General features: G+C 45.2%; 1 protein-coding gene, 2 non-coding genes and 1 pseudogene across 3 annotated transcripts; 2 read left to right on the top strand and 2 right to left on the bottom strand.

Moving 5' to 3' along the window:
• Positions 1-17,053: 17,053 nt before the first annotated feature.
• On the bottom strand, positions 17,054-20,419 carry LOC146170879 (uncharacterized; annotated as a pseudogene).
• Positions 20,420-27,280: 6,861 nt separating this feature from the next.
• Positions 27,281-37,570, top strand: LOC146170880 (uncharacterized). The gene is made up of 9 exons (XM_084586728.1): positions 27,281-27,325; positions 28,206-28,334; positions 28,841-28,882; positions 28,973-29,035; positions 29,329-29,370; positions 29,461-29,523; positions 32,375-32,440; positions 35,895-36,117; positions 37,430-37,570. The coding sequence occupies exons 1-9, from the start codon at positions 27,281-27,283 to the stop codon at positions 37,537-37,539; spliced, it is 783 nt and encodes a 260-aa protein (XP_084442854.1). The 3' UTR covers positions 37,540-37,570.
• TRNAS-UGA (transfer RNA serine (anticodon UGA)) lies at positions 27,713-27,785 on the bottom strand. Its single transcript has one exon. It is a non-coding gene; the product is annotated as a tRNA-Ser (tRNA).
• Positions 27,840-27,912, top strand: TRNAL-CAA (transfer RNA leucine (anticodon CAA)). Its single transcript has one exon. It is a non-coding gene; the product is annotated as a tRNA-Leu (tRNA).
• Positions 37,571-72,089: the final 34,519 nt, after the last annotated feature.

Genomic DNA, 72,089 nt, shown 5'->3' on the forward strand with positions numbered 1-72,089 from the left:
AGTGGAGGCGAAACGCAAGGTGCCCGTGGGCTCTGTGTTGTCGGCGCACGGTAAAGAACCCCAGGGGGTCGAAAATTCCACAGCCTTTCACTACAGTATCTCTCATAGCTTGAGTCGCTTTGGACGTTAAACCCTAAGAGCCAACCAATCATAAAGACCATTGCTTCTTGCCTATCTTTGAATTCGGTGACTGCTGACTTCATTCACATGGATAATGAGCTCCTCGTTTCCCTATCCCTGCACCTTCTCAAAGGAAGTGCATGACTTGTGGCAGTGCTATCATAAAGCTAGAACCGAGTTCCTGTGTGACCCTTAAAAAAGTTTCATCGAGAAAGGCAGTAATGAAGACAACCATGCAGACACTAGACTAAAGCAACTAACCTGAGCCTCGGTTGGCGGCACAACTGCTTGTGTTGGACACGCAGCATTATTAACGGATTCCGTCAGCTGATTGACCAGCTAGGCAACATCTGAAAAAAAAAGAAAAGGAAAGCTTAAACAAAACACTATTTCATCACTAGCAGCAGCAGCCCATGTAACATTCACCACAGGAGAAAAGCCTTTTCTTTGCCCTTAACTGTATGACCATTCTGCCACCAAATGCGCCATTCAAAATTTAGCTGCTAGACACTGGCATCATTCATGCACTCAAGGTGCCCTATCAGTGGTACATAATCTAGGGGATGCTGATAGCAATTGATGAAGCCAATGCTGATATCCCACTTCTGATCTCTCTGTTCGCCGTGGAAATGCCTGGATTGAATTAACTGCGGAGGACGTTGCAACTACAGTGCAACTGACGGGAGCTGCTGTTGCTTAGAATGAATTCATGGGTGCGGATGATGATACCGAGATAGCTGTGAGCGCTTTAATAAAAGTTAGTCAGATCACATCGCTGAAACATTTTGTAGGTAGCAAGGGCCTTGAAGAGGTCAGCATGCGATATGCATGTATGGCGGCAGCAATACGCCATACATTTGGACAAAGGCTGACACTCGATAGCCCATGCTTCACCTATTTCGTGTCGACATTTGCTAACATGATGTAGTGACCGAGTTAAGTTAGGCAGATTGCTGAGCAAGGTGCCGAGCTTGCACAAGCATAAATTTCGGTTGTGAAAAAAAAACACCACCTAAGTGACCAAAATGGCACAGGAAAATGAAGCGCATGCCATAAGGACTCCGAGGTCCAAGACAGGACGAGGCCACATATGATAATTTCATACAAATTTAGATTTTTTGGTGTCCCTCCTGCGCTCATTCTAGATACACCTCATCATTTGCAGGAGACTCCGAGGTTAAAATCTGAAGCACCATGTCTAGGTCACATATGTAGTAGAGCTGGGAATCAAGGGTTCTATTCAGATACACCGTCCACAGTAATGCAAGAGCACCACAGACCTGCCGCAGCCATCTAGCTACAACGTATTCCCCGTGAATGTGTTTGAACCTAATGCAGCTCTCCGGGTTCACTGGAGCGTTGTTGTCACCGACCACTCCAAAACAGAAAGGAATCCGATCCCACGCCTGTTTTTCGGCCTCGGCTTGAGCAGCACAAACCAGCACAGGTGCTCACCTTGAGTTGCATTTGTTTACCATGCATTTTCATGCAGCTATCACATACGACAACAGGCTCAATCTCAGATGCATGCCGATCCCAAGCAACGACATGTGACACGCAAGCCACTGTAACACAAACAAAGCATGCTTGCAGAGCAGGAGTGGCAGCAGTTCCTCTGTACGTGCACTGCAAGCATGGTGGTTGGTGGCGTCATGCAGCAGTGCCACGGTGTAGCTGAGCACCACTGCACACCACCTATAATGTGTTGCAAATACAGCTACAGGAAGAACACCGATCCTAATCCTCAGTGCAGGGGGAACTTTATTGCAGCAACATAATCCTACTGGTGCTTTTACCAGGACGTGCTACAGACCAAGAGTGCTTATTCATTTAAGAGTTAGCACTTAAATTTGCTATGCTTTACGTAGCATCTGGTGACACAGCAAATAATTTCAGTCTCATAGCAATGAAAATCAGCATTTCAATGGCTTCAGAAAAAATTGATCACATACCAAGCATATGACGTGCTTCATCTTTTGCGGCCTTATATTTCTTCTTTCTTTTTTTTTTGTTCTAGACTCCAGTTCATTCTCAAGCTCCAGGACTCTCTTTTTTGCATCTGTTGGCTTAGACATTTTATCACAGCTGCAGTTTTCTTGCAAAACAACATGTGACAAGGTCTATTCATTAAATTGTATTTGCACTCAAATGCATCAAACAAAAATGATTCGATATAATGCATTGTGCAGATATCTGGTTCCACATATTGAGGTTAGCAAAATAGTGACAGACCACTGACAAGAAAAATGTAGCATGGAGACTGTTTAGGGTGCAAAGCAGCACTTCTTAAGCAGGAACATTAGCCCTAGAGCAAACCTCGGCACATAAAAGGACACGGTAATGTTTAACTGCGAGCTGACACCATCCAGCATCACTGACAATGCTCAAGTGGGCATTCTGCCCACTTGAGCAGTGGTGCGACTGCAATTACTGTGGACAAAACAAAGGATGCATTTCCACAAAAACAGTTTGAGCTTCCACGCATACCGTAAAACCATAAAGCAAAGCCACTCTTTGCTTTATGGTAGGTTCATGGTGTTTTATGTCCCAAAACGACTTAAGCAATGAAGGATGCCATAGTGGTGGGCTCACCTGGGAATTTTTAATGTGCAAATGACATCATACAGTACGCAGGCACCTTGCATTTCACCTGCACTGAAATGCGGCCATGAATCCTGGGATTGTACCCATGTACAGTCGTGAGCTTTAAGAAAGGTAGCATGCGATCCCGTGGCAGATAGCTTCATCCAGAAGTAGTGGCAAAGCGCAACGGCAGCATTGAAAATGAAGTGGAGAGAGCGGTGCCCTTTCACCTGTTGGCCGTACCCCATGCACTGGGAGCAACTTTTACATCGGCAGCTAAAAATCATTGCAGCATTATGCTGTTGGTAACTGATATCACTGCTTGCTTTGCTATGCTGTGACCTAGCAACCCAGCGTATGCTGGTAACTCAGGCAAAAGCGGCAGCCCAGGCCATAGGGTCTTAGAATGAAGACTCCACACCACTGCCTCCCCCCACACACACATTTTCCCCCTTTTTTTAAATAAAATTTTCTCTCTCTGCTCGAAATCTGAGCAATGGCTGGTAGCGAAGAAAGGAAGCATGCTTGACGGTTCAATAAAAAGAAACAAAGAAATGAATATGAAAGTAAATGAATGCGACAACACGTTAGGCCCTTTTATCTGCTTAGACTTCAGTCGCCTGCATCTGTGAAAGCGTCCGTTTCGCCGCTACTCTACCAATTGTCTCGGAACGAGCACCCTGGGCATCTTTAAAACATGTTCTAAATCAGCTTCAATAATCAAGGAGTTGCCATTCTCCATGCCGCACCGTTCCGAGACGACGGTGCGGGCAGGGTGTTACATTTTTTTTTATAGAGCCCAAATGGGAGGGGAGGGGGGGGGGGAGCCTACTCCTGTTATCACGAAACACCTATAAATGTCATTTGCTGTGTAAACAGGGAGCATCAGGTTCACGTAACGACAGCAGCCGCGTTTATTCTACTTCTTATTTCCGCAAATTCTGTTCATTATGCATTTTTGTTTTAATTTCACGTAATTCCCGGAATCAACTGTCTACCTCGTTCACCATGTGCACTACTGTCACCTGCCGGCTAACACAATGCGGTCATAATGCGGGCATGTAAACGACTTCGCGACACGACTCACCGCGAGTAGCAAAGGAAGGTGTTCCACAGGTAAACATTATTAAGACACGAAAACGAAAAGAGACAAGAGACGTTTCACTACTTACCCGCTCCGAGAGTGAACGTAGGAGAGTACGACCCCTCCTTCCACTGGACATGTAGTACTCCTTGGTTTAGAATAACCTTGCAGTATTTTGGATTATCGATCAGTTTCGCCTGCAGTTCTTTTGATTGTAGGTTTCTTAGAGGGTATGCGTCCCACTTCTGAGCGGTCGCCCATTTAACCAAGACGTGATCGGCAATTTGCACTACTCACGCTATGAAAACTCGACAAACACAACGAACGCGAACAATCAACTTCCTACGGTCATGAAACACATAGTGAAGCATGCCGCCGGCTGTTTTCACGAAAACGATAGCGCTAGAGTCTCAAGCGCCATTGCGAACTTTTAAATGCATTTTTGCAAACATAACAAACTTTCAAAATAAAATTTATAATTTAGAAACAACCTTAAACGTTTGTTTTTTGGTAGTAATATGTGATGCATAACAAAACAAAAAATAATTTAAGAAAATATTGCCACAAGCAGCTGCAGCGCCCTTTTTTTTTATGCGGAATTCTTGTGGTGTGTGTCAATCTTCATTGGTTTTACTCGCCATGGGAACGTTGGTTTTACTGGCAGTACTTCGTAACCTCGGCTGCGGGGACTTTGTGCGCGGTGGTACCGACGTCGCTGACGTATTAATTGCTGGTTTTTAAACTGTAATAGGAGGTAAACGAGCTTGACTTTCGTGAACAATGTGACATCCGGTACTAGGCACATCGTGAAGTGCATTTAACTGCAGGCTTTTGAAGCCGTTATCGATGGTGCTGCGGTAACCGCCTACCCGTCGAACGCACTGAAAATGCCACCACGGTAAAAGCGTACTTGCGCGACGTCAACGTCGCGCCCTACCGAAGTGCACTAAATCGCGACGGAAGCAGGCCGCGCTTGCTAACAGCGTCGCTGCGAGCCAAGAGTTGCCAGGCTGCAATGCCGACGCAAATACTGACGAACCCTGCCAGCCCTACGCCGAGCTTTGTTGCGTACCGTGTCAGAGTGCTGAAGCAGCGGTCACGGATCTACATGCTGTCTCGCGCATGCATCGCCATCGAACCAGCGGGCTGCGAAAGCGATGAATTAGAACCACCTGGCATTATTTAACATGTATGAAAATTATTGAATGTATTATACTTTATCTTAAAAAATTCAGAGGGGCAAGAAATAGGCCAAGTAATGCCACACACACAAAAATAAGCACAAGAAATGAATGAAAAGAAAGTTATCTTTACACTTAAGGACAAAGGAAGGAAGGTGGTGAATATTATTGGTCCTTGTGTGGTGACTAAGAAGAAACTTGCGCTAAAAATAAGATCTAGCGCATGAAAAAAAGCATGGATCCAATATAAAATGAAAAAAAATTAAAATGATGTTTACTTGCACAACAAAGAAACGAATGCGATTGTGTATATTTTGAAAAATGTATGATTGGCTTATTCAAAAAAGTTCGAAAGGTGAAAATGTGCAAGGGATACTCATGAAAAAAAAAAACGAGAAGTATAGCTGAAAAGAAAAATGCGCTTCCTATGTTCTCCCTTAAGAACAAAAAAAAAAAAGAGTGAAGAGAACTTACTTCCTCTTTACTTGAGGACAAACAAAAGAAGGTCATTATTGATGTTGCCAAAGAGAGCCAGTTTAAAAATGAGCTTCCTTCTGTCAAAAGAAAGGAAAGTCTCAACAAGGTGAGTTCAAAGGAAACTTCCTTTAGTCAAAAGAAAGGAAAAGTCTATAGGAAGGCTGTTCAGGAAGAAAAAAGGAAAAACAAAGGAAGTAAAAAGGCAAATTCCATTTTCATAAGGGTTAGTGACGCACGTCTTTCGCATCAGACTAGATTTAATGGTTTTTTTCTCTTGTGTTTTATCCACGTTTTACAGCTCTTTCTCATCCCCTCCTTCTTGTCTCTGGTGCCAGCACTTTGTCTATTATTATTCTGCTCCTTAATTTATTGTCTTTTCTTTGTGGATTTATGGATAATGATTACAAAGCCCTATGAGACTGCAATTCTCTATTGTTCACTGGATTTTTTATTTCTTTGTTGAGGACTTTCCTGTTTACTATTCTACCAGAGTCCCCCTTTTTTATTATGTTTTGGATTTAGTACCGCTGCCTTTCTCTCCGTACATTATTTGTCATTTTTGTATGGCTGTTGTTTTGCTGCTGTTCCGTTCTTTTCCTGTCCTGGTTCCTGTTTTTATTGCGAAAACAATAATACTCTAGGTTTCGAGCCTTCAGCGTAGCGTGGTGGTAGCCACGTAAATCTTACCCACGTGACGCTGTGACGTCAAACCCCACGTGACATAAAAGCGAGAGATGGGCTCTCAATTCAAGTGGTCGGCATGGCGCGGTCGGAGCCGCGGCTCAGTTGGCAGGAGCAGCCATGGGACGGTTATGTAAGAATCAGCCTGCTAGGACCCTGGCACTCACTTTACTTCTATAGGCCACTAAGGCACATTCATAAGGCTTGGTTAAGGCGGGGCTTTATATGGGAGCTGAGGAAGAGAAAAAAGAAAAGAACAACACTCGGTCACCCGCAGCTAATGCTTTCGCTCAATATTTAGTTCAACAGAGTTGAACTCTTGTAATTTTTTGTTTCATTTGCATGTCTGGATGGTACCTTGAGGTATTTTTCTTTAAGCCAGCGTGGACCACCTTGCGACAAGGACCTCGTTTTTTTTCTTTATATACACTTTATTTCAATTTTTAAAAAGCTTTTTTTTTATCTCGAGCCTTTATGTAGTATATCCCTATCCACTCCTTCTCTCCGCCCTCTTTCGTCCCAAGACACACCTAAACATGTGTCGCAGAAGAAAAGCTGCGGAGGGGGAAGTCGGTGGGGAGAAGGTAGGTAAAGGAGTGAAAAAAAATTACAAATAAATCTTTCTTGAGTTTTTTTTTTTTTTCAGCCTAGTACCAGTGATCATTTCGCCTGAAATGTAAATAATAGCTGCAGTACCAGGGAAAACTACAACGCCCTGGAGGATGATTAGTCAGCGTCTAAAGAAGGTGCTGTGCAGACACACCTTTCTTGAATAGAGACCAGCATTTCAAAGGGTCCTGATAAGGAATATATCTGCCGGCGAACAATTCTAAAAAAACTTTCTGCAAAAGAGGGTTATCTTTGCAATCGGTTATCTTTGCAATTCTTTTGGGAACGTGGTTTTATGTTTCTCAAATGAAGCAGGAATGTTGAAAGAATAAAGAAGAAAAGCCTTGAGCAAATTCTTTTCACAGGACAACCTCATGGCGAAAAAAACTTCCATCATCATGTTCTTCTGCTCGCTTCCATTTATTGCACACCTTGCTTGCGATACTAGCAGGCAAAAGAGAACTTCGTTACTTGATCGTTCGTCTGGGAGCGCTTGAAATTCTGCCATTGCATTTCGTGGGCTTTCATCGAAGGCCGATAAGTAAAGGTACGGAAATCGTAGCTTCAGGGAAACAAATTCGAGCTCATATACAATATGTGCTTTGACATATTCTCCCACAAACCATTAGAAAAGTAAAAACGTTATCTTTGATATTAAATAATGCAAGCGAACAAGACACATACTTCAGGTCAGCACGCTCAACTCTTAAAGCTCTCACTAGTTTTCACAACGTTCGGGCGCGCCGTATTTTGGAAAACTATGGGAACATATCATGGACAGCCTTATATATGGATGTGCTAGACAAAGGTAATCAAGGTTCCCTCCAATTTATTATTGAAATTTTTATATGTTGCGCACAAACTCTGTACGCAAAGGAATAATCCTTAGTTTTGCAAGATATGCAGTAGTTTTTCATGAATAACATCGCATATCACTAGAGATGGATAACGGTGTTTTTTTCATAACAAATTGTTATAAGTTTCAAGTCTTGCTGCTTGTACACTAAAGTTTTCCTTTATTATTTTTTCCTTTATAGAGCTAGAAGCATTTACTTCGAGGAGCGTTAATAAATACCTTTTTCCTCGTCACACTTGTTTTAGTCAAAAGTCGAAAACTTTGTTCAAGGATCAACGAGCAGCAAAACGTCATTTTCAATCCTGCATTCTGATACGAAGAATTGAGCTGCTGTAAAGTAAGCTTTTTTCTAATTACGAAGGTTTATTCTTTTTTTAAAGAAATTTTAAAGGCTCTGGACTGCGTGGTGATTTCTTGACAACGCAAACAATTCGTTCCAATTTAGAACACAATATAAAATTGAATAATTTTGATGAATGTTTTTGAAAAAGCATTTCCTTCAATTTTATTAAACTCGCCCTCAGAAACTCAGAATCATTTGGAACTAAAAGCTGTATCACTGTACTGCTTACAATTATAAAAATGGGAAAAAAACTGAAACCTTGTACAGAAAACGGTCAATATTGAGCGCTAGATTCTTGCGGGATCCAAAAAGTTTTCGACATTAAAACCATTTCTCAGCATTACGCAGGCCTTATTGTTTCTTAATTTGTAGCTCTGTACTTGTCTGTTTGTTCTAATGTTAGTTCGAATTTGTAAAAAAGTTTAAAAACTGTCTAAAAGTTGACAATTTCTATTTGAATTAGAGAAACATGACCACACTCGATTTTTCTTCAAACCGCTTAAAAACAATGCTGAGGTTTTCACAAATATGAGAAAACAAAATATTCCAATTATTTGGAATAATATATCAAATCAAATAACATGAGCGCATGGTTTTAAGCTATAGAGTTGCCTAGGCCGGCCCTTTATGGAGTAGGCCACTATTCGCTAAACTTAGTTACATGTTATCCGCAACGACATGTTCTCCCCCTTTGTGCATTCGAATTCTAAGGCTGAAAAAGCGCAACAGCCAGAGAGTTCCCGAGACAACACTGCAACTAAATGGCAAGTAAAAAAAGAGTTTATTTAAATGCATGAAAAGCACTATACAGAGGGCTTCTGCCAGGCGAGCATGCTCATTCTTTCAGTGCGTGCCGCTGCTGATGGTCGTATATGGGCTTTTGAGTACAGCCCGTACGGGTGAAGACGCCCGAACTCCTCCCGTAGACGCCAGTAAAAGTCCCCGACTGCCTCGAAGCCGGAGTCTTTCTCGCTTGTGACCCGTGAGTCCAGCGTATTTTTACGCCCGCCTAAGTCATGTCCGTCGCAAGAGGGTGAAGTCTGCTTTGCACAGCTGACCTGGTCAAGATCCGTGGCATGGAATGGAGGCTGGACCTGTAGGTGCCCTGTTTGGTGATGTGGGGGCTTACCAGCTCCAGCCACGTTCGGATAGCTTTGCAGGCCCTTGTCGGCAGCGCTGAGCAGTGTGGCCTGGAAAGCAAAACCGATGCATTGACTATTGCGATAAATGGCCGCATCCTAATTCTGCAAAAGAAGAAACCGCAAAAACAGACCGGGAGAATTTGACGAACAACTTATTCGGTCATGACGAGGATCTCTATGAAAGTGCACTAAGACTGGGGCTACTATTTTATGAAAGGATTACGTCTATTCATTGCATGCTTAGAGAATGGCCACTGAACGTTAGACAGGTGAGGAAAAAATGACAGAACGACGAACTTACCTCGTTTACTGAATATCATGTCGTGTCCAGTGCGGAACGACTTTCTCTGGACTTCTGGGAGAATTCGGGTGCGTCAGGGTTGAGCGACGAACACTAAAAAAAAAATTAAGAGGGCGCTTTTGCTTCAACATATCAATTCACAGGATAGCACCTTTAACACCACCTTTTCTGCCCGCTGCATTTTTTGTTACTCTTTCAAAGCAATATATTTTAAATATTATATCTTCACAACAGTACAAATCTCATACACAAATGTTTTCCTCTTGGTGATCAACTAAAACAGTCTAATATGGTTTGGAATAAGGAATCAGAGGAGCGATGATAGAATATGATCGAATAAAATATATTCAGCAAAGTCGGGCTCGTACGTGCGCTCATTTCAATTGAAATGGAAATCTATGTTTTATGATCAAATAAGCCTAAGGGTGATAAAATAGCCACGTATCTTCCGCGGAAAAAAAGAATAAAAGCTTTGTATGCTTTCTAAACCTGACCAATTTGATCTTCTATTCCTGCTAATTTGACAGGGTTCCTACATTATCTCATATATTGCTCTACCTATATCATGCTAACTTAAGAATTTAAGCGACCAGAATCAGCGTGAGGGTGCACTTACAATACCTCCTGGTTCCACATCCCAAACTTGAAAGTAAAAATAGTGCTCTCCACGATAGACGTAGCACCGCATCTCTGCGGGACACGCTGTGCACTGCAAACCACAAATAAAGACACCAATTACCATGCATGCACAAGTAAGGAAAGCAGCCAAAAGCCACTGAGAGTAGGGTCATAAATTCAGCTACGCTGCTGCAAAGACAACTTGAAGCTTCGAACGTAATCTACCAAAAGGTGTTAAAAATGAGCAGTTGTACTGACCTTCACGTAGATGCGCATTTCTTAAATAAAATATTTTTTTGACGCCACCAAACACTACGTTCTGAGATGACCTCGAGTCAGTGATTTGTGTCTTCAAACGGAGCCTTTTTTATACGCTTCTGGAGCGTTTCGTCCTGTTAAGCGTGATTGGCTCTTTGGAAGAAGGCCCATCAAGGTTGTCTCGCCCACTTGCCACTCAGTACAAAATTTTTCCTTTCGCCTTGAACTCCAACACTTTCCATCTTTTGTTGTTCTCAGAGAAAGCTATCCTAGGTGGGGACGGAAATGACCTACAAAGAAATGGAGGCTGCGCTTATCTCTTGGTTCTGGGAAGTATTGTAAGTCTATTTAGCTGTAAGCTGTGACTTCTTCTGATGAGTCAGGGTCATTGTCAAATGACTCCGCCAACTTTCTACACAGTTTGTACTCTACACTGCTTTTATGGCTTTTCGGAGGCGTTCTGTTTCTTGATTATTTTCTGCTCAACTCAGGAGCATGTGAAATTCTGTGAAGTACCTAGGACATAGCAAAAACTGGTGTTGGAATGCGGGTTAGATGTCACGTGAAAGCACACTTGGCTCAGAAGCTGTTGGGATCACATCGTCGTAAAATACCTCAACGATGAATAGTGGCGTAGCTAACGCTGCCCGAGTGACATCCGCACATCATCAGGCCATCGCTTGCTTATAGCCTTAAAGTGTTCGCGCACCTTTGAAGAGATAGCAGTGACATATGACGCCCAGCGCGGGGACAGCTTCCTCCTGCACTGCATATTTCCTGCTTGAAAATTGAAATGAATGGAATGTTATATAATGTGTTTGCTCCACATAATCAGGTGATTTCTCAGAGAAAAGATTCCTGCGCTTGCCGATGCACGCAAATTCAGATCGGAAATAATGTTTACATGCATTTCTCTGGTGGTCTCCTAATTATCAATCAATGACTTCATCGATGTCACGGAACGTTCTATCATTTGGTTTAGTTTAGCTTTAATCTAAGAAATCGCCATGTTGTCACTTTTGTTCTACAGAAAAAAAATATATTAAAAGGCTGTTGATCACTCAAATGTACCTAATATCGTACAGATGCATCTTCAGTGTTATACTCAACAAATCAGTAAGAACTTATGTGGCGTTTACGCTATCTACTTTACATTTCATGCCTTATGGAAATATCACTGAAGCCTGTGCATTTCTTTTTCGCCAAGGAGGACGTGCAGGATGCTACCGCATGCGTCTCAGGGGTGTTTATTATTGTGGTTGTGTTGTTTTATATTTTAATTCTTCGGCTTCGGTAACCTGTATTGACTATCTTTCTCTCCCTCCTTCCGGCGACTATTTTGCCGCCCCCTTTGCCCAATGCCTATCTCCAGGACGCGGATCCAGGGAGTCGCCCCGGTATTGTTCCTGTCTTCCCCTAATATACTGAGCTGTGTCTTCTTTGTGTGCTCTAATCCTACCCACCTCCCTCTCTAGACACTTCTCTGTCTGGGGGCACTCCTAACCATGTGTAGCACGTTGTTCCTTTTCCAAGAAGATGACCTCTATTTTTTTGGTACATTTAAGCATGTCATTTGCGCCATGTCTAGCTCTATTCTTGGCCTCCCAAGATATCTGCAGCACTTCGAAAGGCAGATTGCCCTTGCAATAGTGCTCCTAAGTGCCTATTGCCACTGCACACCATAATAGAAAATTGTGCTTCTACTGTCAACCTGCCATTTTTGGAGCGAGAGGCGCGACGAGCACAATGGCCTATTGTAATGCTGGTGGGCCTGATTGCACCAGGGTGCGTCTGCCTTTAGCAGTGCTGCAGAAATCTTGTGGACGAAATATAGTTGCCTGTTTATGGCATCCGAAAGTGATGGCAATGAGGCGTTGTCCTCATTCACTATATTTAGGCATTCCCAGAACATGCAATGTCTCGCGCTAAACCGTGAACAGCATCTTCATACTGCTTGAGTAGCCTGTCAGTGAAAATAACCTACACCTCATATCCCTGAACCTCACCCACTTTATTTAACCATCTTAGTGTATAATATCTTTAGACAAGAATTTGGTGCTCAAGCATTTACGCACGAATATTTCCCGAAATTATCGACAGACAGTTCTCGGAGCCTTTGGGAAATTTACTCCCATTCACCATAAGTCCAAAACATCACCAATCTATACCGCGTAGCCTCCAGACGATGCTCTGGAGGCTACGCGGGACGTGATCCCCATGTCGAGGGACTGGTAAAACAGCCCAAGAGCATGCGGGGGGCACGGGTAGGACGGAGAGAGCGACATCTTTGCGGGAGAAGTTTTCGAAAGCCAAGGAAGGAAGCTATGAAACATTATCAGTACGATAACAAACGCCTCTGAGACGCATGGGCTGGCACACACAAAATTCTCCTTTGCGGATCACCTCCAAAGAATCAGTGAAGAATTACATCAGGCTAGAAATGTAAAAACTATAGCATCGTCATTGTAAAGTGCGCGGTTGAATCGCCCCAATCGCGGGTAGAACGAACGGTTGCAAAAACTGCAGCATGTGTGTGTGTATATTAGCTAGCGTTTCTGTTCGTACATGGAAAAGAGGCGGCATAGCAGATTCGTCCTCATTCGAAACGGTTCCAACTTATAGGGAGGTGTCCGTGCTGACGCCGCATAGACGGCCAGCGGAAGAGTGTGGCCGCAGAAAAGCGTCACTCCAAATGGCACCCGATCCTCCCCCAACCACCCCCAGCTGTGGCAGCAAGATGTTTTTGAGGAATCTCACGGACGCTTGCGGCTAAAGTTACTTTAAGTGGCAAGTACGCCAAACGCCGTAGTCGCGCCGCCATATTTGTTCCAGCTATGTCAGCGCGCACGTGGCTTCGCAACCTGTGTGGCTCTTGAATGAGCGCATTTCTTCAAAACGAGACCTTCAATAAAGTCTCGTTTTGTTTCCCTTCCGTGCTGACAAAGAGCTGTCAGAAAAACGGAAGCGTACAATACCTCAGGAAGAGACTTGTGACTTCACTTTCGAAACTAAATATGCGCGTGTTTGTGAAAAGCGCTTTCACGCCGCCGACATCACTCGTGTCGAGGAATTTACTGTGAACTGCGTAGCGGTATCACTATGACGGGGGAGGCCAGCGCTCCGGCCGTACGCTGTCCCAAAGATTTTCGAAGGCCTTCCAAGATAATTGACAATTGTCTAATTCACGTAGGCGTTTCAATGTAGCTCGGAAGCAGGGGGACCGCGGCGGTCCCAAATTTAGTGATAACAGTCGGAGTTATCCCTATCGAAAAATCTCATATGGATACATATGTGTTTCATATGAAAGTTTATGTGTCTCATATAGGCTCATATGAAATGATATGAGGTCAATATGAAACACATATCAGCCCTTATGTGTCTCATATAAGACACGTATCAGCACCTATGTGTCTCATTTCAGCAGATATGTGCCTCGTTTAAGGTAATATGGACCTCGTATGAGCTGAAACGTGTCCCTCATGTCCCTCATATGGACTGATATGTGTCTCTCAAGCCACTGATACGAATGATAATATGGCTCATATGACCTCATATTGCATCACATTATAGCTCATATGAATATTTTGCATATATGTCTGGTACAGATTCATATGCATTACATTTCACCCTGTGTCTTTCACATGGCTCATTTTTTATTTTAATTTATTTGTGCAATCACAGGCATCGAAGAGCATTGGATGAGGGGAACATATAAAAAGCATACAGAAATAATAATCTACTACTACGGTACATTGGACGCGGTACAATCAAATACATGAAAGGAGCATATTGTTGATCCAAAACAGGGTAAGAATGAAACCGAACACGATAACAGAAAATGCAAAGAATGAAATGCGAACATAAAAAAAAACGTGCAACTAAAACAGTGGTACACGTACGTACCCAAAGACATTAGTAACACTTGAGTTCATAACTAAATGTTTTCAGGGGATAAAAACTGATCCCTCCACTGCATGGATAAGTAACTGCACCTTTGGGATACTCAATTCCATGCATCACACCATTTCACCCTATAACAGCATGATATATATCATGAGCATATATGCCACTCTGATGCTGCACTGTATTTGTTTTTTCAAAGCTATGTACCGGATACATACATTCCCGGAACAGTTTATTTACAACACATCAGTGTAAAATATTAGAAGTATATAATTAAAATATGACAGCATGAAATGAGACCATATTTTAAGTAGCATATCGATTAATTCACTACTATGGCTCAATGATGTTCAATTAAAAGTACTCGACACTGCATAAACATGACAAAATTGTTGAAGTTTTATACAGAGCGAGATCCTTCTTTGTTAAATCAATCTCAGAATGGAACTGTTCAACAGAGGTGCAAATGTGTTGTGTTAATAAAAATGTATTTCCTTCCAAGCTGTAACCCCCCCCCCCTGTAATGATGTCAGGTGCTGTGGGTACTATCTGAATAGAAAATAACAAAAGAATGCAGCCTATATAGAGTTGAATTTTTGCAATGTTTTGAAGCCAGATTCCACGTCCCCAGTCCTGACGAGCTGCTGCACATGGCAACTGAAAATATGGGCTGATACACATTCACAATGCCATGAAGAATAGGCTGAAAACCCTGCTGGGAATTAACAGCTGCTACAGGGTAAGCCTTGGCAAGTCCATCCTGACCACTCCATTGCTATTGGACACAACAGGGTAGCCATAAATACAGTGCCTCCATCAGGCAGGAGGAACTGCAAGGAGACGCCAAGCCTGATACCCCTTCTCTCCTCTTCTTTCGTCGGGTTTCACATAGTACAATTGTAGCATCTCTGTCTGACTGATCCCGTGAGGGTAGCTAGTATGTCCGCCATCCTGTTTCATCTTAGATTCCAACGTCTACCTTCTTATCAACTCTGCAGTATGCAATGTGTTAAGCAGCAAAAATGGCCCAACACTTAGCTTAGAAACAGGGTGGCATCAGGATGGGTTTTAGTCTACAAGTGGCAGCACTTGGTTTAAGTCATTAAGTTCAAAAGAACACTACAAAAGCTAGGTCAGTGACATGTGCTGTGCTGTGACATAAATGGCCTGTTACACTAAAACAAGTAGTAAATTTTACAGGCTCATCACAAAGCAGCAGAGCTAGATTAAATGCAGTGTAGTTAGCTCAATTTTGCGGTCAGTCGGCAAAGCTAATTTAGCAAGCTGTTGCAGATAACATATAGCATCTTCTAGGGAGCCCAATGCTTGATTATATGTCCGAAGTGATCAGCCATTACAGTGTACCTTAATAGCAGGATATACGAAACAAATGTTTGAATTCTGACATCACACAGAATAGCAGGTGCCACCATACCTATTGCTTCGTGGCTGTGGAGCTTGGATATGGAAAAATGTAAACATGACTGTACCATAGCTGTGTGCTGTCAGTGCGCATTGAAGAATAAAATGCAGGTGATCAATTCTCAATTCATATGGAACTCTCCGCTACAATCTCTGTCATATCCAATGTGCAGCTTCGAGACATACCACATATACCATGATACCAACGCATATCCACATATGCAGACAGGAAAAGCAGAATGATGGTTCTACAAAACAACATGAAATATACAGTAATGGTAAACAGCACTAGGAAGAGGACAACAGTTCATGATATGCAGCAAAGCACTGCAACCAAAAAAAAAAAAAAACAAATGTACTTAGGACAGACACCAACAACAGATCTGGGTCATGAGTGTGCAATACTGAAGCATAAGAATAGGGTGGAATGCATTTGGCAGGTACTCCTACATCATGAATAGAAGATTGCAGTATCCTTCAAAAGGACAGCACACAGCAGCTGTATTTTGCCAAGGTTAAACTACAGAAAGAAATGTGCAGGCTATCGAAAAAGGCTGATGTTAATGTGAGGACAGCACAGACCTATGTAAAATAAAGTAAAAAAAAGGAACACAGCACAGTGGCACATGTCAGGGAAAAAAAACACAAGTGTATGATGCTCTGCCACATTGGTCGAGTGGTTAAGGCACTCAACTGCTGTCTCCAAGGATGCGAGGTCCAATCCCGACTATGGCAGCAGCTTTTTGGTGAAAGTGAAAGGCTAGGTGCCCATGTGCTATGCAATATCAGTGCACAATAAAGAACCAGAGGTGGTTGAGATTCCCTCAGCCCTCCACTATAGCATGTTTGAGTCGCATTGGGACGTTAAATTCGATCAACCAAATCAGACGAGATGACATTATAGGTGGGATCAAGCATAAATGCGCTTTAGCCAGGCATAACGCAAAGGCAACTGATGACCGTTTAAGAGGATTTGAAAAGAAAGCAAGCATAGTATGGGTTTCTAAAGAACCAGGGGGACAGGTGAGATTAAGACGTCAGTAAGATGGCTGCAGCTGGCACTGGACCTAAACCGGAAAGACGTGGGAGTGGCATTTGCCATGCAGTGGGCACTGAGTGGGATTTAGTAAAAACAAAATATGCCATTATATCAATGGCATAATGAAAGATATATTATATGAAAGTTTGCCGAAATATAGTAGACATGAAACTGTTACAAAAAGAGCTTCTTTGCCCGTTTGAACGTTTTCCTCTGACTTATAAGCCAACATAAAAGCTATATTTTATGTAATTTTTTCTCTTTAACGTAGTGAATTGTGAATTGACTGAGCAAAAAAAAAGAAAAAACAATCTAGAACATGTGATTTTTTGTCCAGGCCCTTTACTCTAGTCCCAAGTCTATAAAAAAAAATAAGCCCTTCTGCACTCTTAATCTCAGCATTGTACAAAAAGCCATTTTGGAGAAAAACGTGCAAATAGATAAATGTGATACATAAAATTGTAACTCACAAACATTTTCTTGAAACACCTTGTTTTTTTTTTGTAAGAAATTCTGTGCATTATTTGTGCAAACTCTCCTTAAAACAGCTTTCACTGCATCATTGATACATAGCATTCCGTTCTTGAAGTCGCACTCAACTTCCAAACAATGCCCGCCTAGTCCCGTTCAATGAGGTTTGGGATTCTGCAGATATAATTTTCCTCGTTGCTAAAGGTCACAAGAATGCAGGGCTTAGCTACCATACTCAGGTCAAGTGCCACCAATGGGCATTCTAGAGAAAAAAAGCACTTTATTATGTGGCCTGGCAAATTTAACTCGCATTCCTCACAAACAATTTTGCCACACAGCAATACAATTTTGCCACTGCTTGGGCATCCGACATTGACCACCTCGAAAATTCTCTTTATAACAAAAAATTCTTCCTCATACGATTCAATAACACTGCTGTCACTTTTGATTCCCCTCCTATATTCCCGGCTATGCATCACAGTTCCTTGATATACAAAGCGAAAATATTCTTGCACTTGAGGTACGCTGCTCAAAAACAACTCCAGAGCAGCTCTCTCAGCTGGAAGGAGCACTGGCACATCTTTTGGTGCACCAAGCATGCAGGCACCTTGCACATAATGGGCCTTTTCCACATTGGGATAGCTAAGAAAACTGCGGCACAGCTGCATGCTCCTTGGTGGAATAACATCCAAAGAAAGCAGGAGGTGTAGTTCCTGGGACATTATTATGCGCTCCAAGATTTGGTTGGGCACACATTTTCTGCCGTAACTAACTTAACTATGTGGCCATTCCCACTCTCAAAGCCAAATGCAGAATGGGCCCACAGGGGTCCGAAGTTCCGGGCTGCTTGGGGTAAGTGCAAGAGCTGGTGCACATTGAAGCTCATGCAACGCTCCCCATACAATGATGCAGCCCGGCTTACAAACCGTTGCAGGAGGCGATCTGAAATAAAAAAAGTAAGAGTGCTATTTTATACCTAACAAAAATGAACTTATGATCGCAAAGGTAATGACCATTCAGCCAAAATGTTGAGCACTCAAAACTGGCCCAATTTGGTCTTCCTTTCACATATCCCACTGGACACGTGCATATTGTGAAAGCATCATAGCTCACTTGTACTGCTCAGGTTTCTCGATGGTAAGCCTCAACATACTAAGTGGATATATTGCTATGTTTATTTCTGTAAGAACACAAAATAAAAAAACAAGCACACAACTCATTTAAAAAAAGAGATGATGACCAAGTAAAAAATACAGAAAGCTTTTTATGGTATCCACCTTCTTGAAGTACCCCCTGTACTCTGGCAATATGCAATTGGGCTCCCAAGGCTTCAAGTTTGAAGTTGGGTACAAAGAATGGGATGGAGAAATCCTGCAGGGGAGGTACTTGCTGTACAAAATATAGAGGCAGCTGGCATGTCCTTTTTGTTCCCTGGCTAGCTTTGGGCAAGACGGCCAAAGGTTTTTTTTTTGGCTACAATTAATCAAATGTTCAATGTTAATGATGTTCAAAAAAAAGTGCAGGAAAGTTACATGCTTAGGAATTGGAGAAGAGTTTTTATTGGTTTCCTGTCAATTCCTCCATCTTGTGGCGGTGGCAGCATCGAAAAATTGCAACTGGAACAATTAGATGAGAAAAGAAGGAAAATCACTTCCCACCACCACCATCACTATCGTCCTACATCTCTCAAATTGTTCCACTGCTTCTTCTCCAATTTAGAAGAAGATAAATGGCTTTACATGCCAGAGTCTCGGACTAGTCAATTAATTCTTACCTCCTCCTCTGATTGTCAATAACTGCGCTTGCGTTCTGCGTGCTGCAAAGCTAATACTTCACTCTCGCACTAATCACAATGATCATATCTTGTTCTTTTTAGATGGGGTACATTGCAAAAGTGCAGTATGAAAGTGAGGAAGGACCGAAAACAAATGGGGGGCGGGGTCATGTGCTTTAGCTCTTCGCCACTCATTAGTGGACTGAGTGTTGGCGTTAACAGTGGACAGGGATAGGGTGACCCATGTGCCCATCCTATTGCAGATGGCAAAGCCAACCTAAGACACAAGATTCTACTCAGCATTGGGCAGCCCCCCATGGCGATCCGAAAGACTGATGCCTCAGACAGTCTGGTGAACGACAGTGTAGGAATCCTGAGAGACCCCTTGATGTTACCAGTACCTGCGAAGAAATAATTTTAACAGTGAAAGGCACAGGGTGCTAACCATTACCTTCCCTTTAAGTGATTAAAGGGAAGGTAATGGTTAGTACCCTGTGCTTTTCACTGTTAAAATTATTTCTTCGAAAACACAAAGTACAATTGCCAGTCATGCTATTAAAAAATATCTTGTTTTTTTTTTTTTTTGCAATGATGCATGAGGCACTAGTATATATGGGCACCTCTTGGTATACATCAATGACCGCTATTTATTTTCATAACTGAACTTCTTTTATACTGTTTGTTTCAACAACCAAGTAATGGTTGTGAGGCATGAAAAGATTGTTATATAATTACTGTGTCATCTTAGTTTCCAGCAATATTAAAGCCAGAGCCACAATTACAATGAATGAAGCAGCATCGAATATATGTACTGCAGTTTTTCCAAGCCTCACATGAATTATACTGACCTTTGAAGTGATAGCCAGAAAAGCTTTCGGATGTTGAAACGTAATAAGCATGAGAGAAGAAATGTGATTATTTATTTTAAGCTAGCCAACCATGTAGTGACCTATGTAATGCTTTAAATGCATCATTAAAAAGGAATCTTGGCACCAATACTTGGCACATATGCTACTTTAATCTGATCTGCACACATAGCCTTGTCATCACCATACAGAATGAAATTACCATGCTCCAGACACAAAATGCTTGAACTCACCTGCATAACTGATGGCAACAGATGAAAGTTGCTCCTGCAGAAGGATGAAAATTGCCTCACAGAGAAGGCCAAAGTGCCTCAGGTACTGAGCAGGGAGGGTGTGTAGGCAACATGGCACACAGTAGAAAAGAAGCCAGTTTCGCCATTCGTGCGCTTTCCAAAAGTGCCTCTCTTGGATTGAGCGAGGCAGACGTGTGACATGGTGTGGTGGTCTTATAGCAGTGAGCCGCTTGTTCAGTGCATTCACAGTACTTGGTCGCCCTGCACAGTTAGTACACATATGTAAGTTTACGAAAGATACAGTAGCACCAAGTACGGACATGGAAGAGGTAGGGGATAACCTAGGATGAAGTGTTTGTAAGCAAAATCTAACTGAGAAGAATTCACTCCCACTTAGCACCACTGACGTGTCATTGATATGCAATTGATGATAACTACATCAGTATATAGTGCTCGTTCAATCCCCTCACTTTGTCAGTGTTGGTACCTTTTGCTCTTGCACTTTTCTTCATTACACACTAAGAAGCCCGGCTATATGTACTGAGTAGTGTAAAATTGTTACATTAGGTACACTTTTGGAGGAAGCAACATAGTTCACTACAGAATGTTACGTCATCTGAAAAACACAAAATCTAATTGAGATCATGAACAAATGCTCACCTATGTAGAACTTCTCACGGCAGCTCGATGAGCCGAACCAGTAGTCGGTGAACTGCCTGGTAACGCCCAACAGCACACAATGCATGTACTCGACCGTGTAACAAGATACAAGGTCGAGGTACTTCAGAGGCCAGAAAGGTGATGGTCCTTTTAGACCATTGACTGGTGTCTGTAGGTCCAAGGCAAGTTTCATGTCCTTGCGGACACTATCTCCCGTCCTCTCTCTTGCAGGTGGCTCAGTTGTGGTATACAGACGTCGTCCTGAAATGCAAAAATAGTGACTTCAGTGTAAGGTCACTATTGTACAAAAACAAAATTTGAAAATAAAAAGAACATCTGTCAACAGGCCACAACAAAGAATGACAAGTTTGTTTTCAAGAAAGCTTCCAAAAAAAATTTCGCTGCAAAATACAGTCTCTACTGTAGTGAAAAGCTTTCTTTGGTAAACTCAGCAATGAGCCTGCTACTCTTAGCTAAAATAGTGCTCGTGGCATGGTCCAATGTTTTGGAGGGCCATCATGAATGTTAACTATAGTACCTCAAAATGAGATAATATTGTTGATGGCATAAAGAAATGCCATTTATTAGACTACCTGTCGGTGCCCAAAGGTGACATCAGCTAAAGACAGTATCTGCAGAGCTAGCAATTCTTTGAACAAGCTAAGGACACACCAGTCTTGAGTTCTGCACTGTCAGCAGTGATAAAGAAATCAGATTCTATTGGTAAGCAGTGGCATTTGCTAGTTCCGGAATATGAAAAGTAGTTTTGTTATGCAATCACTGCCTTATCACAACAGAATGGTTTGAATGCTATTAATATTGGTGAAGTGAAATCCTTACCTTTGTCCAGTTTCCCACAAGCTAGGCACCAGGGACATCCAAACCGGCCATTAAATTGTGTGTGGTTGCCCACAGATGCCCGGGCTGGAGCATCCACACATACACACGCAATGTACAGGTTCGACACCACAGCCATAGCACCATGCTGCCACACAACCTTGCCAACACTCTGTACAGCCTTGAAAAATTCTCCCATAAAGAGAGGCATATCCGAATGTTTGTTCCCAAACCATAATCCAGCCAAGAAAGAATTTTGAGTGCGATGAGGTTGTGGAAGTTCGTTTACACATAACTGTATCGGCCAGATTGACGAATTATTGGATTTGAAGAGTGGGCTTCCGTCGGTATTCACAGTTAAGGTTAGGTCGCTCCACTTTAAATGTTCCCGTTGCCGCAGGCCTTGGCACGCTGCCGCATCGCTTATGTCTGTCATCGTTCTGCTTCCAGCACCAACTCCCTCAGCCAATTTGGACAGACTTGCAAAAAGCACTTTTCCAACTTTTTTTGCAAGATGGTGGAGCTGCTCCTTGAGGCTCATTATGGCAAAGAAACTTCCCCTCTTCGTGACTACACTAACTTCAACTTCTGTTTTACACACCTTGCAGTAAAGTTTGTGGCTGTGTTTGCTGCTTTGCAGTAGCGATAAGCATGTTTCACAGTAAAAATGCTGTTGAACGGAACTTGTACACTTAGATGACCACAATTTTCTGAATAAGTATTTCGAATGTGGTAGGCCTGATTGTTGAAATCCAAATAAGGCATCGATCAATTTAAGTAGATCACCAAGGGCTGACCAAGTCAGCCCGTGGGCGACAACAAAGACCATTACCAACACAATTGCCTCCGCCAATGTTGTAGTCGAGCCGGGAAGCGTTTTGCGCCCGAAATCTTGAACACAACGAGCTAAAAGCTCTGTGTCATCGAACTGTGGCACAGCACCGTGCGGCTCATCAACACCATCATCTCCGCCGTCCGGATCATCGCACTCCTCAGTGCTGCAACCGCTCTCACTAGCAGCACCCATCCGTGGTTCCAGGTGGTCAATGTCTGGCAGAGCACCATCGTGGGTCTCGCTGGTGTCTCCTTCGCCACTGTCACCCAACTGAGAGCGCTGCTCACAGCTGTCAACTTCGCTACAGTTACTTTCGCTTGCAGCGCTGTTACCGGGCACGGAGACAGTCAGGTCCTTGATGCCAGAAGTTGAAGGCAGCGTTGCAGCTGCCACGCTCGGGGCATTTAGTCGTTGCTTATTGTACCACAGTGTGGAGCGTGGCACAACAAACTCGCTGCTTTCATTAGACAAATAAAGCTTGCGACGTTTCGGAGTCGTAGATTGGCTGTTGCTCATGGCGGTATGACGCAAAAAGTGCAAATGAAGACCTATTTGTGCAGGCTTCTCGATGTGCAACCAGTGTGCACCACTCCCAGACGAAAAAAAAAAAAACTGCACCGTCATTAGCTACCAATGCTATTGGCATGGGTTGGCTAGCACGGCACCATCGAGCAAGAGTGGCTGTTTCGTTTGTCTCTTGTAGTACGTTGAAAATACATATTTTCGCCCGAAAGCAATATTGGTACTTGTGTAGTAATCACATTTACGTCATGCATGGTAACGTGAAAAATTGAAGATAATTAGTCCGCGTCGTCTGCTAAAGGATGACATGCCGTTCTCTAATATACAGGATATCATTTGTTGTTTTTTTTGCCACTTACAGATTCCGAGCTGGACAGTGCCCTTGGGTTTTGGGTTATTAATCGTCCAAAATGTATGAAACCTTCTATTATATAAGTTAGTCACTGCTGCACAGAAGGCTCAGTGCGGATCGTACATATTTAGGAAATGTGGGGTAATTAAATGCAGTTGATATGGGCATCTGATTATAATAGCTGTAAGACGACCCCTTACTTCCTATTTAGATATTTGTTCGGTGCAGTGTATTCTGCTAGTTAATCTTCAATATTGTGGCGCTCCATCGCTGAGCCAGGCTGAGCCGTTCCCCTTTTGATTGCGGCGCTTGCGGTGCTTGCGGCTTGCTAGTAGTCTTTGCGCCGCCAAGCCAATCCGAGTTGATTACTAACCGTACGACGTTTCTAGCCACCATAGTTCATCCATGCGTACGATCATACTGCACGGACTGTTTCTTGGTCTTAGCAGTGTTAGCAGTGTCGTGTGCTTTGCGATAGCCAGCTTTGCTCACTCTAATCTGTCATGAGCGCGTCAATTCCTACTTACGCCTACGTAAAATACAGTGACGGCGCTAGAGCGGTCGTGCACGTGTCTTTGATACGCGACTATTCCCCGACCTCGGTAACCGAAGTTGCAAAAAAGAAGAAAGATGCCTACTGGTGCGGCGGAAGAAAAGAAGATGAGGGGTTTTATCCGGCCCAAGTAATCGAACTTGGAGGTGAGTTTTTCGATTACTTCGCTGTGCGGTCTGTCATATTTCAGTAGCGTGCCAAATACACCGCCGTGATGCATTCACAACCCATGAAATTAGCTTCTCTGATCTTAACGAAGTTTGGTGGCGAAGCTGCTTAGCGGAGAGGTGCGCGGAAACGTTATTAGTAGTGCTGACATAAGTGAGGTATATGTTCATAAATTATCGGTAACTGCATGACTGCATGAGGCGATAATGCCTAGCATTTTCGTAGCTTGTCTTGGCTTTGCTGTCACTTAAATAATGACATTTCATGATCTTCTCTCATTCATTGTGTTTCAGTAACACAGACGGATCTCGTTCAGAGAATGGCGAAAAAGAAAATTCCCGTTCCGGAATTTATTTTTGACGAAGTTCTGCCACCGCAGGAAACAGTTGAAAAGACAAATGTATGTACTGAGATAAATTTTGCCTTGTCTTGCTGCTGCCTATTGCAACAGTGAATTTTGTATAGGATTTGAGAAGTGCATAGGGCAATTCTTTTTGTCAAATCTTGGGAACGTTTTCATGCAATTTAAGCTCCAAATTGTGTGTGTTCTTTCATGACATGCTGCAACAAATGCTTATTGCTGTACAGTCATGGACAAGCTATTTTCAGACTGAGGATGGCATATGCAAGCTACAGTTAGCATCATGCAAGTGCTAAAGGTTTTAGACGATAACCAGAAATATACAGACACAGAAGGGCGCAGAGGTGCACCTGGATCGATATTATTGGTGTGAGGTGCGCCAAGTGACATTCTCTTTGTTTCGTCCTGCAGTATGTACTTCCACAATATGTGCCTGTATGCTTTTGGCTAGCACAAAAAATCAGTTTTTATCGTGTTGTCTCTAGTTTTGCAAATGTCTTTACCCTGCGTGATCACCTCAGGCTTATTGCTCCAACATTGCAGGTTAACTTAATTTGTCCATTACTGTACATATAACTCTTCTTTGTCTTCATCAGCGGTTGTCACAACAGTAGTGGGCCTTGTGCTCTGGGGACAAGAAAATGTGTGCATGCATGTTTATCACGTGTAGAAAACTGAAATGTCGTGGCATTCTTTTAATACCTGAAAGGGAATCTCATAGCATTCCTGGGCATCATTTAAGTGAGCATAAGTGGCACCACAGAATGGTCCTTTGTACACTGCTATGGTTGAGGGGGGCATGGATGAAAACTGAAAGTTAGGTTACTTGTGAGATAAATACCTAAAAAACTAGGACATTGAATATCTGCCACCGTAGCTTAGTTGTAGAGCGCTGCACTGGAGTGGGTCATGGGTTCGGATCCCATAGATGCCATGTAGCAGTTATTTCTTCTGCTTTTTAATTGTTTATTCTCAGGTAAATGTTTACGCTACTAATTTCCCAAGAATAAACACCTCAAATAAAAAAAATACCATATGTTTATTTCAGTTTCAGTGACTGTTTGCCTGGTTTATAGTTTTTAGATGTGTTCAAGATCCAGGATAGAATGAAGGGGAAAATATAGATACAGAATAAGAAAGAGAACTGAACAAGGGTAGTGGGAGTCTCAGTCACAAGTGAAGCCAATGTTTCGACAAGGGGAATTGCCAAAATGTTGCCTTGGTTCGCAAACTGAGACTTCCCCTCAACCCTTGTTTGGTCCTTTCATATAGATATGCTGAAGTTATTAGAAGTAAATGCATACTGAATAAACCATGTTTAGTGTACCTTTACAGCTATGCTTAGTACTATATATGTTTAGCTTCATTAGGGAATTTTGCAATCAAGCTTGTGTTCTACTATATGTTTTGCCTTGTTTTCATGCTGCAACATATAAGCACATGATGTGGGACATGTTACTGCAGGCTGTGTCAGCAAAAGAGACGGCACGAAAGATGGGGAAGGCCAAAAGGCTGAAACTACAGGAGATGATGTCCGAGGAGGAGTCAAGCTCGGAAGACGTTGTTGTGGCGAAAAGGTTGCTCGTTGAGGAGCAAAAAAAAAGCAACACCCTCCTGCAGAGGCTCAAACAAGTACGGAAAGAGAAAGCAGAGTTGCAAGCTCGCCATGATCGGCTAGAAGACGCTTTCCTGAACAAATTCGGTGAGAGATAAGCAATAACTTGCAATATCATGATGGGTCTGTTTGTGCTGATTGCAGTATGCAAGCACTTGCATAGGTGTGAGCGGCTTCATCTGATGTGGACATATGCTTTATCGCAGTGCTATGTTAGGATGCGGCTTTAATGAAACGAAATGTGGACCTAAACTAAATTCTTGGAAGCATCGCACCTTACTTATGCCCTCGAGTCAGAGTTCTACTGGTATAGTTCTAGGTGCACAAACCTGCTGTTTGTGTTTGTGCTTTTATAAATGTACAGATTTCTGCCATGCAAGTTAATTGTTGTGCTTCAAAAGTTAGGTGACAGAAAGGCATCAGTGTAAGGAGTCTTATGCACAAACACTTTTGAATTTGAGAACTGTAATAATTTTAACTTTAAAAGGACCACTGACCATCATTTGGACAATTTATAGAAACAAGTGTAGTGCTTAGATCCTGCACTGAAGATGATCTGTGCAAGATCTTAGAACCATGCGTAGCCTGAAAAGCTGTAAGAATTCAAATCAAAGCTCTTTTTTTGAGCAAGAAATATGAAATATCTGGCTCAGTATGGTTCTAATGGTGTGTCTGTTTTATATGCAGAACCCTGGATGGCAGCACGCTGTAGTAATTGCCCGAAGGTATGTATAAAGAAAACTGTTTGAGTAAAAAAAGAACTTTTTTTTTATGCGAGATAACTAGATGTTGCAATTGTTCACATATCTAGGCTTATGAATTCTGAAGTCGAGTGATGTGACACAAAATTTGAACCAGAAAAACCTTTTCTTTTGCGCTCATGAGAGGGAGCCGACCATTTTGAACTTGTGCAGAAGCCCTATGGCATGGGAGAACTGTCTCATTCCATTTTCATGTGATTCGCTGGTACTGCTGGCATGCAAAGATGGATAGAGGGTCTTGAGAAATGGTCTTGGCAGCATCTTGGCACTCTGCAAAGCTTGCTGTGCAGTGCAAGTCACCCCCCCCCCCCCCCCTTCACCCGTTGTATGATGTAACACCAAAAAAATATACCATGTTAATATCAATGAGAAGCATTTGGCATGTTTGCAAGGTATGCACTATGGCCTGCAATGACAATGATGTGAAACAGGGATGTATTAACAATTGACATTTAAAAAAATATATTCTCTGTCACAAAAGTGGGAGGTAGGTTCATTATGTGAGTAAATGAGGTATGTGCTGAAATTCTGTCTACAGGGTCCACAGTTCTTATTTTACTCCTCAGAGTTATAATTATGACTTTCCTACGGCCACCTTAATTAAGCACTTGCCCTGGCAGCCGCAACTCTCCTGGAAAATCTCTGGTGCTCACTAATGGCGTTGCCTGTTCACGAGGGCTGCCCCCTGGGTTCCTGCACGGTGCCTATAGGTTGGGAATTTCAGTAAATGAATATGCAAAAGGGCAGGCATGCACTGCACTGGCAAAAGGAATACTAAAGGGCTGCACTTTGTGGAACTAGTGCAGCAAAGTGCAGCCAAATTGAACAGACCCAATGTGCCGTTGCTGCTAATGGCAGCTTACCATGGACTTGTTGAAGTAACTATCTTGTCTTAGCAGATCAATCAAGGGGAAATGAGGGGGCTCGTTATAATACATAAAGGAAAGAAGCCAACAGTCGGCGAAGCCAAGAAAAGTGTTGGGGATGGTACTTTTTTTTTTATGTTTACTCGGATAATCAAAGAAATTAGTAATGTAATCTGTTTAGGGGGAAGATAATTAAACACAAAGTAGAAGAAAAAACAACGTGCCGATGGTGGGAACGGAACCCACGACCTCCGAATATCACGTCCGGTGCTCTTCCAACTGAGCTACATCGGCTGCTGTCCCCCCTGCTACTTTTTTGGGTATTGGGCAGTAGCAGGGGGGACAGCGGCCGATGTAGCTCAGTTGGAAGAGCACCGGACGCAATATTCGGAGGTCGTGGGTTCGGTTCCCACCATCGGCACGTTGTTTTTTCTTCTACTTTGTGTTTAATTATCCTTACCTTAAACAGATTACATTACTAATTTCTGTGATTATCCGAGTAAGCATTAAAAAAAAAAGTACCATCCCCAATGCTTTCCTTGGCCTTGCCGACTGTTGGCTTCTTTGCTTCATATCTTGTCTTATGCTGTTGCCGCATGTCTCATTCCCTCTATGTGGCACATTGCAGCGGTAAAAAAAAAATCATTCCTCCTGTATGGAATTATATGCCTCTTTATAGGTGCTGAGCATTTTAGAAATGTCTATTTTGTGCAGGAGCCTAGTGGCAACGACATTACAGAGATGCCAGGAGCTCCACATGGCAGCCAGCTGACGAAGAAATCGACTGCAACAGTTCCTGCAGCTCAAGTTGATCGTTCTCAAGTGGACTTTCAAAACACTGAGGTATAGAACTAACCATCAGCTTATGACGTTCATTGCATGTCTTCAAAAAAAAAAAAAAACAAGAATGCTGTGTTAGCGAGCTTTTCTGAAACTTCTAGTTTTTTTTTTTCTCTCCACATTAAGCAGTTTATATGCAGTGACGGTTGCTACTTCAACTACACTGAGCAGTTGGAAACATATTTCACGTGTAGGACTGAATCATTTTCGCTTCCAGCCTGTTGTTAGCATGATTACTAGCATGACAGAACTTTTTCTTTTAAATAATCTTGAGCACTGCAAGCTATAGAAGTTCACTGCCTGCACTTTGCTTTTCTCAGTTTTACACTAAAAGCTCATTAATTTGAATTCCACGGGTACACCAATAGAATTGAAATTATTGCAAGTTGAAGTAAAGAAAAGAAATTTGGAAACCAGCAGGGAAGTGAGACTTCATTTTATTTGTTTTATTAGTCCAGTATAATTTTTTTACTGTAATAATCTTATTTCATATTGCGTCTTACATGTAGAACCCAGTGGGCATTCAGCCACCAAGGGACAGCTGCTACCAGGTAAGCTGTTAATTTGTTCATTTTAGTTGCCCTAAAATAATAATGCATAGTAGTGGAATGGAGTAGTTGAACAATTTTCACATTTTGCAGGCTTCCACCAGCATGGCACCTCAGCAACCAAACCTGGGTGCCCTTGCCGAGGTCACTGGCCAGGTACAGTAACTTTCCTTCATATTTAGAACCAATTTCTAAGCTCGAAAATCTTTTAGCTTCCATTCATGACAGTGCAGGCAAATAATGTGGAAACCATAACAAACAATATGCTAAACATGGGTCTGCAGTGGAACCTTTAAGAAACATGGAATTTTCTATCGAAATGGTATATGGAGCATAAAAAAAACATTGATTGGGAACCAGCAGGGTAGTGAGACTTCATTTTATTTGTTTTATTAGTCCAGTATAATTTTGTTACTGTAATCTTATTTCATATTGCGTCTTACATGTAGTACCCAGTGGACATTCAGCCACCAGAGGACAGCTGCTACCAGGTAGGCTGTTAATTTGTTCATTTTAGTTGCCTTAAAATAGTAATGCATAGTAGTGGAATGGAGTAGTTGAACAATTTTCACATTTTGCAGGCTTCCACCAGCATGACACCTCAGCAACCCAACCTGGGTGCCCTTGCCGAGGTCACTGGCCAGGTAGAGTAACTTTCCTTCATATTTAGAACCAATTTCTAAGCTCGAAAATCTTTTAGCTTCCATTCATGGCAGTGCAGGCAAATAATGTGGAAACCATAACAAACAATATGCTAAACATGGGTCTGCAGCGAACCTTTAAGAAACATGGAATTTTCTATCGAAATGGTATATGGAGCATAAAAAAAAAACACCCAACAGCTCTCGGTATTTTGAACCACTGACAGCTCATACAGATCAATTATGTTTCCAATGCTTTAGACCCCTCGGCTATCACCATAGTCTCCCGCTATGGCCCGCCGGGGTGGCGCAGTCGTTACGGCACTGGAATACTGTGCCCAAGGATGCGGAATCGAATCCCGGCCTCGGGAGCCACTTTCGATGGAGGCGAAAAGCAAGGCACCCATGTACTGTGCGATGTCAGTGCACGGTAAAGAACCCCAGGGGCTCCAAATTTCCGGAGGCCTCCACTACGACTTTTCTCACAGCCTGAATCGCTTTGGGACGTTAAACCTCTCAAACCAAACCATAGTATCGTGCTATTTGCTCTAGGGCATTATAGCCTCGTGTGATACACATTTTACTTTATCCTCATCATAATCACTCATTAGTTTTCATACCTACAAATGCAGAGTGATTTTTCCACTCTGGCCACACAATACAGTTGATTGAATCAAGAACAAAAAGGATTGTAGTCATTTATGAAGCTCTGGTATACATTATCCATACTTGACTACATCAAGTTCTAATTTCTGTGATTATCTAAGCAAACATTCAAAAAGAAAAAAAAAAAAAATAAAAAGACCTAAAGTACCATCCCCAACGCTTTCCTTGGCCTCGCTGACTGTTGGCTTCTTTCCTTCATGTATTATAACGAGCACCCTCATTTCCCCTTAATTGATCTGCTTGTAGCTTACGGGGGTCTCGGTTCTGGCAGTCTTGAAGCCATAGGTAGCGTAAGAGGGTTCTAGCACAGCTTTCGCCCACGCTCTTGATCACGTCCTATGTGACGCTGGCGGTAACAATGGACGTTCTACGTCCGCCGCTATGGCTGAGGGTGGCGCTGGTGAACACTCTCAAGGTTCGTATACAGACAACATAAATACCCAAGCAAGTAGCAGGGGGGACAGCGGCCAATGTAGCTCAGCTGGAGAGCGCCGGACGCGATATTCGGAGGTCGTGGGTTCGGTTCCCACCATCGGCACGTTGTTTTTTCTTCTATTTTGTGTTTAATTATCTTTCCCCTAAAAAGATTACATTACTAATTTCTGTGATTATCTAAGCAAACATTCAAAAAGAAAAAAAAAAATAAAAAGACCTAAAGTACCATCTCCAACGCTTTCCTTGGCCTCGCCGACTGTTGGCTTCTTGGTTGGTTTGTGGGGTTTAACGTCCCAAAGCGACTAAGGCTATGAGAGATGCCGTAGTGGAGGACTCCGGAAATTTCGACCACCTGGGGTTCTTTAACGTGCACTGACATCGCACAGCACACGGACGCCACTCCGTTTCGCCTCCATCGAAACGCAGCCACCGAGGTCGGGTTCGAACCCGGGTACTCCGGCACAGTAGTCGGGCGTCTTACCACTGCACCACCCCGGCGGGGTGACTGTTGGCTTCTTTCCTTGATACATCGTTATAGCTTGTTATGAATCCATATCTAGTATAATTTTAAAGGGCAACTTCGGGGGTTTTGTTATTTCATTGAAACTTTCACAGTAGGCCCTTTAGAGCTTTCCTATTCTTTCTGAACAATTTTACAGCTAGGTGGCATTTCGTATTATTGCAAATTATGTAGTTTAAAATTCTACCCTTTTGTGGCTTCAGTCAGGGTGATTTGTACTGCTGTCTTGCATGTGGTGTCGGCATGCTTGTCTATATTCTGTCTGCGTTTGGTGGACGAAAATATTTTGAGATTTTTTTTTGTTTTGGTTATTTGAGACAAATAATGACTGATGCTGTCAGAGAGACAATGAATTTATTGTCAACTCCACTTTTAGTCCCCTTAAAGAGGGCCTTTAAGGGTTCTTTAAATAAATATATAATCTTCATCAGATGAGAAGGGGAAGCATTTTCGTCCTTGACATCTAACAAGTCACACATAATCCAGCAGGATTATATGCTTGGTATGGGAAGTCAGAGTAGACCGCCATTTATGTTGCAGATGTTGAGGCAGAGCAGCCTCTAGCTTTTAGAGGTAGTGCAAGGGGGCAGATGAAGTTATTTGTCCTGTGTTCGGCTGTATGACACTACTGGTATGTGTGATCATTTGAAGAGTATTTACCGCAGGCAGTGCACTCATCTTTTTTTCCCTGTTTGTAATGCATGAAATGTGAAATGCCCTGGGAGAAGGAAGTTTAGGCTTGCTTGATATAGGCAAAAATAATCTCGTGTAATTGCAATGGATGGGAGGGGAGGCTACAAAGCATTTCTCTATTAATACCTATCGTACTTGGCCTTGATTTTAGAGGGAGCTGTTGTTGGCTTTGTGAGTCTTTGATCAAGCCCATATTGTAGGTTATGGGAGGGTATGGGTATTTTGAGCCTGGGCATAGTTTCCTATGAAGGCTCTTCTTCAGGCAGGGGAGCTGAAGCTGTTACTCATGCAGTCACCAGCGTGCAAATAAAACTGCACATAGACTCTATCAGAATCCAGTTTTGGTTTATTTCCTAGTTGTCACTGTTTCATAGTTTAATTCTATTCCAATTCTGAAAACTCTGAAATTTGATAAGGAGGCCTCAGAAGTGCAATGCAATAGCTCAGAATATTCTAAATTCTCATGAGGTTACCCTTTAATCTAGTATGTGCGTTACTATTTTGTATGCAAATGAGAATGTGCACATTTCATATTTGCAGGCCTCTACCAGTGACTGTCCTGCAGCCTTACAACACCCGGGTGTTCTCACTGAGGTGAATGATCAGGTGCGATGGCTCAATCGTTTGCATTTTTAAAAGTAATTTGTCAGCATAAAATGTTTTTTGCTCCCGTTCTTGGCAAGTGTAGGTGAAAATAATCTGGAAATTGCGGTAACATGCTGCCGAGCATGTAGCCAAGCATCAAGGCAGATCCCTCACAGACGTGAAATTTTCCATCTAATTGTTATAGTGCAAAAAAATGTTAGCCTGTACAATAGCCCCAAGCCTAATTCCAAAACTAGCAGTTAAAGCCTCTTACACTTCGGTTCAAATTAGTGCAGCCTCTTGTGCTGCATTTTAGAATGTTTAAAAACCTGTTCTGCGCCACGTGAAAAAGCAGGGGTGCAGGAAGAGACCAATCGTTGTAGGCCTGATCTCACTGCTTGTTAGCTTGGTGCTCCCAAATATACTTGGCACCACGGTGGAAGAGAGAGGTGATAGGACTGTGCGGCAAGGAGTGGCCGCTTAGTGTGACTTTTACACATGACGTGGCCGCCAGCGGCAGCACCAGTACTGGGGGCCTGTCTCGTTGCTCGTTTCACTGGCGCTTCTATGGGCGCACCTGTGATGGGCGCTTGATTTTGACACATAGGGGCGTTTGCTTGCTTGAAACAATTTTTTTTCTTTTTTGGTTGGAGGGTGTACTTTTATATTTCTGCCCATTATGGGTTGTAATTCGACCCAGGGCAGCATGAATGATTTCTTAACTGATATGCAACTTGGAGGTGTACACGATAGTTTGGTAATGTAACAATACAGCCGACGACAGATTTTTCGGATTCTCAACGGATCACGAAAATGTCCGAAAAATCGGGCAGCCCGAAAAAATAAATCTGCACCCAAAAAGCTCAATTTATCGCCTATTATTCACTTTGAGGCCGGAAAAAGTCGGGAATGCTTTTCTGCACCACGCTCTGCTTCCGTGCTAACAGGTCCGCCTGAATTTCGCTTGCATCAGTTCAGCTTGCGTCGGCTGCGCTGCTGCAGGTGAGTCATTGTCGTCGTCGCTCTCAGACTCCACAAGCACTTGGCGAATAATTTCTGCATCTGTGAGCCCAGCGCACAATTCGGACTCATGGTCCACGTCTGTGAACTCTGAAAACGAGACGGCCGGTAAAATTTTGACATCAGCAGTGCGAAGGTCGTGAATGAGCTGCTCACTGCCTGAGAGCTGCTCGACGGTGCTCTCCTCGTCCAAGGCAGCCGACTTGTCATTCAGCACAAATCCCACGTGGCGGAAGCAATTGCATAGCGTTGTGGGTGCTACAGACTCCCACGCATCGGCGGGCGTACTAGCTCCAAGCAAATCGACAGAGTAGGTTTTCCCACTGTCGAGGCACACCACCACCACCAACCACTGGATCACAACACCTGAATTTGTTGAGTGCCTTCTCGCTGCCACGTTGCATGAAAAAAAAAAAAATCGGAAACAGCTTCTTGAAGAACTGAAGCCGATTCAAGTAAATGCAAACCATAGTAGCGACAGAACATAGTTCTCGCATCAACACAACCACGGCTAGGCTTACTCACTATGCTTGGCAACGCATGTGAAACGCGTTGCTGAGCTTTTTTTCGTGCACATTTGTTTTTTCAGACTGCCCGATTTTTCAGAGATTTTCGTGGTTCGTTGAGAATCCAAAAAATCGGTCGTCGATTGTATAATACGCACGACACCAGTGCTTTTTTGATGCCACTCAGGCATAAACATAATGACAAAATATTCAAACAGCAGAGCCCGTAGGAGTGCCAATGTGTTCACATTTACTACATCATAAAATTATGATGTAGGTAAACATGGCACAATTTCAAGCTAGGATGCTACAGTCTGTTGTTTTAATTGTGTACTAAATCAGAGAAAGCTTTGTTGTCCATAGTCCTTATTTCTTTTTTTTTTTACAAGAAAAGGTGTACGTGCGAGGTATATAAGCAGGTAGCTGATATCGTTTAAGGCATCCGGTTCGTTATTCTACTTGAATGCTTAAACAAAACTTAGAGAAAGTGCAAAAAACAAAGAACCAGAAACAGCACCGCATGTCGTTGTTCTCGATAGTCAGATACACGCATACACGACGGCTAGCTTAGGCCCTATCAAATATCAGCGAGCACACTCCGTGGACTCAAAGTTACTTCGCGGCTGTTTGGGTTACCGAGCACCGCTGTAAATATTAAGGCTTGCAGCAACCATGGTACATATGCCATCATTGGATTGTTCGATAGCCGGCTAGCTTTTTTTTTCACTACCACAATGGCGTATAGGGGCTTATGCAAGCTTTCTCAAACTGCAACTATTTTTTCCTATCGTCTTTGTCCACTGAACAGTCGCAACCTTGCTGCAACATAGTAATTTAAAGGATGCGCTGTCATATGTATTTAATTTATGCTCAGCGCATGGAAATGCAATGCGATTCGTCGATTGTGAGGTAACGGTTAAGTTTACTGCATATTATCGGAAAACTGCTTCTACCCTCTCTAGCATTTGAAAAATGCGAGCCGCCGGGCGAGCAACTGGCTTTCTTGCTTGAGGTGTACAACATCACGTTCCAGTAGAGAAATCCATGAAAGGTAGATAGGTAGATATCTGGTCAGAGCACGTGAATCGATGCACTCGCAATCTAAGAGACTGCGTGATATGGTCTGGCAAATCATTGTACACACGTTAGCTGACCTGCCAATCACCCGTAAGACATTGCTATCGGCAGCATGATGACATGATGCCGCTCTTTTTTGGCCACACAAAGTAGCAGTCCGTTAGAAGTGCATTCAAAGCGCGCTCCGAGGCAGTGAGCACTAGGCGTCATCTGCTCGAGATGATGCTTCTCTCTCCTCTCTCGAAAATTGAGTTATTTAATCAGTAAGCGGTAAGAAAGCTTCTTCCTGCTCAGAAATGGACGTGTAAATAACGAAAACAGAAATGTGTCCATGTTATGGTCTTTTAGTTATGATTGAAGGGAAAATTATCACTGCGGGTGTCGCTACTCCAAAGGCACGTCAGCAGAATCAGCGGAGGATGTCCCCCAGAACATGTGCCGCCCTTAGCGGCTGCCCTCTCTTCCAGTCGCACTAAGCGGCCGCTCGCTCGCTGCAGAGCAGCCTCGCCGGTGGAGCACCTTTCTTCTTCCACCGTGCTTGGCACCACAGCAGTGCTGCCACCATGCCGTCGAGCCTGAATTAGTGGAGGTTTCGGCAAAATGACTACCAAAGGAAGCTTAATAGAGTTTCACTTCGCACATCTTTGTTGCGACCATGCGGTCTAACTAGTCTAATGTGCTTCCGAGTCCAAAGAAGAGCGGATGCGTGCTATGTTTATTGTTATCGTGTGCAAGGAAATTTGCCATTACCTTAATAATAAAAATGTGGCAATTCTGAAAAAAGGGTATCTAGCAATTTTAATGTACAGAATAATATATCTCTCCTAAACCTGTTATAAGGCTTTATACAAAGAATATGCCGTTTATTGCAGGTCCACCTCGGGAATGGCCACTACGTTAGTGCAGAACGGTGGCGCTGGCTCCTTTCCCGAGGCCGAGACTCCTTGTTTTGCAAGGATACAGCAAAACTTTTGTGGGGGGTCCCGGCTCTTCGTGGAAGGAGCGTCACCGGAGCGGCGTGCAGGCGTTTTTTGAAAACTGCAGACAGTGTGCAGAAGCCTGGGCTGAGCCCAGAAAAGCTGGCAGCAGTGGGCAGTAAGTATCTTTTACATTTACATCTTTTTATTTAGTCTTTCTCTTATTTACATGGTTGATTTATGGAGTGTAAATGTACCAAAGCAACTCAAGCTATGAGGGATGTCTTAAAGGAAGGTTCTGGGTAATTTCAGCCACCTGGAGGTTTTTTAATGTGCACTGCCAATGCAGCACAGGTTTTGTACTTCGCTTTCATTGAAATGTGACTGCTATGGCTGGAATTGAACCCTGGTCTCTTGGCTCAGTGTGCACAATTTAAGTGCTTTTATTTTACAGTACCTACCTGTATCAAATTGTGTGATGATTATTATTGCGAAAGCAATACTACGACAGCCAAAGCGAGATCTCGGGTGGCCGCAGCTAAGCCATGAAGAGGCGCAGCTACGGTCTCCTCATAAAAAAATCAGCCTGCCATGACATTTGAATTCACATTACCCCTATGCCACGGGCAGGAGCTGCCAACTCGAGTTGCTCCTTCCATATGGGAGGGTGATATCAGAATCAGCCTGCCAGAACCATTTGCATTCTCATTACCCCTATGACACGCAGGCACGCCCATAGGGGTTGGTTGAAGCGTGACTTCATATGTGGGCTGATAGCTTATGCTCTCATGTCATACCCTTAAAGGATGAGCTTCAAGGTGGTAGGAAATGGCTTGAAAGGTCACTGATAAACGTTTTGAATGTGTAAAACGAATGCTTCCGAGTGTTCCCCCAAAGTACAACTTGCAACAAAGGCAGTGATTTATTATTAATTTTTTAGAACTGCGTTTTTTGAAATTCGTGGGCTGCTCGGTTCTCGCGGGGCGGTGAGATTTGGAACTATTCTGCTGTGAGTTCCTAGATTACAAGTGCCAAGAGTGACGTTTCGCGAAGGCTGCCATTGGCTGTAGCCGCGACGCCCAGTACGTGGCTGACATATTTCCGGTAGCTGCGAAAGTCCCACGACAGAGGCGGGGCGGAGTTCCCGAGCTGTTTTCTTTGTTTTTTTTTTTTTTGTGTGTCTCCAAGTGTTGAGTTTAGAAGGGAGAGGGTGAGTGCTATTTTTAATTGCCGATATATCCGGTGTTAATGAAGCTAGCTGAAAAATTCTTGCGGTGAATTAACTGAGGGAGTACCTATCTCTCGTCCGATTTGCTTTACCTCATTTTAGGCATTTCATAACCCCTTTAAGTGCCCCCAATAATGTAGCACCATACACTAATAGGGCATGATGGGGAATAATGTTGCAGGCAAAAGAAACTTCTGTTGCTTTCGCAATTCAACTAGGGTTAACCGGAGCTAAACTACAACTTATTCTTTTACTCTTTCAGATGCATTTGATGCCTATATATTGAACACTCCAGGTGCTGCTGAAGAAGCAAAAGTGCGGCGATCAAAGCTGAACCGCTATATTGCAGAGATGCTGCGAGATATGAAGTAAATAAAGACAAAACGAAAAAGTATTTCACTGAAACCTGAACAGGCTGCTGAATTTCACTGAACAGGCTGCTGAATCTGCATGTGTTACTTGGATGCAGCATTTGCTGCACTGAAGAGTTTGAAGCTTGTTCAGAAAGCCTGCCTGCCTCTTAAGAGCTGTTAGCTGGACATGCCCCTGAATTGCTTTACAGTGCACATGAGTAATGAGGTAGTACCCCATGATGAGGCCCTCATATGGTTACGTGCATGTGCCCTCATATCATGCTAGAGGATATGAGGGACACATATCCAATTGCATATATATGAGACACGCATGACACATATGCGCCATATGAGGGACACATATCCAATTGCATATATATGAGACACACATGACACATATGTGCCATATGAGGGACACATATTACATACGAGCACATATGACACATATCCAATAATTTCATATATATGAGACTCATATGACAACTACATATGAGTTTTTTCAATAGGGTGAGCTGGCTCAGCTGACATTTTACCCGCAGTACAAAGCGATATATGTTTGTACACAGCTAGAAAACAGCCGTAGCGCTGAAGTCAAGCCATTGCCATCGGTGCATTATTGGGAAAACATGGCGCACACTCGTGAAGTGCAGAATCTTTTGCTATTATTCTTAAGCATTCGTTTCTCGAATTCATGACTATAACTGCATAACAAGCTGCCGAAAAAGGTTTCAAGCAGAGATCAATATCAACGCCACGGGAGCGTAGCAGACGCGAGCCGCTGCTATCGGCCGGCTCAAGAGAAAACGGCGGCGGCTATTGGTCGGCGAATACAGCGGAGCACCGTGACGATGTGCAGGCCGACCCGCGCACGACAGATGGCATGACAGCTCCGATCGCATAGAGAAAGAGATTGGTAAGGAGCGGACACTCGGCGAAAACTGGCCCTTGGAAATGATGCGCGACTTGTTGCGTTGCCGCCGACTGATGGATGGCAGCACCAGCACGTCCGCGCGACGGCACTCTCTGCAGCGGTAGCCCGCCGGAGCAGACGACAGAAAGTTGTCGAAGGGAGCGAGTGGTTGTCTGCTCGTGGCTCGCCGCGCCTGTGCGGCACAGACCGCATATTTTTATCTCTCGTGGGCTGCTACGCGGAAAGACTGCTGTTTGGAACGACGTGAAGGTGAGCAAGTTTTTTTGCTGAACTATGCTGCATTCAAGCATTTTACCACGACCAAGCCGGCTGGTGTCAATTAAGTTTCGCAGCTCGTGAACAGCCACTCTGGCTGTTCAGGCATAGAGAAGTTCAGGCTCAATTTGTTACGCTACGGCAGTTTCCAACCGCGGCGAGGTTTTAATACGTTGTGTTCCTGCGAAACTGAGCTGCATTTCGAACAGTTTACCTAAGCAGTCTGGACAAAAGTGGCATCTGAAGGCATCAAGGCACGCTGTTGCGCCAACATGGCGTATCAGCCGGCCTCTAGGGCCAGGCCTGACGCGGTTTATACTTAACCAGCCAAAGGACGAGACATAGGAAAGAAGAGGACAGGACAAGGCTGGACTAGCAACTGAATGTTTATTCATCAGAAAACAACGAAGGCTCTCGTCCTTTGGATGGTTAAGTATGAACCCTTACCAACTTGCCCAGTTGTCAACCTTGCTGACGCGGTTTGCCGAACGGCTAGTTTTCCTATGTGTCGCGTTTAACAGGGCGACGGTAAGGTAACAAATGTTTCATTCTTGACTTTGTTGTCAAACTGCGCAGTATTTCAGGAAGTTTAGCTCAGTACGGCGGTGACGGCGCATCACAAAGTCGCGCGTGAAGGGCAAGTTAACAGGCATGACAAGGCGTGCTGGCCGCGGTGACGGGACATTGAGTGACGTGGTTTTGGAAGGTGTCGCGTTTAACAGGGCAACCGAGTGGTGAGATGTTTCGTTAATTTCGGGCAGTTTAGCCCAGCACGATGGTCTGCGCTTCGCAAAGTCGCGTAGGAAGGGCAAGCCAACATGCCGTGCTCGCCGACCGCGGTGAGGCCAGGCCGCGGTTTTGCGAACGGCTAGTTTTGCGTGGTGTCGCATTGCATTTAACGGAACAACGTTAACGTGAGAAATGTTTTAAGCTGCAAGCTTCGTTGCTTCAGCTGTTCAGTGCTTTAGAGGAATATTGTTAGTTTAGTGGCTGTTATTTCACTCACTGTAGAAACGCATTTTCAGATAGGTTCGGTTAGCCTGCATTTCCTGACCTCTACGTCGCAATAGTAGCTTTTGTATGAATTTTACGAATGACAGCTTTTCTGTTTTGAACCATAACTGCTACTCACCAAGTCCTAAGTACGCCACCACCTGCACAGATGTGTGAGCGGTGTAGTGGCCTTACATTTCATTGCAACCTTCTGCATCGTGTTCATTCCTTTCCAATAGCACTGCACGGACCCATGGAATGCAGCCGATGCACGGCAGATGCGACGCATGAGCGGTGTGGCCTTCCCCCAAGCGTCAGTAATCCTCTCTTCCCTGAACAATACAAGTTACCCTTGTTAAAGTAGCCACGACTGGGACTGTTTAGTTTATGCATAATGCCTGTTTTGTTACATATCATTTGACTTCTTTCGGAAATCAACGTTATGGTATCTTTGTCTCGATCTGAGTGCTGTTTCTCACCTCGTATTTTTATTTTTCTGTACTGTGCACATCGCCTAATGTGTGCCAACTTTTGTCAATGCATCCGTCTACATCTGTTGCATCTCTTTTGTGTTTTATATGCAGCAAAATAAATGTTCACTTCACAAAGCACTTGGCGTCTTTTCTGCAATACTGTTTTGCAAAAACTGTGGCGCAGCTGCGTTGATGGCCGGATTAGAGAACTGGGAATCTATTTTCCGTGTTGTTATGCATGCTGAAAATAAAAGAAACCCTAGCAGACCATGTAAAACCAAAATCATGCGCCAAAAAGGCAGGGAAGGGCGCAGCGTATACTAGTATTCAAATCCCGCCCCTTTCAGCAAGACCGGGAGTAGTTGCCGCTTAGTGCGCTACAGTCAAATGGGCCCTATGGGAGTGTCCGCGTCTTTACCAATGTGTTTCTCTATGACGATATTGTGGCAATGTAGCCTGACATCGGCACGCCGCTGACCATCACCATAGAGCGACAAAGGCAAATAAAGCAAAAAAAATGTATTCGCTGACGATCTACCGATCGATACCGGGTGTCGAAGATCTGTTACTCAACCTTAGCGTAGTCATCACGCACGACGTGTTCAACACGAACTGCGGTGGCGTTTTCGCTTCCGTGCTGCAAGTTTGCCGATCGGACAGAGCAGCGTATAGGCAGGAAACAAGTAAAAGGTGGTGCGGCTCGTTTAGTGGAATCAGAATGGGGCTAAGCGTGCCGCAAGGTTATCAATTTCATAACAATTTCATAATCTGTGCAGTTAGTTTCACGCCTGGCGTCTGTTCCGGTGAGGCATACGCGTATATTATTAGCGTTGTCATCGTTTCTCGTGCAATTGCCTAATGGGGAGCACAACCTTACGTTAACTAATACGAGAATGACGAGACAATTTGAACTTTTAGGGGCAAATAAAACTAAATATGACGGTCACCTACAGAACCCACAGTGGATGCATGCCCTTCAGTGTTCAACTGCGCCCCTAGCGGCCAGGGCTGACCCTATAATAAACATTGGCGGGAGTTTCGTGACCAGAAAAAAAAAAATTGGACTCTGCTGTAACTAAGGTTCTAAAATATAGTGTGAGCTCAAGCCCAGTGAAACAAACTGAGAGATGTTGAGTCTCCTATGCCAGTTTACAGCATTATATATATGACCGAGGTATTAATTAGTTGACCTAATTACCTATTTGAAATTTTTTCTTTGAGAAAAAAAAATGACATGAAAGAGTATATATTTAAAAAAAAAGCTACTTGTTACTTTGTTTACACCATGCTAACTTACGCCATACAATTTACAGGCCCTCAAAGAGTGCTGCCAAGTGACCACCTATTTTGATAAATCATTCGCCAAGTGCGTGGAGCCAGCTTCATCGTACAGAGCAAGGCACAGAAGAACGGAAGTCGCCAGGAAGATTTTTTTACTGCGCTAGAAGTCGTTTTCGGTCTTATCGACAGGTACTGCCGCAGTAGGGTGCCGCCACGCTATAACCGCCTGGCGTCTCCAACGCTGCCGAACGATCGGCAATACTTACCTCTTTTACGGCAGTCAAATCCTGCGCGCGTTTTACCTCAAAGTCCCGAACAGGTATTTATAGAAAAAACTTGCAACTATGTGGAAACTGGGAGAAACTAACATCAACAAAGCGCGCCAATGCGCAACTAGGCACCAGAACCACTACGTAATGTGCGATGAAGGTGTTGTGTATAAAATTCCCTTGTCAAGCGGGAAACATTATATTGGCCAGACGGGGAGATGTCTGAACGAGCACCTAATGGAAGACGCTCGCAGCGTCAGAAACGGGCAAGGCGGATCGCTGGTTGATCACATTCGCACATGCAAGTCAAAAACCTGTAAGCCTTTTTTTGAAGTATGGTAATAGGAAAAAACAGAGAACGAATAAAGCGTGAAATCATTGAAGAAGAAAAATAAACACGTCAGGATGCGCGTGTGTAAGCACACCTTCCATTCTCCTCTCAGATAAAGAGCTCGTTCTTCCAAGGCATTGATACCGTTTGCACACGTGATTCCTGTTTTCTGGAGTATAAATGTGATGGTTCAGGAGAATAAAATTTGCTGGAAGTTAGCGCTCGTGGTGTTCGTCTCTCGTCTGGTGTGGCCTCGTCTATTGCTGCGCTTTAGTGTATTGGAGCTATATGTACCAACAAGACCAAAAAGCCGCATTACTGATCCTTACGACTTTCACCCGGATCTGATTGAAGGGTTATCCTCCACCTGCTTTCAGTGCGCGACTTTCCCCATCATCCCGGTGATGCTCCGTATCACCTCGTAAGAAAAACTATCCACCGCGACCAATGCGAGTGAGGCGGCGCGAAGGCTGAGCACCAATACTTTCCTCCGTTCTGCTGTAATGCTCAGAAACAAAAATGTTGTGTTCATTGGTGGTGTGTGTTCGTCAGCTTTGGTGGATGTGAGTGCGACTGTCTCTGAAATGAGTAATGGGTTTCAACGCTTTTTGGGACACAAAGTGATGTCTCAGTACGATCGTGTTTGAACGTTTACTAGTGTTAGTGGAGAGGAGTCGCGGCCTATGAGTGTGTGTAGTGCCAATGTGTATGCGGGTGGTGTAATCTTTCAAGCCGAATTTTTGTGCTACCCCATTAAACGCATGACTTTATAATAGGAATAGACTTTCTGAAGTTTTGTGGTGTTACCATGGACTGCTAAAATGAAGATGTTTATACTAACGGTGCTAATGTGCCGTCCTTTTGAAAGCGGCCGTAACGAAGAAAAAGTTTTTAGTATTACCAAAGACAGAGTAGTTCCACCTGGCTGCCACGATCACCCCAGTTGACGTTCCACTTACTGACCAGACGACATTTCAGGCAGTAGTGCAACCAATTCACGCAGCTTTCCTCAAGCAAAATGTTTATAATTCTCATTGTATGATCTCCGTGCACCACGATAGTGCTTCGTTATGGACGCTGAACCCATTGTCCGAGCCTGCAGTTTTACCAACAGGAGTGCAGCGTCGTTGCTTTGGTCCCATATGCTATGACTGCACCCGTACCTTAGGCCACTGATACCTTCCACATGATCAGCTCCGATCTGAGCTCACCTCAACGTACACTTGTGAATATTATTCTACACGTCTCGCCTATGTTTGATTTTTCTGAAAAAAATCGAAAAATGCACCCTGTTTCTCAGACCCATCATACTATCGACACTGGTTCGTCTCGTCCCATCAGTCAAAAGGCATATCGCGTGTCCCCATCTAAGCGTAAGTCATTCATGAGTAAGTGAAGGACATGCTATGCAAGAAGTTGATATAGCAGTCGTCCGGCACTTGGGCTGTTTCTGTCATTGTCGTGCGGTAGAAAGACGGTTCATGGAGATTTCGTGTGATCATCGACGTCTCATCACCATCATCAGCCTGATTATACCCACTCAGGGCGAAGGCCTCTCCCATATTTCTCCACTTAGCCCGGTTCTGTGCTAGCTGCATCCACTTGACCCCTACGAACTTCTTAACGTCATCCGCCCGCCTAACGTTCTGCCGCCCCCTGCTACGCTTTCCTTCCCTTGGAGTCAAGTTTGTTATCCTAAGCGACCATCGGTTATCTTCTCTTCGCACTACAGCAACTAAGGGGCTGAAACGTGGACGCTAACCAAAAGGGTTCTGCTTCAGTTGAGGACAACTCAGAGGGCTATGGAACGAGAAATGGTAGGGGTAACATTAAGAGATAGGAAGCGTGCAGAGTGGGTCAGAGAAATAACTCAAGTTACTGACATTCTAGTGGAAATTAAGAAGAAATGGGCATGGGCAGTACATGTAGTGCAACCCAAGTAGCACAAAGTGGGCTATGAAGGGTGGACCCCGGTGGGTCCGATGTAGGCAATGCAGGACAGCCCCTGTGGGCTTAGTGTGGGTGCAGCAAGAGGGGCCGACGTAGGCCTGAAGGGGGCTTGTTGACAAAGCCCCGATGGGCCCCACTAGGGACCGATGCAGGCAGCCCTTGCGGGGTTGCCCATCTTTTACCCGCATTGCCAAAAGGGCACATCCCGCCAGCTCCCCCCGAAGGTCCTACTTTGGACAGATTCGGGCAGCCGCTTTGGATGAACATTTTTTTTATTTCAGTAAGCTCCTCAGATAATGACATAGTACCGTTGCGGGTTCTATAGCGCAAGCCGCACTTGGGCTTGCCCACATTATTCCCATAGGGGTCTGACACAGGAAATTTATGGGAAGTCTTGTCCAAGTTTCACCAATTAATATTTATGCACATAATAAAGTAATTATTTTTTGCATGTATGCACTTTCTAAACAGCCAAAATATAAATTTTGCAATAATTCATAACAACATTCTAGCCTAAATGACTTGATGAACATCTTTCTGAGGCTATGTAGATGTGTGTTCTGAACAGTAATATCGTGCCGAGAGTGCAGGCTGTGCACAGTAACCACATAAGGAACAACAGTTAGCAATCAGTATTTTTTAGTATTTTTAGCGCAATTTGCATGAGCGCGAAAACTAAAGCCATGTAATTTGTATAACCGACTAAATATGGCAACAACTGTTATACATATCATCTCTAATAGTAATTTAGGGCAGCATCTAATACAAATAAAGGTTGGAAAGAATGATTACACAACTGCACGCACGCCTTCTAGCCCCATTACGGTCGATGTGGGACCTACAGCGGTTTTGTGTGGGCAGCCCCAATTGGGCTGGGTGTTTTTGAACCTAGAGCCCACCTGCTGTTTCACCTGCCTTCAAAGTCCCCACAAGGAACCGATTTTGGTACCATGCGGGCGCGCCCGCCTTGCAGCCCCATTACAGCCTATGTGGGACCTAAAGCGGTTTAGCTAAGGCTGCCTCATTTGGGCTTCACGAGGGCTTGCCCAAATTGAGCTCTTCCACCTGCCCTCAAGCAACCTACAAGGGGCCGATTGGGGCAGCATGTGGGTATGTTCGTATTTTTGCCCCACTAAGGTCGATGTTGGTCCCACAAAGGTTTAATGGGGGCGGCCTCAATTCGGATATATGAGGGCTTCATTCAGGTGGGATTGCCCTCAAATATCCGACATGGGACCCTTGTGGTCTGGATGCAGGAATGTGTTCTGCATTAGCCCGAGCAACGCCGCTATGGAACCTATGCAGAAGCAACAGGGGCAAGCCCAACTGGGGCTTGCCCACATTTGCCCCATTGGGGACCGATGCAGGTTTTATGATGGTTGCCCCAGCCCCACTTGCCTACATCGGACCTACTGGGGCCCCACATTCTGTGCTACCTGCCCAGGCAGCACAAAATGTCGGGCCATTGCGGGTCCTTTATGGGCAAAAGGGCAGGGCCAGTTCGCCTAAAACCCCTGTTGGACCCCTGTGGAGAGCATGTGGGCAAGCCCAAATTGGGCTGGCCCCTGTTCATTCTACCTGGGTCCCACGTAGGTATTGCAAGAACTAACCAAGTCCGCATGCCCCCATCAATTCTGCATCGGTCCCTTGCAGGCTTCTTGAGGGCAGATAAGAAGCAGATGTGGGCTCCATGCTGGAAAGCCCAAGTAAGGTAGGCCACACAGAAGCACCGTTGGTCCCTCACCGGCTGTGATGGGGCTGGCAAGCATGCAAGCCTGCATGCTACCCACATCGGTCCTTCGTCGCATACTTGAGGGCAGACTGAACCAAAATGTGGGCATTTTGCCGGTACTGTTTGGGCAAGCCCAAATAAAGCTGCCTACCCAAAACTGCTCTTAGACCTACCTCAGCTATGCTGGCATGCAGCCCTGTTGTGCAATGTAAAAGTGGGCTCCGTGTAGAAAACACGTTGGCAAGCCTAAATGAGGCTGCCCACACAAAGCTGCTGTTGGACTGACATATGGCGTAGAAGGGCTGGAAAGTTGTATGCCTGCATGCTTCCCACATTGGTTTCTAGTTGGGCGCTTGAGGGCAGTCTTTGGGAGAATTATTACCAAGCCCATACAGGGCTTACCAAGAAGACATCTCTTTTTACATCAGACATGGGGTAGGCTGCATGTATTGTTATCAGTATCAATAAAATTTTCACCCGGCACTAAAAAATAAACCACAACAAATGCAAATTGGGCTGTCCGCACACAAATTTACTTCTGCTGGTTTGTAGGGAGGAAGATAGGATGTCTGTGTGGATAATTTTATTGCAAGCAGCAGTAACTTAGAACAAATTCAATGTCACCCTTTCTTGCTATGCATGGTTTCCGTGGTTTTTAGCTGTCATTATAAAACTAAATTCAGATTGCACTTTATATATATAGAAAGAATAGCCATGATATATAAAAATATATATATATACACATATTGAGCACTCTTGATTGAAATTGTGTTATAGCCAGTGCACCTTATATCTCAATCAATTAAGATGACAGGGTGGTTCAAGTAAATGTGCTGAAGAAAGTGAGATATGCCGGGTGTCCCAGCTAACATGAACCAAGGGTTACAAAATAATATATTTGAGGTAGGTCAGTGAAACCAGTTGCATACAACTACCAGCCTGCTTGCGCACTACAGACAATTTTTTGTTTTGCAATTAGTTAATTGGCTAATTGTATTAATTTTTCTAATTTAATAAATATTCACCTTAGACCAAAAATGTGAATTGGAAAGTTGTAGAGCACCTTCAGAAACCCCCATTCCATATATTGCGATAAAGAAAGTCTCACGTATATCTTTTTTTCCGGGATCAAAAGAAAGCCCGCGAAATACAAATAATACCACGTGACTAGCGCATTTGAGCGCAGCGATCGTGGTGCTCTCAGTCGTGGTTTGAGGGAACGAAATCAGCTGCGGCAGTGACCCGATGGTCCCGCTGCAGCGGCAGGCAGAAATGTTGGCGATGGTTGGAGCGAGCTCGAGCTCGCCCGTCGTCACCGCGATCTTGGCCAGGCTTGTACACCGCAGCAGCCTACATAACGACAGGCGCGTGACGATAAAGAACTGGCTAATGAAGGTGCAGCGCTAATTTTAGTCTAGTCACATGTCATCTGGCACCTTTACCCAAGCCTGTATGCGCAGATTCAGTGGCTGATACCTTATCGCTCATCCGTTTGCCCTAAAGTTCGCTGATGGGAGAGAAGGAGGGTTTGTTAGAATCCCGGTGGTGTCGGCTCGGCGCTCTCGGTGCTACTTGCACCATCATGCGGGCCGGCTGTCGGACGCGGGCGAAGAAGCCATCGCAGGCATATCGGCCTGCCGCTTTAACGGGACAAAGGAGACACGGCCGCAGCTAATTTCGTTCACTCAAACCATGACTGAGAGCACTACAATCGCGGCGCACAAATGCACTAGTCACGTGGTATTATTTGTATTTCGCGGGCTTTCTTTTGAGCCCAGAAAAAAAAAGATGCACGTGAGACTTTCTTTATCGCAATTAATGGAATGGGGGTTTATTAAGGTGCTCTACAAGTTTCCAATTCACATGTTTGGTCTAAAGTCGATATTTAATCAATTAGAAAAATTAACATAATTGGCTAATTAAGTAATTGCAAAACAAAAAATTGCCATTGGTGCGCAAGGAGGCTGGCAGTTGAATGCAATTGGTTTCACTGACCTACCTCAAATGTATTATTTTGTATCTCTTGGTTCAAGTTAGTTGGGACACCCGGTATATGCAAACTATATATTTTGTAGGTAGCCCTTCAAAACATACAAAAGTACAGGGCTAAGCTTGAGGTTCGGCAGTGATGTTGGCATTAAATGAGGGCTAAAAGAAGCCTCCTAGAAGTGATATCATATAAGTGTATGAAAAGTGTGCAGGTAAGACACACAGCATATGTAAATTAAAACCAATGGTGTGTTATGATAAGCAGGTAGCTGACAAGAGAATAGAAGCCAATTAAATCATGCAGGTGCTTCCACAGGGCAGAAAAATATTTGAACAGAGGCCTTTTTCTGCTAATTTACAAGATCCAGCAAGTGATTAGAGCAAAATGATAAGACTTGCAAAAGCAACTCTATTATTGTATACAACTGCTGCTTTTGAATATTTTTTCTCCTGTGCATGGCTTGGCACGTATGCAATGATGCTGTTCTGCCCAGCTCCGTTCACAAGCACGTATGCTTAAACGAGCTGGTTATCATCTTTTAAATTTGTTGCCACTAAATCATTAAAAAAAACTTACAGTTGCATTGAACATCTGCCCGTATTCATGGACTGGCACCTATTAGCCTTCAGCAATAGTCCAAATATGTAAAATTTGTAATATGAGTAAATACTTTGATGCATTAGAGAAGAACATTGAATTGTGTTCTTTAGAGCTGCACTGATTTTGTTTGCTAATATACCATGCCATAGGTCACAGGCTGTAGTTTTCAGTATCTCCTCTAAATCTGCACCCTTGAATGTGAAACACCTTTTTATTCTGTGTAGAACTGAGCAATCACTTTGTCAATGTTTTGTATTATCTTGCAAGTCTGTCATATCACTCATAAAAGTAATGCACTCTTGTATGTGCTAAATAATAAAGAGCAAAACTAAAATACTGTTGGTAAAGCATACTACCTAATTTAAGCATTAAGCACCTTATGAGAACAGAATGAGCACGAAGACGACAAAATAGTAAGCTGAAACTAAAGAAATATTTATGGCAAGGAAAATCTAAATTGTTTATTCAAGAACTATGTGCACCAAGTAAACAAACCACTGTGCAAAAAATGTTTCACCTCATGCATAACTTATGCGTCGAAAGCTGGACAACTTTTCTTCACAGGCGCACAGCAGTATAAGGGCACAAATTGCTCAGTTTCACAAAAAAAGCTGTAATTAATACTTTTCTGAAGTGTGACAAATACAACAAAACCATCTGGCTGCCAAAACATTGTCTGGGGCATTATAATAAAAAATATTTCTTGGTTAGAGGTAATCACAGCAGACATAAAAATAAAATAACAGGCTGGCTATCACCACCAGAAAAGGAACAATTGAGGCCTGCCTCTTCCAGAGAGGAGAGCAAAAAAAAAAAAAACTGGAAGCAATATAATTAGTCACTACGCAATTCATATCACAAATACATGAAGACAAGAAACAAAATACAATATATATAGTCGAGTCCACTTATAATCAATGCTCAGTTGTGATGACTGTGGACAGAGTTACCGCCAAATTGTGTCAAGGCAACGGTGGTGCACCTCATGTATGACCACACCAGTCAGGTAGTGCACATGAGGCACTGCCATATTCCCTCCTCCTCAGAGTAAACAATTTCACTTCTAACAACATCAGGGATCAAAGAGTGTTTCTTCAATACCTCGAAATCCAATCTCTCACTTCTGAGAAAAAGCAGGTCTGTTCAAATCGGCTACCGTAGTTGTGCCTGTTCAAGAAGTGCACCTCATTTACATTCCTTTGAATGGTGCAGTATGCGCATGCTGCACTTCTGTATTTATTCTGCGAAATGCCAATTTAATACAGCACCTGTCATGGGTGTTGGCAGAATTTTGTCTTGATCGAGAGGGGGGGGGGGGGGGGGCAAGCATAGGGACCCCGCCGGGGTGGCGCAGTGGTTACGGCGCTCGACTACTGTTCCCAAGGAAGCGGGATCGAATCCTGGCATCGGCGGCCGCTTTTCGATGGAGGCGAAAAGCAAGGCGCCCGTGTGCTGTGCAATGTCAGTGCACGGTAAAGAGCCCCAGGTGGTCGAAATTTCCGGAGTCCTCCACTACGGCGTCTCTCATAGCCTGAGTCGCTTTGGGACGTTAAACCCCACAAACCACCAACCACCAACTGCATAGGGGAACGGGGTATAAACATTCCCCCCCCCCCCGTATTTTATGCCGTTGGGGACGAAATAAACATTTCAGAAAGTTTCTTGTTACTGATGTCCGCAGGAAAAAACAAAGAAAGAATGGAAGTGGTGGCTTGAAAGGAAGAGGATGGGGGGGACCCCTTGCTGACACCTATGGCACCAGTTGTTAATGTGCACTCTCTCGAGCTAAAACATACAGGTAGCTGTTTCTTTTTGAAAGGAGGATGTTGGCAGCTGCATGCGGCCTATAGCGTTAGGAGTCGGACTGTAAACCCGAGCCTCCACACTTGAGCCTTCACAGTAGGATTTCAGCACATGATACGGAGCGTTCCCAAACGGCAAGTGTCATACTTCAAAGTCAGGAACACCTCCCGAAAATCAGTGCATACCAATACACCAGCTCCAACTTCAGCATCGCTCTTCTACACAGCGTCCAAACATCCTTGTCGTCTAGCGATAGCTCGGCTACATCCGTAACACAACCACCCACGACCGCACAACAAGCACAGTCTCGGTGCTTGCTAAACAGAGGTGCGGGAATAGTTGCGCTCAAGACAGGCCATATGAACAATTTATATAGGCGATGCAGGGGAATCGGGCATAGGAGATGGATGTAATCTTGTAGGCCACATCACTCAGTTGCTGCAAGACACGGTAGGGATCCATGTAATGAGGCATGAATTTCTCGTGGGTAGTGAACATCTCGATGATGATGGTTGTAACGGAATTTTTTGGCCATCTGCGAAGCCATGAGAGGATCCCGAGCAATCTTTCTGGCGGCGTCGGCGCATACTAAGGCATCGGAAGCTTGACTGCTGACATGGTCTTCAGCAGGCAGCAAACCGCCAAAATGCAGCTGGGGGTCACGGCCAAGAGGAGATAAAAGGGCAAGTAGCCGGTTATAACTTGACGGGACGAATTGTACGTAAATGTGGCAAAAGGCAAATGACATTCCAGCCATGGTGGTGGTCAGAAACGCACATGGACATCACGTACGTAAGCATCCAGTTAAGGTGCTCAGTAAGGCCATTCATCTGGGATGATATGCCATTGTGAAATTATGGTGGGTAGAGCATTTACCAGAGCAAGTCGATAACAACTTTACAAATGAAACGGGCCTCAATCTTTAAGCAGCTGACGGGGAGCGCCTTGAAGTAGGGTGATGTTATGGAGAAAAAAATCAGTGACGCCGGAAGCACAGCTAGTCTGGATAGCTTGCGTGATAAGTACCTGGGCCAACGTAGCAGTAAAAAGTTTTATTTTACTAGCGCGAGTGCAGTCAAATCAAACAGACTTTTGGTAACCGTAGAGGCAATAATAAATTCGGACATATGTAGTCTAGGTTAAACTATTTTATTATATGTGCCAGGCAAAAATGTATGCCTGTGAATTTGATACTCGTGATGCTATAAAGGAGAGCAAGCTTTGAATTGCCATCTAGTGCAAGAACACACATGGTCGCGACTAGCAGTTGTGGTTCGTGGTGCTGTTATGCCCTTTATGCTCTACAAGTAATGCAGCCTTGGATGGTAAGCAACCTTGTGTCCTCAGTGCTGCAGCAAGTATCAATGTAAATTTAAATGAGGATTGGAATGACCAGCAACTTTTTTGCCATGTGATTCACCGAGTTCTACTACCAAACAAAGAACAACACAATTACTTGCTCTTGACAACGATACGGTGCACCACTTGCTTGCTTGCCCGACATCAGTGACCATGATCTAGTTCCACTGAATAATACATGCAAGATCAATCATCACACATGGGAGTCAGTTATGCACTGAAGTGCCTTACAGACAACATATCAGTGAACACAGATAGCATTTGACAGACTATATGACAATGTCTCAGCCACAATATCTGCAAGATGCCTTTCAAGAAGTACAAAGAAACCTGGTTATATTCTGTATCACAAACTACTTCTACTCGGCAGGCTTTTTACAGGCTTGGAAATGACAGATAATATTGCTGAATGCCCACATAATCTAACTGAAGAAATTATGACAATGTAGCATTGATGCACTGCTGGCTTGACAAAATATTGCTTAGAAGACTAAGTGGACAATGATGCAAAACTAGAGCCATTCACTCACGAACACAAAGGATGAGCATTTTATGGGCTCCAGCTGAATCTCGTGACGACAATGTTGAGAAGGCTGGTTTGCCACTGGCTGCCAAGTTCCAAACATGGTTATATATGCCTGGAAAGCAGCTTGCTGACTGTAAGGGTTTTGGCGAGGATCACGTGGCTACCTGATAAAGCCTCTTTTGAAAACGAAGTTCTGTTAATGGCGGGCTGTTTCTAATGAAATAGAGTCAACATCTGTCTGACTATTTTGCTGCAATATGGAAAGACCGTAACTAACATAACTAACATCAGGTATAAAGAACATAATCAGTGGGACCATTAGGTTAGATATAAGTGGGCTCAGCTGTGTTGGCCAAAACAAAGGAAAAAAAGCAGGCAGGACACAAAGCACACAACCCAAATCACACAAAACATAGAAAAATATTTAGCAAAACAAAAATGGAAACAACACAAAGTAAATTTGTGTCACACCAAGTGCAGAAACAAGCAATGTGCAACCGAAAATTGTACACAACTCAGAAATAAACACACAGGCCGTGGTGCAATCAACCCATTAAAGCACCAATCTTATAAACATAAAAGACAAAAATGCAAAATCTTCTTGGTCACTCCAAGACACATATCTTGCAGGAAAGTAGTTCCCTAGAGTGGTACAATAAAGCTTTAGTTGCTGGCATTGTGCAGGAAAGTAAATGAAAATAACTGCCAACTACAATGGCATTAATATCTTATATGACAGTGGGACACATTTGTCACACTAGCTTCAAATGCTGGCAAATGGACAGTGCTACACATAAATATCACATTTTTGCATGCTAAGCCCCAAGGAGCTATAAAACAAGCCATCAGAACATTTATATTGATATGCGGCAAGGTTAGTGCACGAAGGTTAGTCCAGGATGACGCAGCACACAAAGCACATAAGCACAGCAGTGTCAACCTTCTTCTAGCCCCAAACGTTGCTACCACTTTCTGTTCTTCTGTGTCACTGTTGCTGATCGTTGTCTTCTTTAACGTCCAGCGATGCAGGGCATGTATGTCACGAGTGCGACCCATCTGCTGTTGGACGAGTATGGCACCAATACCGTGACCACTGGAGTCGGTGCGTACCTCTGTTGGTACCGAAGGATTGAAGTGTGCCAGGACGGGCGGGTTGGTGAGGGCTGCAATGAGCGCAGAAAAGGCTTGGGATTGTTCTTGGTCCCAGCAAAATGGAGCGTCGTTCTTCAAAAGATTGGTGAGTGGACGAGCCGTCTTCGCAAAGTTGGCTACGAACCGCCGAAAATAGGAGCAAAGCCCAAGAAAACTACTCACGTCACTGGTACAACGGGGTGTAGGAAATGCACTTACAGCACATATTTTGTGTGGATCGGGGTGAATGCCACGGGCGTCGACCACGTGACCGAGCATCTTGAGTTCACGTCGGCCGGAGCTACATTTCTTCGAGTTCAGCTGCAGGCCAGCTCTTCGGAAGACGCCAAAAATGGCATCAAGGTGATGGAGATGGCTTTCGAATGTAGAAGAAAATACATTGACGTCATCAAGATAGCACAATCACGTCGTCCATTGCAAGCCTCGCAGGAGAGAGTCCATCATGCGCTCGAATTTTGCGAGCGCATTACACAAGCCGAAAGGATAACCTTGAATTGACACAGGCCATCGGGAGTGATGAAGGCGGTCTTCTCTCGGTCCCATTCGTCCACTGCGATCTGCCAATAACAGGAAAAAAATCAATGGAAGAGAAATAGCTGGCATCGTGCAAGCAGTCGAGAGCATTGTCTATCCTAGGGAGCGGGCAAACCTCTTTCTTTGTAATTTTGCTGAGGTGTCGGTAATCAACGCAGAATCTCCAGGTATTGTCCTTTTTTAACAAGCACGACAGGTGATGCCCAGGGACTGCAGGAAGGCTCTATAATATTCCTTGCCAACGTCTTGTCGACTTCATCTTGTACGAGACGACGTTCAGAAATGGCGACTCGGTAAGGTCGTCTGTGAATTGGGCTGGCGTCTCCGGTATCGATGCGATGTGTAACGAAGGACGTTTGACCCAAGGGTCGGTCACCAAAATTAAAAATATCACTGTACGATGCCAGTGGGGTCGTAAGTGCTTTAGCACGATCAGGGCGCAAGTCAGGAGCAACCATGCCGGATATACGGACCTCCTGAGGTGGGAACGGTGCAGGTCGTGTCGGCACTGCGGCTATAGGGTCACGTAAAAGAGCAGCCACAATAAACTCCGACAATGGGGTCAGTTCGGCGAGAGAAATGCCCTCAGGAAGAACTTGCACAAAAAAGCTGAAGTTAAGGACTGGAATATAAGTGCTGTTATTCGCTACATGCACTATATTGTGAAGTAGATCGATGCTACGCTCAAGTGTCACGTCAGTTATGGGGCAAACAACGTAGTCGCCATCCGGAACGGAGTGAAAAGGCGACATCAGCCGTCAACACTGCGGCTTCTGGTGGTAGGCGAGTAAATGTAGAGGAGCGGAGACGGAGCGCTGAAGTATCAGAGACCTGTTTGTCAGGACAGAGTGGTAGGTCCAGATGAAGCAGTCGAGAACAGTCAATGAGTGCGGAATATGCAGTTAAAAAGTCGAGTCCTAATATAACGTCATGAGGGCACCTGGTGAGGACTGTAAATAGCACAGAGATATGGCGGTTGGCAATAGTAATTCTCGCAGTACACATACCAATCACAGTAGCTGTGTTGACAACAGCAACAGGAACGATAGATGAGGAAGCGGGTGTGAGGGCTTTGTTGAGGCGTTCGCGGAGCGAGGAACTGAGGACGGAAATGTGGGCGCCAGTCCCAATAAGGGCAGGAACTGAGACTCTGTCCACAAAAATGTCAATGAGGTTACGTCTGGGTGCGAGGGTCAGTTCCGAGTTGACAGTCCGGGTCGTGTCGCTGCGTCACTCCCGGGTGCTGCACTCGCTAGTTTCCCGAGTAGGTGCCGGCGTATGATGGGGAGGAGTTGCGAGGAGGCACCGCTGAACGGGATCGACGATACCGTGAAGATGAAGATCGGCTGGAGAGACGGACTCTTAAGACGGCTTCGGTGTGAGGTTCATCTAGGTGAGAAGGGAAGTGTCCAGGTCCATCATATGCGGAGCGGAGTTGTTCAGGTTGGGCAGGGAAGCGCCGAGGTCCGTAGCAGTACCGACGGTCACCGTTGTAATAAGGACGAGGCATGGGGAAGGTACGAGTGCGGCAATATCGTTAATTGTGGCCGGCTAGACAGCAAATAAAACAAGTTGGCCTGTCGTTTGAGGTGCGCCACTCTGCAGGATTGCGACTAACGTAGCGACGTGGGGGAGCTTGGCTAGTGGTTGCAGCAGCCACTACAGGAATAGGATGCGATGGTGACGACGGCGGTACGGGGTTGGAGGAAAGACCGACGTTGGCAAGTTCCTGGCGCACAACAACCTGTATCATGGCCACGGTGTCGGGCAGTGGAGATGGGAGTGGTGCTAATGCCTCGAGTTCTGGCCTGACGATCCGAGTCATGGTAGTGGACTGAGAAGGCTGTTGCAGAGGAGCCAGATCATCGCAGGATGATGTAGCTGCCGTGTTCAGAAGGTGCTCAAAGCGATGTACCAGGCGTCGTTGTTTAGCCTGCTCGAATCTTCGGCAAACTTGTAGCACCGACTCGACGGTAGAGCAATCCATGCAGAAGAGGATGTTGACCGCGTCGTCTACGATGCCAGTGAGGATGTGCTCGACCTTTTCACTTTCCAGCATGGAGCTGTTCGCCTTGCGACACAACGCGAGCACGTCTTGAATGTAGGCAAAGTAGGACTCCGTGGTGGATTGGGCGCGAGACGAAAGTTCTGTTTTGGCTGCAAGAGCCCGTTCAATGGGCTTCCCGAACAAGTTGTGAAGCTTTTGCATGCAAATTTTCCAGGTCACCAGCTCGTGCTCGTGATTTTGGAACCGCGTGCGAGCGGTTCCCGCCAAATAGAAAATCAGATTGGCCAGCATGATGGTCGCGTATTCATCCAGTTAGTCGTCAACATCTGTCTTGTCTTCGCCATTGAAGATGGGGGGGTGGCTGATTTTTATGAGAACGAGTGGCTGCGCCGATGTTGTTGCGGTGGTAGGAGCTGCTTCAGAGGTCATAGTGGTCATTGTTGACGTTGTGATCCCAGGTAGGTGGCGGCCACTTCGCAAATCCAGCTTTCGGCTGCTTGAATGGATTTATGTGCGCACACGGGGATCTTTAGTCACCTCCAGCAAGACGATACGTGGCAAGGTTAGTGCACGAAGGTTAGTCCAGGATGACGCAGCACACAAAGCACAGAAGCACTGCAGCGTCAACCTTCTTCTAGCACCAAACGTTGCTATCACTTTGTCTTCTTCTGTGTCAGTGTTGCTGATTGTTGTCTTCTTTAACGTACAGCGATGCAGTGCATATATGTCACTATATCTTTCTTTAATAGGCTTGCTTTACATTCTTCACATTTTTACAAGCACCGAGTTTTACCCCACCGTGGTGGTGCAGTCGTTATGCCGCTCGGCTACTTTGCCTAAGGATGTGCAATTGAATCCCGGCTGTGGTGGTCGCATAAAGGCGAAAAGCAAGATGTCCGTGTGCTGTGCAATGTCAGTGCAGGTTTAAGAAGCCAAGGTGGTCAAAATTTGCGAAGCCCTCCACAACGGCATCTGTCAGCCCGAGTTGCTTTGGGACATTAAACACCATAAACCAAACCGAACCATTCTAAGAGAGTTAACTGCCGAGGTAGTCTGTGTTGCACTGAATACCCTGTAATAATGGCAGAACCATTTCCCATGCCAATCATTATTCAATAACAGTTTTTGCCTCAACGGAGCCAAATAACGTGCAAAATTTGGCACCCCTAATTTTTTAACCATGGTGAATGAGGGAAAACACTACAAAACCTGATTTCTATGGAAGGTTCACACATTTAGAACAGAAAAATTCCGCAGGCCACTTCTTCAGTTCACGCGACACTGCTTTAGTGTGAAAAATCTGCAGCTTTTCAGAAGATGTGGGGATCGTGTAAAAACTTCCAACCTGAATGTGTCGATGGCCAAAGATTAACTCAGGTGTTATTTCTGTCACACTTACAATGTGGTGATTTTTCAGCAGACAGCATGAGTCTTTCTCAACACAAGTTTTCACTGATGAGACACCTGTTGGCAGCACACATTGTGGGGGTTCTATTGAGGAATGGGCCAGCTCAGAGAGCCTGCCACTGACCTGTTCAAGTGGCTTGCTGTTTGTTCTTAGAAGTGCTTTTAGCTGGCCCAAACTATTCTCAAAGGAAAATGCACTAACTCTGTCCAGTGGGCCATACAAAAGGCAGTCATCTGCAATGTGGCACATCATATGCACATTATAAACTAAGAAATGTGGACCATAAAGTGAGGCTGCTTGCTGAGCAAAGTACTGAAGGAGCCATGAAGCGTAGCTGTTCATTTCAATGCACAGCACTTCGTGCAGCAAAATGCGCATAGCAACATGTAAACAGAGGAAGTGCAAGCGGCCTTTGTCGCGGCTATGTAAACTCCCCCCCCCTCCTCGAGAAAAAAAGCAAAAAAAGACGCTCACCGTCGTCAAGAAAGCACAGATCATGATCTGAGCCTGAGCCCGCGCTATCAACTTAAGATCGCGATCTGAATTCGAGTCCGACGCCTCACTCACGACTCAGACCATGAACTGAACGTGAGGCCGCAGAAACGTACAATATTCAGATCATGATCTAAATGCGCGTATGTCCGCGTATGCCAAACCATATCCCGTAGGCGCACTGGAGCAAACGACGCTCTCAGCGAGTTAAACGGCGATTGTTGCGGAAAGGTCTCACTGAACGCAACCTAAAGGTAACATACACTCACTGTAAACGGCGATTGTTACTGAAAGGTGTCCGTGAACGCAACCTAAAGTTAACAGGCACTCACTGAAGGCAGGAAATAATTACGGTGAAGGGAATTGCAAAAAACAAAAAAAGCTATTAAAAGAAATTAAAACACAGGAGTCGAACAGATGTTTCAGTGGCATCAGTAAAGAGGTGGTTGGTGTTACTTCAGTGCTTCACAAAATTTTTTTTTTATTCCCTGGTCTTGACACGAGAACACAACAAAAATCAGTCAAATGCTATTTACAGACGCTATTTACATATGACCCACAAAAATTCACGCATACACAACAAAGGCTTTCTAGTGGCGCTCAAGACTAGTGCGCCACAAAAACGACGTTGAATAAATGTGTTGAACGAACGACGAGAACGATGCCCTGTAAATGCTTTCCTAATTATTTACCAATAACAATACATTATATATATATATATATATATATATATATATATATATATATATATATATATATATATATATATATATATATATATATATATATATATCCACTATTTGACGACAAGTGACGCGGCTCAGAAGAGAGTTGGCGCCCAGTTCATGGGATGTGACTGTACGTGGAGTGGCCTTTCGTCCGGTGGTTTTGTGGTTCCCGTGACCGCGCTGTTCGCCGGAGTTTGCATCGCCGGGTGTCCATGACGTTCGTAACCAGGACGAGGCCTACGGTACCGGCGGCTAGCGCGACGAAGTGCTTGAATCCTTCGGTTGGAGCCGTGTATGGCCTATTGATGTTGCGGTGGTGACAGGGTCGTGTAGTGCCATTTGTGAGTCAACTGGCTACTACACCCCGACAAAGGTGTTAGCCAAGACGACAAGAGGTGGCGCTGCTGATGGCAACGTTTGAAGTCGGCACGGATCTCGGAAGATGGCGCCACTGAACATGAAGGGCTCTAACAGAGCTACCGAGAGCCCAGATGTGCGGTGCAATACCTGCGGCCGCTGGGTGTTCTTGGACGAGACAGCGTTCGAAACTCTCGAGGCCTCGGCCGATGGAGGGGCTTTTGTGTGTGCCATCTGCAACAAGCTAGCAGATATGGAAACACGATTGCCTCAACAAGAGCACCTCTCTGCATCGCTCCAGAACAAAGTGTCGGCCCTGGAGGCACTTGTGTTGGAGCTCACTGCGAAAATCCAGAGGCAGCAGCAACAGTGGGACCGCGTAGACAGCACTAAGTGTGCACTGATCGTGGCGGACGCTCCGGAAGTGTCAAGTGAAGCGCCTAGTGAAGTAATGTCTTCCGCATCTCAGCTTCGGGGCGCCATTGGGTGTGAGGACGCCACTCAGGCCGGATTGTCTAGTGCAGATGTGAATCGGCCATTGGCGTTGGAAACACAGTCCCAAGCCGAAACAGATGGCAGTGACCCATCGAAGTCCCAAGCAGCGTCAGCTGAACAGGCAAGGCCCCATGGAGTGAATACGGAGGTTCATCAGCGGGACATACACACAGAGCAGCACTCCCAACGGCTGCAGCACAGCGAGCTGGCGCTCTCATCAACTCTTCGGACATCAAAAGTCAGTTCCTGCGGACCCCAGACTCCACAGACATCTGGTAAAGTGAAACAGAGCAAGAGGGGCCTGTGCAAATGCCCATATCGGGAACGCAACTCGGACATCCGCCCCCCTGTGGGCACTCCCAAAGAAGTGGTAGTGGTGGGTGATAAAAATGTGGGCCGGATGACGGCATCTGTCATGGCCGGTGCGGGAGATCCGGATGCGCTCGAATTCATCTACGGCGACAAAACATCAGCAGAGGAAGCCATCGCCTATGCACTCGAATATGATGGGTCTGCGCGTGATGTCCCACGCCAGTACATTCTACATGTCGGCACCCATGATGTCCTCGTAGGCAAGGTAGAAGAGGTGATAAGTCTGCTTGACTCAAAGTGGATGAGGCGGCCTGGGAGTCTGGTTGTCTGCTCCGTCCCGGGGATTGTTAACCGTGGAGGTGAAGTGAGGGCAGCGGCGATACTTCTCAATGCCAAGCTGAAGAAATGGTGCAGGAAAACTGGGAGCCGCTTCCTCGATCTTAACAGAATGGACGGAGCACAGAGGTTCCACAAAGACGGAGTTACTTACGGGGCCGAACACGCCCAACAAGTCAGCCGGTTAATCTGCGGAATAGCCGCCCGTTTTTTAGGAATAGCCCCACCACCCAGGGAGGCACCATTTTGGCCAGCGCAGGTGCAGCACCCAGATGCTCGCCCGCGCACGAAGACCACAAATCGGGCCCCACGAAGGAGGAAAGAAGAAAGTATGCCCGAAAGCAATACGAGCCAAGGCTGGTGGAAACGCTCAAGGCAACAGAAGGGTCATTGGTCGCACTTACGACAGGATGACCTAGCATACTTAATCGAGGTCTCTGTGCAGAAGGCATTGGCCAAGGCCCGGCCAACATACTGATTGGTCATGACTGCCCAACCTGAGTGGTGGAGGAGGCCGACAATCAGCACAGCCCCCACAGCACCATTGGTCTGGGAGGACGGGGAGTGAACAGTGACGAAAATGGAGGCCAATCACTCGCATCCCGGGATAAGGCACCTGCCGGCTGTGAAGAGAACCCCTTGATACGCCGGACTCACCGACGGCACCGGCAGAAGTGGCCCCGTGTCAAGGGCCATTCATGTCCCGCGACAGCACCTGGCTCACTAGTGGCCCCAGTGCGGACAAAGGAGGATGGGCAGGCAGCGCATGAGGTGCCACAGTTGCAGCACCAAAGAAACCCAGCCATAACCGACACATCCAGGGCCGGACAACGCCCTAAAGGCCAGTACGAAGGAGTGCACCCTCGGCGCTACCGCCGCCGTCAACATGGTAGGAAGAAAACTGAGGTGAATGTAGGGTTCCTGAAATATGCACGGCGCGAGACAGCAGCGCAAGTGGGAGGAGCTATACAGGAACCTAGATGCAGAGAATGTATCATTGTTCGCGGTTGCTGAGACGCGCCTACGCGATCTAGAGACACTGCCAATTCATCCTCAATGGCACTGGATAGGGCGCAACAGCAGCGGAGAAGGCCGCAAATGTGGCAGAATCGGCTTCCTGTGTCGGCAAGGCACATCATGGAAAGAAATACCCTGTGAGTGTAGTGAGCATCTATGGATCAGCGGAGTCCTCATGGGTGTGCCACTTGTTGTGAGCGTCGTCTATCTGACAGTGACAGGCAGCTACCACGAAGGCAATGCCAGTGCCATGCAATCTGTCGCGACCGAGGTGAGACGCTGGGCGGGCTCCAAGGAAGTGCTGGTGATAGGGGACTTCAATAGACACATCCAGCCGCTAGACGGCTACCAAGATTTCAATGGAGAGCTCCTGCTGCAAACAGCCAATGCACTCTCCCTTGAGGTATTAAACCTCCGCACGGACTGTGAAGGGGAGTTCACATGGTGTGCAAGGAGCAGCCGCAGTTGCATTGACTATGCACTCGCGTCCGGCGACCTGTCCCGACGCGTGCACCGAATCCATATTAACGAGGAGGGCATCTTCCGTGCAGGCAGCGACCACAACGCCTGAAGATCACGCTCACATATTCCATCTGGCGAGGTGCACGTAGAAAGAATCGGGCACAGGCCCGGCGATACCTGCCTGTGAGAGCTTACGAGCTCGTCGCGGTGGAAGTCGAGCGCAGTCTGCAGTGTAGTCAGGCAACTAGTTACGAGGAGTTCGTCGGGGAGCTGCGTCATCTGATGCAGAAGCACGAAGTGCGGACAAATTCTCGGCGAGGCGTGCGACGCAAAGGCTGGTGAGACTGTGAGGTGCAGGCGGCGCTGAGGACGCGTCGCGAGGCCAACCGACTTCACCGTCATGCTGTGAAAAGCGGATTAGATGAAGAGTGCCAACGAACATGGAGTGTGTACCTGCAGTGCAAGCATGCCATGAAGGAGATGGTCCAGAGCAAGATAGCCCAATATGACCACGAGCAGATCAGAGCCATCACAAGCGCAGGTCGCAGTTGTACCAGAAAGTTCTGGTCTTACGTGACATCACTCGACAAGAGAAACACTGCCAAGACAATCAGGGACGAAAGTACTGGCCAACCTGTCAACATGTCACAACACCTCACACGACACATGTCGCAGACATACGAATCCCCCCTGCCTCTAGACCCTATGACACGATACGAATGCTCAACCCAGCCAGCCCAAAGCAGGATCCGAGCCTGGCTGGAAGGTCACGCAAGTGGCCTTAGACCGGGCTATATCACGCACTGGAGCGCACACCGCGCAGAAACTCGACGGCATCCCGGCAGGTGTGGTTAAGAGTCTCGGCGATGCTGCGCGGGACATCCTGGCATCCATATTCACCGGAATAATAGATGGCGACCCGATCCCGTCGGACTGGCAGTGTGGCAGGGTTAGCCTCGTACCAAAGAAAGGAGGCGATGCGGGACTCTTGCGGGACTACCGGTCGCTCACCGTAACGAGCGTACTCTACCGGCTGTTCGCCCACTTTTTGAAAGGGTGGATGAGTGGATGGGCAGAGAATGCCAGTGTGCTCACTCAACTTCAGAGTGGATTCCGCCCAAGACGACGCCTAGAGGATAACCTCTCTGTGCTTAGCCAGACGATGGAAATTGCTCGAAAGGAAGCTTTGGGACTGGTGGGCTGCTTCCTGGACGTCGCCAAGGCGTACGATAGCGTCCCGCATGAGCCATTGTTCCATCGTCTGGGAGAGCTGGAAATGCCACCGGTGCGGATAAACCTGCTGCGCCGGCTGTACTCCGAGAACTCGGTTGTGGCCTGCTTTGGTGGCGCGCGCTTGGAGCCTGTGCCCGTTATGAGGGGCCTCAAACAGGGCTGCCCACTCTCACCGCTCCTATATTGGCTATATGTTGCAAGCCTTGAGCAAACCTTGCTTGAGTCAGGGCTGGGCCTCCCGTTTCCCCATATGTATGGGGGAATGCCGGAAGTGTGGGGTCTGCCAAGCCTTGCATACGCCGACGACCTGGTGCTGCTGGCAGAGAACGTGGACACCCTCCAGCAACTGGTCAACTGGTCGCCACCTGTGTGCACCGACTGGGCCGGCAATTCAACGCCAGGAAGTCCGCAGTGCTGCAATTCTCGAGCCCGCCCAGCGGGGCTGAGGTGACCCTGCTCAACGGTGACACCATACTCCGGGCTACCGAGTACCGGTACCTAGGTGTACTCATAGGATCGGCGCCTGTGCCTTTGGATGTCCACAAAAAACACTTTCGGCAGTCCAGCTGCAGGGCGGGCAGCATGTTACGTCGACGCTGCCTGTGGAGCTGCAACAGGTATCTGCTGGTCCGCGAACTATGGAAAGCTGATCATGTGCCCGCATTAACTTTTGCAAATGCTGTTCTCTGCATATCGGCCAAAACCCGATCATGGTTGGAACGTGGCCAGCGTGAAGTGGGCAGAGTGGCACTGGGCTGCCATGGCCGGGTTGCAGTCGAGACCATACAGGGCGAACTCGGCTCGTCTTCGTTTCAGGCACGCGAGGCGCGCAGTAAGCTTGCCTATGAGGGCCGCCTGAGGACTATGCCCGACTGCTGGTGGGCGCGTCGAATATTCCGCTACCTGTATCTCAAAGGTATCCGCACAACTTTGACTGCGCGTCTACACACGCTGAGCCGCAAGTTTGGCCTCCTGAGGCAGCCAGTGCAGGAAGCAAGCGAGCGGAAGTGGTCCAGGGAGGTACAGGAGCGCGTCCGAAAAGAGGAGACGGAGCAGTGGCGCGCAGCAATGTGCGCGAAGTCAACACTGCTTCTCTACCGCACACACAAGATCGCCCCGGCCCCGGAGAAGCTGTATGACTACGGCAGTGGGAGCGCTCTTTTCCTCGAGGCACGTACTGGGGCGCTGCGCACTCTGTTGTACCGGCAGAAGTTCGACAAGTCTCCGGTGGTTCAGGCGGGACGCTGCCAAACGTGCAGTGGGGAGCAGGAGAACATAGAGCATCTGGTCCTCCGCTGCCCGCAACTGGCACCGCGACACCCAGAGGGCACCACCCTACTGCAGGCGCTGGGTTTTGCCGCCTCTGACGGTGACACTCCGCACGCGGCGGTGACGGCAACAAAAAGCCGACTTCGACAGGGGGGGGGGGGGTCGACTCAGCAGCGCAAGCCGAAGGCGAACTCGGTGTCTCCAGCGAAGGCATCCCCCGACTGTGTTTAAGTGGTCTGTGTGTGGCTGTGTGTGTATGTATGCTAAGACTTATGTCATGTAAACGGCTAGGGTGCACATCGCGCCCCCCCCTCCCTATGCAAAGGGATTGCCAAATAATATCATCAATCATCATGGTGGAAGACTGTGCGCCGCCGATCGGTGGCAGCTATTGATTGTGTGTGTGCGTGCGTGTAACTGCGTAACTCAGTGTATGCGTAACTGTGCAACTCCTATGCAAAGGGATTGCCAAATAATATCATCAATCATCATGGTGGAAGACTGTGCGCCGCCGATCGGTGGCAGCTATTGATTGTGTGTGTGCGTGCGTGTAACTGCGTAACTCAGTGTATGCGTAACTGTGCAACTCTGGTGTGTGTTTGCACTCTGGCCGGATACTGCGTGAGTGTCCACCCGATCAAAGGGTATGGCGGAATGGCCACACGTTTATCATCATCATCAACGCCAGAGCGTCGTCTGCTCAAATGCTGCTACGGCATTTTTTTAAACCTCTTGTTCCCACTACATATAAAAATAATAGGCATGATAAAGTATAATATGAATTTAGTTTTATAATGACAGCTAAAAATTACCGAAACCATGCATAGCAAGGAGTTTCTGCGCGCCACCATCCACGAATCAGCGTGACGGAACGAATTAAATCCAATCCCCAACCGTAGTTTTCATCAATGTTTTCATTGTGTTTGGTTGAGTAGCGGTCGTATTTGCCCTTCCCTTGCTTATCGCTTTGTCTTTTGCATGGTGTCTCATCTCTACTGCGAGTGTTTTCAGTGCGTGGTATAGTGCATTGTCCTGTTTTGTGCCGTATTTTAGTGAGTGTTTAGTGTGTGTACTGAGTGCACTGCAGTGCACCGTGACTGACATCGCAGACGGGTGAATGTGTTGGTGGCCGGAATTCGCACGCTGGTTTAAGCTTTTGTGGCTGCAGAGCAAGCGGAAATCATGAGTAAGTGGCAAAAATTCCGGCGATTGCAGCGAGAGGTCAATGATTTTTTTCGTGACATTTCGAATGACAGAAATGGACCAGAAACATCCCCTATGCGCGAGGCTACCGGGCGTGACATTAAACCGGCTGACCGTTCAGGCGCACGCGTAGACTTCCAGAGAAGCCCATATCTGGCAGAGCAGTCTGCTCAGGAATATGATTATAAAAGTTCTGGCTCAGTAAGCACCTCAGAGAACTTCTCCGAAGACTCTGCCGAAGAACATGCCGTGGCCGCTGAAGAGCTCAGAGATTCGGATGCTGCCACTGACGTTCCTGGCCCAGAAGCAAGTGGCTCATGTGTCAACGTTCGCGACGAACTGAGGGAAATCGCTCTTAAACACTCGTTGACGCACTCGGCCATCAATGATCTCTGCTTACTTTTCCAGAGGCTTGGTCATCAAGTGCCAAGTGATGCAAGGACTCTGCTGACAACAGAGAGAAAGGCAAACGTGCAAAGAAATGTCGTATATTTTGACTTAAAACCACAAATTGAAAGCCGCGTGAGATTAGGCCTCCGCCCGCAACAGAGCCACAGCATCGAACTTCATGTGAATATAGATGGTCTTCTTATCTTCAAAAGTTCTGTCAGCTTTTGGGTTGTGCTATGTCGTGTTTCAAACTGTGTACACAACCGACCATTTGTCGTTGCTGTTCACTGTGACAAAAAAAAGCCAGCTAACATTGAGGACTTTCTGCGGCCCTTTATTGATGAAGTGAAGGACCTAGAAGTGTCAGGAATAGATGTTCATGGAACATATTATAGCATATCCGTAACTGCCATAATATGTGATGCGCCAGCTAGGTCATGTATCAAATGCATAAAAGGGCACATGGGATTTTATGCTTGCGATCGCGTGTAGTCAGAAAAGTGAACAATCTGACCGCCGGCAGACATTTCCGATATGCGTTGCCTTTCGGCACAGAACCGATGACTCATTTCGAGCTCTGGCAGACCCTGGCCACCACCATGGAGTGAGTCCACTTATTGAACTCCGCATTGACATGGTAAAACAGTTTTCTATTGATTACATGCATGCAGGGGGTTGGGGGTTGTCCGCAAGCTCTTGCACACATGGATATCAGGACCTTTGCCCCACCGTCTTGGAGCACAACAAAGAAGAATGTTGAGAGCAAGATTGGAGGCGAGTAAATTGCCTACGGAATTTTCTCGGCAACCAAGGTCTCTCGACGAGCTGGAGAGGTGGAAGGCCGTAGAATTTAGGGCATTTTTGCTTTACATTGGTCCTGTTTTGTTGCGTGACCTGTGATAATTTGTGATAAAGCTTGTGATAATTTTCGGTGATGACATTTTTACCTCCAGCCACCAATCAAGATGTGGAGATGCTCTCAGTTTGGTCACAAAATACATCAAGGGCTACATATAAGTGATCACTTCCAGTTGGGAGCTGGTTGGCTCTGCAGAAAATCTGAACAATGCGAGATTTTAAATATGCAATTTTGAAATAAAGCTTTACTGAATTACTCTCGGTGCTCGTTTGGCATGGTGTTTTTTCTAAAATGGCTTGTATTAACCGCGTAGGCAAAATAAAGTTGAACAGGAAGCTTTTAAAGAGACGCAATACGATTTGTACCGCTGAAAGATAAAAAAAACCCGATGCAACAACGTTTGTGATTTAACGAAGTTTTTTCTGAATGTACGCTTTCATTATATTGAGGTTCAACTTTACTGCATTACACTGTGAGGGTTAAGATTTGCTCACAGGCCTTGCAGGGCTCGGAAAGGAGCTAATCGTGGTTAAGATTGTACCAAGAGGTAATGTTGCATTTGGGTATTTGTTTCAGTTCCAGATATACTACTTCGCATGCCTCGGGTTGAGGACGGTAAGTGCATTTCTCTTTCTTTTACATGAAGTACAATAATAATATGTAACTCCTGGGGTTTTATGAGTATCACATTTTTTGGAGTCCCTTTACATTTGCACAAGTGTTTTTTTGCACTATACAAAGTTGGACTGTTTTAAAACTACAAAAATAGCAAACTAAAATTCACTCTGAGGCCAGGGAGAATGTGTTTCATAAACTGATAACATCATAAACATATGAAAACAGTAACATGCACCGAATGTCTCAAAGAAAGGTTCTGAATGATTATCTGTTAATTGAAGGGACACATAAGATTGTGTAGTTCAAAATTCTGCTGATGCATGGAAATGCACCCATATGTAATCACCAAAAATATGTTTGTCAATTACATTTCTAGGACCATTGAAATGAATGATTAAGAATACACTGTCACACAGCCCCATTTACACTTAATCTGTGCTGGCTGCAGATAGCAGCAAAAGCCAGCTGCATGAATTCAGCACTATGGCCTCTTGTTTCTGCACCTCTGGCAGTCACACTCACTCCTGTGCATCTGCCATTCAACTGAGCCCACGATAGGCTGCAACAGTTCCCACTCTCCTTGGCTTGGTCAACAAGCTTACTAAAAGCAGTTTGAATCTAAATAAAGTGGTGGGGTTATGCCAGCGGTCTGCACAACCTTGTGCTGTACTATCACTAGCGGCTTGGATGGCGCCATGTTTAAGTACTTACTCGGCAATTAATAAGCTAGTAACATAGTCATTTGTGGCTTTGAAAGAGGGTATTTTTATATTATTATTGTTTTGCAGCTCACACAACTTCCATGGCAGAGCTTGGAGGTAATGTGTCAATTTCGGGTGGCAGGGGCTCTTCACTTTCTGAAGGGCCACTTTAGCAGCATGTTCCTCCACGAGAAAGGCTTTTCCAGCAGCATAATGGACCGAAGTTCTTATGTCATGGCTGTAAGGCCCAATTGCATGGAGCGCCACAACTGCTCTGTGGGAAGGACTGTGGACACACATTTTTCAATAGGTTAAGGGGCTCTAAATAGCTAGTTCATACTGTTTCACTATACAATTATCTTCAGAAATTTTTTTTAAAGCAATGTTTAGCAACGAAGTTGTTTGCAATCAAAGTTTGAAATTCCGTGCCTTCGTGGCATTTCCTTTTGATGTTTTTGGCATGCGCAAAGGCTGGAGCTCCTCCTTGGGCCCCGTGCCCACCTTTGGTAGTTTTGTGCGTTTGCGTTTTACTTGTCTCTGCAAACAGGAGCTTCCGTTCTAGCATGGCCAGGCATGGTGGCACCTGTCATCTGCTTCATGCATGCCATTCTTGGTTGCAGCTCTTATTCCTGTGCCAAACATTCCAGGCGCTGCCTTTGTGTATGATTTAATGTCAAAAATGCAAAAACGGTGAGCCGCCAATGCGAGAGCGGAAGTGCAAAACAAAAATCTTTAAAAAGCATTCTCATGTACTAAACATTCATAATTTTCTTTTGTGCTAAATAGATATGTGGTGTATGCTTGAAGCAGACAAGTAGCTATAAAAGCCGTTGATACATAGTAGTGTTGCACAGAAAGAAAGAGTGAATGCAAAAGTCAAAGGAGAGAGCCTGCCAAACCTTTAATGCGATTGTGGGCTGTGATCTGAAGGTAAAGGTGTATTATTTTGCTCTAATCTTTATTACAACACAATCGAGCAAGTGAGCTATATTATAACCCAAGTACAGGAGGTGATTTATGGCCCATGCAATGGTATTGCATATAGTTTTGGCTGATTTGTACATGATCTTCATGTTCTGACCCTATTTTTTTAAAAGCTCTTTAGCACCCTTTTAAATCCCTGTGACAACTGAACACAAGGTTCAGAATTTGTTTAGCAAGTGGGAAGGAGGAATCAACACATTGCTTTAAGTAATCGAATCAGATGAATCCACAGAAACGGTATACATTATACTTTACGCACAAAGGAAATTATGACTGGCACGGAGAAGAAAACAGGTAGAAGTACTACCAGTATGCCTCAAACAATACAGCATTGCCCTCTGATGTGCAGTCAAGATATAGCCTTGTTTGTTGTGATCTTTAGTGCAGTGAAACCTTGCTAATTTTACCCCCCTTAACTTGTAAATTCTGATAATTTGGGCTGCTACCAGGTCCCCACCCAATGCCCATGTAAGTCAATAGCGCTAAAATCTCACTTATTTGGATGACCTGCAACTAGCATTGGTTTGTTTGGACAGGCACTTCAAGTGGCGTATTGTCAAAATGTGACCTGCTAGACAAAGGGTTGTCCAAATATTCATTCTTGGAATGCGATTTACCGCTTTTGATGCCCCTCTGACGTGCACATAATGCTAGGCATGTTGGCACTCGACGAGCCGAAAGAGCCTATGACTGCATAATTTCATTTACAAAGCTTTGCTGCCAGCCCCCAGAAACGAATGTTGATTGCACAGATGAGCCTGCCATCTGATCCTCTAGTAGCATGCTATTATGACCATAATTGCCTTTCAGCTAACATTTTTGCTTTAATGCGATGGCTTTAAAGGTCTCGCTCTACAGAAAATCTGTCATCAATGCTGGTGGCCGAGTGAAAAATTTTTAGCATTCCTCTGGTACGTGACATCAAGAGGCATTGATCAGATGGTGGGTTGTGTGACGCCATGAGACCAATTGACATGGCCGAGCCGGCAAGCGCTGCCAACTCGCGTTGCTCCTTTGAGATGGGCATCAAGCCCGAGATTCGTGGATCCCAAATCAGACATGCTACCCCTAGGCCACATAGCATGTTTGTAAGACTTGGCTAAAGCGGTGATTTATATCTGTGTCAGGTGGTCTTTCACGTGATGTGGTAGCTTACGACTGTCTGCTAATGAGTGTTTTGGATAATAGAGGCTCAACATGAGGGATTAGTGACTAAGTGAGTATATGTACACAAAGGAGGACCCAGAAACAGAGCTGCAAATAGGAGGCCAAGTTAGCATATTTGTGAGCTGTCATTTTCTTGTTTTTCTAAGTTCTTGGTGGTGATTGGCTTGAGCAGTTTGAGATCGTAATATAGTTGTAATATTTCTTTTTCATGAGGTCTTAAACTTCCTCCGATTGTATTCACGGTTCAGTTATTTACACAATAATATGGTATAGATTGTCAAGTCACTGCGATTTTTTGTGCTGGTGAGACCATTTCTTGCTTTTTACTACCATTCTTTGCAGACTTAACAGAGTATGCACAGGAGAGTTGTGCAGAGGTCATTTGAGCTGGCAGCCCCAGGGACCAAGCTTCACCCATGTCTGTGGCAAACATCCCCAGTAGTGAAGTCCGTCATGAGACTGTCAGGGATGTAATGCGGACAATGGATGTTCCCAGTGCACACAGTCTGCGCGGCGAAAGTGATGACCTGTTGGGTTTGTGGATGTTGATGTCATTTAATTATACATTGGTCAGCATTGAGAACTGTCACAGGGGCTGAATAACTTACACTTGAATTATATAATCTCATGTCATAATATCCCCATCCAATGAATATTTGAATGTAGCTCTCAAATCTGGCATGCTTTTTTAATCTTCCTAGCTCTGCTAATGTGTAGGCGCACTGCAGAAGCAACTCATACCGCAATGCGTGTGCCCCTCGAGCAGGAAGGGACGTCTGTTCTGGAGGGGTGTGCCCGGCCGCACTGCGGAGACGCTGCGGTTCTGCTTTGCGTGGTTCATATTCACCATTCGCTCCTTGTATTCGTGCCATTAAAAGGACACCAATGAATAGCTGGGTTGCAGTCAATGGGTTTCACACATTTTCACCTGTCTGACAGAATGCTTTTGACACCCCAAATAAGATTTATGAATTGAAGTGACGCGAAGCTTGGGGATAGCTGCTGTCCAACGAGCAGCGAGCTGGTTATCATGTCCGGATCTGCTGCTTCAGATTTTCCATAAGGCGTTCTTCCCAATAGAGGGCACACTGCCTTTTCTTGCGCTTGCAGTCTTTCTCACATAAAAAAAGAAAATAAATTTGGCAACTCGTAGGCATCTGCAATATCTGCAGTCAATTGCCATGCCTGACAAAAGGAATGCGCATGCATTAGGACCGCCATAGGACCACCTATGGGCTGCGCTCGTGGCCACAGTGTCTACGATAGCTTGCATGAGGACCAGTGCAATGCAGAGAAAACCAATGGAAATGTACTGCTTTTACTGCATATTCACTATTTGCCTTTCTTGCGCTTAGTTCTGCGAATTCGTCTTGGTTACTTTTTTTAATATTTTTTGTTCCCTCTAGCTCGTTCCTTTTTTCCTTCCATGCACTGCGCCACTTTCCTTCTCCTTCTGGGCAGTTTCTTTGTCCTTACTTATTCGTGGGCGCTCTGAATAAATCATGCATTCTTTACACGTCATCCTACTCCAAACAAGCGGTCGAGCGGCTCGCTGCTACCTGTTACATTCCCCCATGCTAACTTAATTTTGTGGCAGAGGACTTGAAAGTACGGTGAAAGAGATAGCATTAAAGTCAAGATTTGAGGTAGGGCTTTCTTTCAATGAAAAAAAAAGTAGACAGGCTACAATTCCTTCATGACTTTTGTCACCAACTGAAAAGCTTTCAGCGATGGGCCGGCAATAAGCTTTGAGAGCTTCATGACCTGCCTGACACGGGAAAACATGCATGTGTATTAGAAACCATTAGATCACTTTTTTGTGCTGTGCTGTAATGAGTTTTTCATGCTCATAGCTGATTTGTTGTATCAGCGACCACGTGCACGAGCATTGCATGGACAGAGGGATCAGTGTGAATCTGCCATCCTTTCCTTTATCGTTGAGAAAAGTGGCAATCGCATCACCGGAAAGATAGCCAAAGCTTATCAAAAGTCTTCTGCCTAATAACAGCTGCCTGTGGCTGGCCAAGCCCCGGTAATTGTTTTTGAGCCTTCGGGCTTTGCGCATTTCAATTATGTTTATTTATTCTTTTTTCATGCCTTCTATTTTTCGGCTCCCTCTTTCACTCCTATTCTTTTCTCACGCTCGTTCCATCTTTCTCCACCAATAAATCCCTCACAGTGTTCCTTTATTTTTAATTTTTTCCTTAGCCAGTCCCACATGAAGAATTCGAGACTGGCTTTGTGTGAAACTGCATTACATGTGGAAGGACGAGAGTTCACCGCAATTATTTTTTTATTTTCTATCTTTCGTGTTTTTTTATCCCCTCTTCTTCGTTCTTTTGCTTTGCCTT

Source organism: Amblyomma maculatum, unplaced genomic scaffold (genome assembly GCF_055883805.1).
Source record: "Amblyomma maculatum isolate TAMU_Amacu unplaced genomic scaffold, ASM5588380v1 scaffold_29, whole genome shotgun sequence".
NCBI classification, from domain to species: Eukaryota; Metazoa; Arthropoda; class Arachnida; order Ixodida; family Ixodidae; genus Amblyomma; species Amblyomma maculatum.

Bases quoted from the DNA above. Each gene is read 5' to 3' on its own strand.
- LOC146170880 (XM_084586728.1), top strand. From the start codon at position 27,281: ATGGCGTTGCCTGTTCACGAGGGCTGCCCCCTGGGTTCCTGCACG. The intron at 29,036-29,328 runs GTACAGTAACTT...TCTTACATGTAG, and splicing joins TTGCCGAGGTCACTGGCCAG to TACCCAGTGGACATTCAGCC. The intron at 36,118-37,429 runs GTAAGTATCTTT...TTACTCTTTCAG, and splicing joins AAAGCTGGCAGCAGTGGGCA to ATGCATTTGATGCCTATATA.